Source organism: Melanotaenia boesemani, chromosome 7 (genome assembly GCF_017639745.1).
Source record: "Melanotaenia boesemani isolate fMelBoe1 chromosome 7, fMelBoe1.pri, whole genome shotgun sequence".
NCBI lineage: Eukaryota > Metazoa > Chordata > Actinopteri > Atheriniformes > Melanotaeniidae > Melanotaenia > Melanotaenia boesemani.
Window position 1 is genome coordinate 17,187,817 of NC_055688.1, and position 61,608 is coordinate 17,249,424.

The window sequence follows — 61,608 nt, forward strand, 5'->3', positions numbered from 1 at the left end:
TAACCAAAGTGGAACTGTGCTATCACAGTCTCTGGGGGCTTCAGGGAAATTTTAGACAAACAAACATATAAAACAAAGTTTGGTGTACTTTAAGTCAAGTCAGTAGTGCATGGTTTTAAATTTCATACGCCTGCTTTAAAGACTCGCAGTAGCTGGAGATGAGGTTGTAGGACCCAAATGCAGGTGTGGTGGGACGCTAGTAGTTAGACTGAACAGAATGTTTAATGCCAGGAAACCAAAGTGTTTCCATAAGTGAGAAACCAACTCAACAGAAAACTGAAATCAGTAAATAACAAAACTTACTGATAAACAAACAAGTTATCCGGTGACAAAACATAATTAGTAACTATAGATGGTTAATGACTATAAATGAAATTTGGAAGAACAAAAAACGCTCAGTCCTGGTCCAACTGGATCTGAGTGCTGCCTTTGATACGGTAGATCATCACATTTTATTAAACAGACTTAGAAGTCTGGTGGGCCTCCCAGGTACTGTTCTTAACTGTTTTTACCCCTATCTCACAGATTGATGGTTTTATGTAAGTATGGATACACGATCCTCAAGAATTGATAAAATAAAATGTGGGGTTCCTCAGTCATCAGGAGACACGGAGTTTATTTTCATAGCTACGCTGATGATAAGCAGTTTTACATCTCAGCGTCTCCTCATGACCTAGAGCCAGTTAATGTCCTTTTAAACTGTATTTTTGATATAAACTCATGGATGGCAGAGAATTTAATTGGAGTTTTAATTATCATTCCTGAAGACAAGTAAGAGATCATTTCAGCATTTCTGCAGTATTTCAAACTCTCTCAGTGTGTGAGAAATCTGGATGTCGTTTTTGACTCTAAGATGGATTTTATTCCACACTTTAAAAATATAACTAAAACAGGATTTTATCATCTTAAACAGAGCCTGCCTTTTTCTCTCTCTTTCCAGCACCGAGGTGCTGATGTATGCTTTCATTTCTAGGATAATAGATTATTGCAATGCCCTGCTCTCTGGTCTTCCCAAAAAGAGTATTTGTAGTTTACAGTTGCTCCAGAACTCTGCTGCACATGTTCTGACGAGAACCAGAGGGCAGGAAAATATTAAATTGCTGCACTGAAATTTAAATTATTTATTTTTTTAGAATATTTTGAATATAAGCATGAAAAACAAAAGAAAATAAAAAAACAAAATAGGAAGGAAAAAAATCAAGCATACAAATATAAGAGATACAAATACCTATTCAAAATGGAGTGTGAAGACGTATAACTTGTGAACTCCCACCCCTTCTCCTTAAATAATAAACAACAATGAAAATCCTCGTGATTTAGGCCTGTCTACTATCTAACATGATATTAGTAGTTAAATAAACGTAGACTTAATTTTATATACATATAATACTACCATGTTCAACATACACACATACACATTTACATATATGTAGTCATATGTACTCGTACCCATACCTTGTAAGTGACCAGTAAAGAAAGAAATAAACACAAGCACAATATCGTAACAGTTAGTGCTACCCAACACCTTCCTCATCCCTATTCCTCTGGAAGATAGTGTATCTGTGCTTCATTTTAAATTGTTTCATGTTTGGACACTGCTTCAAATCCATGGTGACCCTGTTCCATAGTATCACCCCAATGATGGAAACACAAAAACCTTTCCTCCTAAGAGATTAATTTATAGTATATAATTATATTAATTAAGTTAATTTTCCCCCTTAAATTATAATTTCTCTTATGAACAGTGAATAATAGCTGCATGTTTCTTTGGTAATAGATTAGATAGATTGTTTGATATGCCACAATATCAGTAAATTTTAGTAATTTTGATAAGATAATAAGTTTGTGGATTCCCAATAGGCAAGATTATAAATTATCCATATTGATCTTTTTTTGAATAGTAGTCAGCGGCTGTAGTGATGTTTTGTACTTGTTGCCCATATCTCAGCAAAGTATTGTAAGTATGGTGAGAATAGGGAACAGTAAAGAGTATGGATTGATTTCTGATCCAGGACCTTCTTAGTTTTGTTCATTATTGCAATACTTCTTTACACTTTAGTTTGTACATGTTTCTCATCTATGATTACCTCTAAAAGTTTTACTTCATGCAGAGAAAGTGCATGAAATAAAATTGGCTCCCTTTGCAATTCGGGGTTGATTTTTTTTTTTTTTTTTTTTTTATAAATGTCTTAATTGTGTTGGGCCTTCCTATTTATCTGACCAGCTTTTAAATTATAAAGCCTTACAGACCCTGAAGTCTTCTGGTACTGGCCTGTTAGTAGTTCCTAAAGAAAGAACTAAAACTTATGGAAAGGCCTTGTTCCATCACTACGGTCTTCGTCTATAGACTAGCCTGCCTGCGGGGACTATTAATGTTTTTAAAAAGAGGCTCAAGACCTACCTTATTAGCTTAGCGTATAACAAGTTTTTACTTAAGTTATTCACTTTTAAGTCTTTAACCTTTTACTTACTTACTTACTCATTTTAATTCTGCTTTTATATTCTGCTTTTATGCTCATAGGGGTTCACTGCACTGGGAGCTATGCCTGCTGACTGTGCGGTCGTTGCCATGGGGATTGTACTTGTCAGGGTAATCGGGGCCCTGTACTGCAGAAATATGGCTGTGGTGTGGGCCCGGTCTGCCCTGATCTGGGTCATTCCCATAGTGATGACCTTTGAGGTCACGGGTTTGGTTGGCTCTTGGTGTGGATGGATCCATAGGATTCATTTTGTCACCTGGGGCCAAGACAAATATTTGTTTATACTGGTATTTTTTAGTTAGAGACAGTTTATTTTATGGATGAATGGATCATGCATTTAGCTTCTGTGAGAGAGAATATGATTTAGTGTGTGTGCTTTGATTTGTTTTGTAATAAACTTTAATTGTGCTTGTGTTTTATTATTTAAACTGATGTTCTCATCATGTAAAGCACTTTGTGCTGCTCTTATGCCTGAAAGGTGCTATATAAATAAAGTTTGATTTGATTTGATTACAGGTACTGACAGGATGTAGTTACACAGCTGGCAACACAGCTGTCATACACACAATGAACTGGCAGAAGGCCAAGAAAAACTTGGAGCATTTATTTTGAGGAGTTGACTACAAAACAAGATGCAGGTGTGATAATGAGGAAACAGAATCACGGAGCAGGAAGTACCCTAACAAAATAATAACAGTAAACAAGACAGAACTCAAATGACAAGATCAGAAAAGAAAAAAAAACCAAACCATGAACCCAGAAATATTGACAGTTGCTGTAATTAATTTCCACATTCTCTGGCAGATGGTTCTGTGTATCAAGTAATCTGTCTCTTTAGGGTAATTAAATGTACAGGAGCGCTTCTGTTCCCTGCTGACACTTACTGCTTCGCTCTCCCCTCTGCTTGCATTTTTCTGCCAATATTCTTATTTTTCTACTAAAGAAACTTATGAGCAATGGCTCCTGGATACTCAATCACTGGGACTGTATTTTGTGGTAGATTTGGTTGGATACTACTATTTTTTAAGACTCTTACAATCTTGTCAGTGCCACATCAGCATGGCCTACAAATAGCAGATGAATTATCTACAGTTACTCAGGAGCTAAAGTTAACTAGCTGCAAGATGCCTCCACCTCTACAGATGACTGTCACAAACATCTACAGAGGATCAACATGCTAGAAACAAAGATTCAACAGCTCGAAGTGAATGTGGAAGGGAACGGATTGTGTGGAAATGAAACAACCTTGCCTTTAATAAAAAACAGCGGGCAAGATTGTGCTAACACATAGCTAATTAGCACAAACTTAGCTGGAAAGAAAAAGAAGGACAATGTACAAGGTCCCAGTTTGCTGAGATTAGCAACGTGATCGGCTGGCCTGCTCTTCCATCCAAACTAAGCACATCCTCAACCCCTGCCATTAGCAAGACACAGTCATGGCCAGTGATCAAAAGGAAAACTAACAAATCATCTCCACAACAACCAGACATTCAACTACAGAATAGGTTTCCTCCACTGCTGCAGGATTCTGGATCTACATCTGATCACCAAGATGAAATCTCCATACACACCAAGGTTGGACCAAAAAACAACTCAGAAAGTAAGAGGCGACAAGAAAAGGACAGCAAACCTCTGCTAAAAAGGGACAATCTAGACAAGACACAAATGAGCAACTACAGGTCGATTGCAAATCTTCCTTTTCAAGGTAAGATAATCAAAAAAGATGTTTTTTTATCAACTAAGTGACTTTTTATCACAAAACAACTGCTATGATGTCTTCCCGTCAAGTTTTAGACAGCACCACAGCAATGAGACTGCTCTGACCAAAGTCATTAATGATATGATATATGTTTGAACACAGATGATGGGAAAATGTCAGTCTTGGTCTTACTGGACCTCAGTGCTGCATTTGACAGTCGACCACAATATATTACAGGTCTACCTAAAAAATCAATTAGACACCTGTACCTTATTTAGAACTCTGCTGCTCAAGTCCTCAATAAGACCAAGAATGTGGACCACATCAGTCCAGCTCTGAGGTCTTTACACTGGCTGCCTGTCCGTCAGAGGATAGACTTTAAAGTTCTGCTGCTGGTCTAAAAAGCTCATTGACCTCTTTACCCAGTATGAACCGACCAGACCCCTCAGGTCATCTGGATCCAGTTTCTAATCAGTTACCAGAGTAAGAACCAGTCATGGAGAAGCTGCATTCAGCTTCTATGCTCCACATGTCTGCAACAAACACTGCTTATTTAAATCCAGGTTGAAGACCCACCTGTTCTCTGCTGCATTTGACTAGTTTTTATTTAGAAGTCAAAATCTACATCTGGTTCTTTTAGGCTGGAATAATGTTTTAATACTATCTTTCCCCACACTGGAACTTTATTTCTTGCATTTTATCTGTTTTATTTGAGCTTTTTCTTTCTGTTTTTATTTATTTAATTTTATTTTTTTATTTATTTATTTATTTTTTTATGCACTTGTATTGCTTTCTGCACCCTGCTGTAATGTTTTATGTAAAACACTTTAAATTGTCCTGTACATGAAATGTGCTATACAAATAAATCTGCCTTCCCTTGCCTTTTCTATTATTTTACAGGCAACTGTTAATGGAAGAGGTTTGTTTTGGAATGTGTACACTGGGCAACCTGGCAGCTTGTATGACGCCAGAGTTTTACATTTGCCTGCACTGTGGGAACTGGCAGAGAGAGGGAAGGTATTTTCACAGCAGTTCAAAAACATTGGAGGACAGGATGTTGGCTACTACATCATCGGAGACGCTGCCTATCTGCTGACAAGCTGACTCATGAAACTCTTCCCAGACAACAGTGAAGTCACACACCTACAAGACATTCAACCTAAAAACATGCAAAGCTAGGGTTGTGGTTGAAAATGCTTTTGGCAGACTAAAAGGAAGATGGCCTTTTAACAAAAGTGCAATGACTGCAGACTTGAGGGAGTGAAGTCCATAGTGCCCACATGCTGTGTGCTTCACATCCTCTGTGAGAGCCATGGTGAGGAGTATAGAGAGGAGTGAAGACAACCCTTATCCACAGCCTGATATTCCAATACAAGATACTGACGTGTGTGCAGCCTTGATGCGTTACCTCGTGCCTTCCAACTAATCACAACACATCTTTTCATAATACGCAGCATATTTTTGAAGATTGACAGACATAACATACATAAGGCGTCCTGGAGAAGTCACTACAATGATCGTCCTGCCTGGATCATTCTCTGCTTGCCTGTTCAAGAAATGGTCAGTCGTCTGTCAGAGTGGTCTTAGTGAAGAAATTTTGCTTCTTAGTTAAACTTCCAGCTTAAACAGATGAGACAAATTTTTCCCTTTTTAGGATTTATGAATCCTTTCCAGTTTTTCTTAAACATTAGTCTGATTAACACAGGTTAATTAACTTCCTGATAGGTTGCTTTCACATTTGTCAGGTCAATCTGCCCATCAAAGAGGATGCAGGAGATCAACCTTCCTCCCTGCACTTTTCATCAAACTCTTCTCCCAGCTCTACCATCAACTTCCCCTGTGCTCTCTTGACCAAGTTCTTATCAATCACTTGTACTGTCTTCTGTGATGATTCCTGCATCAATCAGAGCTGCAGTTGCTATTGCTGCAGTTGGCCTCAGCCCTTTGCCATACCTGACACTAGCAAGGGCAATGTTTGGAATCTCACCAGCCTCCTCAAAATCGAGATTTCCTCAAAAAGACGGCAACTCCAGCTGCCATCCCAAATAGAAGTTACCAAAGTAAAAACCTTAACTTTAAAATAAAAAGTTGTTTTTTCCCCCAGAAGAATAGCAAAATAATAAAAAAAAGTATAAAATCAACTACAAATTGATGTAGGCTAGGGTTATCAGAATTGAAGAAAGAAAAAAACTCAGATTTGTGTTCTACACACTAAAGAACACAATATGAACACCCCATGTGATTGATTTTCAAAAAAAAGTATGGTCCACCCTATTATTGCGTTCTCTGTCCATGTTGTTGTTGTGTTGTTGTTGTCATTCATAGCTAAAACTGTAGCCACAACAGTGGTTTTTAAAAATGGCTGGGCCACAAGAAGTGGAAATGAATAAGCAGAAATCCGGCAAGGGCCATAGCTACCAATCACCAAATTCCTACATCATGTGGGTTCCTATTGAACCATGAAAAGACCCTGCCGAAATAGTTCCTACAGTGGGAAAGCAGCTCATGACATACTGAGTTTAATGCATTTATGTCTTAAAGTTCCCAGTGCGCATGTGGGATACGGTCGACTTCTGTGCTTTGGTTGTGTTTCTTATGTGGTTTCCTTGGTCAGGGAAATAAATAATTCCAGGTGTTTATATGTGAATGGGTCATGGTATGTTAGACTAGGTTTTGTAAAGTGTGAGTGTGTTTAATGAGTATTTGCTCTATCTACCTTGGAGTGGACCAGGGATTCAGTGGTGGGATGAGGTATGTGTTAAATTTAATGCAAGGAATTTTTTTTAAAAAGGTCCAAGATCAAGGAATTTGTGAAAACAGAATTGGCCCTCCACAGCAACACCACTACTATGCATCTAAAAAGAAAACATCTTCCAACATCAGTATCTGACCTCAATAAAACATTTTGATGTTTTTTATCTAGCAAATAGATAAACACCTGACCAAAAGTTAATCTTCATGGCTTTAACAAAGAATAAGACTTTAAAAAATTAAATAATCTGAGAAGCAGCTGCAGCTATTTTCTTTAACATATAAACAAGTGTACAAAAACTTTTATTGGAGTCCAGAGAAAAAATTAACACAAAACCGTATTTTAGTTGTGATTAGTGCCTTATAATAAACAAATCTGCTTTTAAAGTTAACAACACTTATTCATTGACACTGTAAATAAAACAATCTCACAGAAACATATAATCATATTTACAATTTTATCTGAGAATACACACTGTCTTCAGTCGATACTTTTTTTTTCTTCTTTCCTCTTGAAGCTTTTCCTCCAGAGAAACGTAAAGCAGCGTAGTTCAGGTCCTGTCCACCTTCAGTCTGTGCAGCAAAGAGAAGTCTCATTACAAAACTATATCAATACAACAGTCTTTTGGAATTTATTCAATTATAATATCAATGAGTTGAATTTTAATTACGGTATCATCTCCAGTTTGACTTAAGCTGTCATGTCTTGCATGTGAAGAGGTTCTTTTTTGCCCTGAAAATGGATAAAAACCATTAAAAGACTTATGTACCAAATACGTTTAGAGAAGAGCCACAGAAGAAATTTTTGTTTTTGTACATTTTGAAGATTTAACTGTAGGAAGGTAATCGTGGAACGGATTAATTCAGACTGTCCTACAAATGATAATATGTCATCTGACTATTTTTCCTGTTTTTTCATATTCCTGAACTTAAGTTTAATATTGTCTTCTGTGGTGACGCTGACTTTCCTAAAGTTATAAAATGTTAGTAAAACGTAGTCGTTACCCTTCAGTTGTCTGCATGCTGCTCTTCTTCGGTAACAGATGAAAACAATGTTTATGATCACAGAAATGACCAAGCAGATTACAGAGACCACCAATGCAATAAATCCATATGCTGCTGGTGGTGCTACAAGAAGAACAAGACAAAACAAGCTTTTATTTTTTTTAAATAATTTTCAGTCTTGTTTACATCACTATATTACCAGTTACAATATTTGCTAAAAAATAACATCTTACCAGTTACCAGTTTAGTTCCATCTCCAAATAAAATCTCTCCACATGTGGCCACAGCGCAGTAATAAATCCCATCATCAGAGGAGCTGATGTTCTTATAGAAATTATAAACACATTTCTTCTGAGGGTGAGATCTCTTGTCACATTCATTAGATCTGTTTCCATCAGTGTAGATGATCTGTGGAAGAGATTTATCTGATCCAGTTCTGAACCAGAACGCACTGAGATTTCTTGGACACGTCTTATCCTCAGAGTCAGAGAAGACTGAACACTGCAGAGTCACTGAGTCTCCTGGACGGGCTGGATCTGATGCTGTCTGAACAACAGTATAGTTTGACGTCCTCTCACTGTTCCCTGTGGTATAAAACAGAAACTATGTGAGTCAGAGATGAAAATTTATTTGCAGCAAATGTTAAATGAAATAGACCCTGTCACATTCCCCGGCCTGTTGCCAGTTTCTGTGCAAATGCAACTCCACAATTGGCCGTAGATCTGAAGGAGACCTCCCTACTCTTCCGATTCCCTGATTGGTCGCCTCCAGTCACACTTACTACTTGGGTGAAAACTACCCGAACATCCAATTAGACGACTGCCCCCCGCACATCCTCATTGATAGCAAACCAGCAGAATGCCTGGCCTTTAAAAGAAAGGAAGAGCCAGCACTGGAGGCAGCTGTTGTCCATTAGGCCCACAGCTCGCCAATCGGGATTGCATTGTTGAAGTGGCTGGTCTGAGTAACTGAGTGGTTGTAAGAGAGTTTGAACTCCCTTTAGTTTAGATACACTATTGTGTTTAATTTGAGATAATTGAGATTGTTCGCTCTCATCGTGTGTGAGTAGCTTTGAGTTAAGTTTTATAGCTGAGTTTTGTTTGTAATTTGCATAGCATTTTGGTTTGTATATTAGGCTACCATTTGGTATTGAATTTTGATTAAATTATTATAAGACTTTTGGTTTGTACAGTATTTTGGAATTAAGATATATATTTTGGTTTGATTTTGTAAAAGTAGCATAACTAAAGAGAATTTTTATTTTCTATTTAGTTGTTAATTATTAATGTTAATTATTACCTCAGTTGAGAACACCTTTTGTTCTTTTAACTTTAACTGGATAAGATATACCGACTATAGGATACCTTTTCTTGTTTTTTTTTTTTTGTTTGTTTTTTGTTGTTGTTGTTATTGTATTTGAACCTGGTTTGTTTTAAAATAATTGTGTATATATATTTTTAAGTTTGGTCCGGCTCGTTTTTGTTATTGGCCCTAGGTCCCCTGGATTTGAGGCGGGGTCGTAACAGACCCAAATAAAATTCTTCAATTAAATATATGTTTTGTCAGTGAGATTATTTGTGGAAAATTGTTGCTTTTCTGAAATCAGTGAAGTACATTTTCTCACTGTACTAATGAATGATAATAGACAAATATTTACAGTTGTTCGAGTGAATAACTTTTTTAAAAAATGTACTTTTTTTGAGTTTTTTTTTTCTCTAACATGCAGATTTCTTACTGACAGTCTGCCACTATTAACTTGTTTCTGTTTAACACATTTTTTACATTTACAAGCTTTGTTATAAATAATGATGTAATAATAGAAATTAAAAATATCTCTTTAGAGAGAGCACCTGCTGTTTAAAGTGCACAAATCATTACAGTACTAAAGATTATGATAATAAATTCAGCCAAATATGTTCAATGAACACTCAAATAATACCATGCAATTACCTTTTAAAGACAAATAGACCCCATTCCATATATCTTTCCAGTCAGTTATAGTACAGTGATACATTCCTTCATCTTCTTGAACTGTCTTAAAAATGGTCAGGTGGCTGATTTTTCCATCATACGTTACACTCAGTCTAGAGGAAAAATTTCCTGGTACAGACTTAGAAATTTTGTTTTTAAATTGCATAAAAATCAGTTTCAGAGTATCTCCTGCACCCTGCTTGTACCAGCGGAGAGGAGTAGAACCCTGCTGTTCATTTGGCAAAATACAGGTCAAAGTTACAGTTTCACCAAGTTGACCGGTGGTCACTGGAACCAGCGTATCTGCAAAGGCAAAAGCAAAATTATTTGTACAGCACATTTCATGTACAAGACAATTCAAAGTGCTTTACATAAATCATTACCGCAGGGTGCAAAAAGCAATACAAGTGCATTAAAAAAATAAATAAATAAATAAAGATTAAAAGAAATGCAATTAATCAAATAAAAGCAGATGGAATATGCTAAAATGCAGTGAACTAAAGAATAAATATAAATAACAAGCAAACAGAATAAAACCAACAAATAGCTTATAATTTCAGGTACATAATCATGAAAATAAATAGTCAGAAATAAACACGGAGCTATTTAAATGAAAAATCACAGAACTTACATCCCTGATGAAGGAGGAGCAGTGTAACCCACAGCAGACGCATCTTGTCTGTGTTCACTATAAAAATGTGTTCATATTTAGGTGACACGAGGAGGTGTGGCAATCCAGAGCTTCAAACACATCTGATTGGTTAGAACAGAATATATGATCAAAGTGCATTTCCTGCCCCACTGGTAATTTCCTTCCTTATTTCTACTGTTTTACCTTTAAGTCTTACACTCTGCCAATAATGACTTTGGTACGATTTTTGGGAAATGTTCATCTTCTTCTGTTGCTAAAAGGGGTAGGGGAATTTAAGCTTTAGGTTTATTTGGTTTATTTAGCTTATATATTTATTATTTATTCATTTATTTATTTTTTTTTTTTGTTTGTTTGTTTTTTCCTTTTTGGAGCTTACAGTCCCTTGGGAAGACTGCATTGAAGAGGCTCACGAGCATAAGAAGCCCAAGTACCAGGAGCTGGTTGAGAACTGCAGAAGGAGCAGGTGGAGGGCACACTATGAGCCAATTGAAGTGTGCTGTAGGGGATTTCCAGGCCAGTCTCTGCACCGCACACACAAGCTCCTTGGTGTCAGAGGGTTGCAGGATAAGAAAGCCACCAAGACCATCAATAAAGTAGCGGAGAGCACTTCCAGGAAGTTTTGGATCAAAAAAAGGGATCCATGGTGTACCAAGCCGGGGTCTTATCACACCCGGCTGGGTCGCCTATGTGAGGGTGTGTGAAGATCAAAGACCCAAAACACCCAATGACCCTGGGTAATTTACTGATGATGTGTCCAAGATGCCCATCTATGTAAATGATGTTTCTTTAAAACTGGAGCATATATTCAGAGGGATTGATTACAAAACAAGAAGCAGGTGTGATAATGAGAAACCAGAATCAGGGAGCAGGAAGTAAACTGAACAGAAAACACAAGGGAATAAACACAACTAAATAAAAACAGCAAACAAGACAAAACTCAAATGACAAGACCAGAATAGAAAAACCAGCAGACAATGAACCCAAAAAAAACCCCAAAACCCCAACTAGTGTTCAATATATTTATTAAAGAAGTTTTCCAATACAAAAACACACAACAAAAGAAAAAAAAGAAAGCATTTACACATATATACACATATACATATATATGCATATGTATACATATTGTACATACAAAACAGTAACAAATAAAAGAATCCACCTCACTTAAAAAAAAAAAAATAAATAAATAAAATAAGTCTGATCAGGAGATATAATATTGGGTGGAACCTTTTCTAGACGACATGCCACAACCTTAGCTAGAATTTTCTAATCACAACTCAAGAGTGAAATGGGTATATATATGCTGTTCTCTCCAACTACAGGCCAATATCTAATCTACCTTCTCTCTCCAAAGTTTTGGTGAAAGCAGTTTTTAAATCAACTTCATAAATCTTTAGAAACACATCACATTTGTGTGGAGTTTCAGACAGGTTTTAAGTTATGCCACAGCACAGAGACAACCCTTTTAAGAGTTTTTAAAGTGTAACTACACCCATATATATGCATATGTATACACATTGTACATACAAAACAGTGGCAACTAAAATAATCCACCCCACAAACAAAAAGAAAATTAAATAAAATAAAATAAAAAAAGGAAAGTGACCTATTGTAACACTTAGCCAGAAAACAGATAACTAACAGTAGAAAATCATTCTTGCATATTTGTAGACGGCTGGTCAAAAAAGGTCAGGAGGGGCCTCCAAGCCTGATAAAACTTCTTTTCAGAACCCCTTGTGACATATCTCATTTTCTCAAGCTTTTAGTGAAATAACACATCTTTAATACAATGGGATACTGTGGGTGGAGCAACATCCTTCCATTTCAGGCATCGTGCGAGCAACGTTGAAAAAGCAATGAGCTTCCTCCCCCCAGCAGGTAATGTCAATCCCTCTGGGCTGACCCCGAAGAAAAACAATAGGCGTTTTAGAGTTACTGTAATACCAAACATGCAGGAAAATGCTTCATAAATACCTTCCACAACTGTTCTATTTTGGGACTCTGCCAGAAAGTGTGGATTAGAGTGGCCCCCGCTGATTTACACCTGTCACAGGTGGAGTCAACATTTGGATAGACCTTGGCCAATTTAGATTTATTAAGGTGTAGTCTATGGACCACTATAAACTGAATAAGACATTGTCTCGTACATATGGAAGATGAGTGAATTTTCCTCAGGATATCATCCCATTCTGGGTCACCGATGTCCATTTGGAGGTCCTGCTCCCAGGACCTTCCTATTGCCAGCATAGAGGTGGAATCTTAATAGTTAATCAGGCTGAGCAATCTAGATTGTCTTCTTTTTCATCGGGTCAAAAGACATCACATCATCCATTACATTAGCATGAAGTTCGTCTGGAAACCCTGGGATGGAACATAAAACAAAGTGTTGAATCTGTAAATATCTAAGAAAATGTGAGGCAGGCAGATTATATTTAGTTGACAGCTGCTCAACAGAGGCAAATTTGTTTTCAATAAATAAATCATTAAAACAATTCAATTTAACAAAACCAGTCTGATCAGGGGATATAATATTGGGTAGAACCTTTTTAGGCAACATGCCACAACCTTAGCTAGAATTTTGTAATCACAATTCAAGAGTGAAATGCTCATTCCTTTTCAGCATCCCCTTTTCATTTTGGGTTTCCACAGTGATCAATATTGGAACCATTGATGTTTTTTTTTTTTTTTTTTTGTACATGTTGCCAATAGGTTCTATCTTAACTAAGCATAACATATTTATTTTTTTTGCTGATGACATTCAGGCCAATATATAGCTAATGCTGCTTAGCTATGTTGACACCCTTATGAAACTGGCAGAAATTAAAACCTGGATGAGGTTAAATTTTTCTAAACCTTACAAAAAGAAGACTGAAGTCATCTGGTTTGGAAAATATAACCTCATCATCCACACATCTATGAGAGCACTCTGGTCAACCATCCATTTTCTTCTTGATGTCCCAAAATCACAGTTAAAAAGTAGAGGTGATCCAGCATTTGTTGTGTCAGCCCGATGACTGTGGAATACCTTAACGTCTATATGTCCACATCACTCAGAGCAAACAATCATTTAAATGTCTGTTAAAACCCATATTTTCTTTTCTGGGCTTAAACTGTTCTGTATTTTATTTGTTATTGTTTTGTTTTTTTGTTTGTTTGTTTGTTTGTTTTTGTTTTGTTTCTGCTATTTTATGATCATTTGTGTAATTGTGTACTCTCCCCACTGCATCTTGCCTCCTGCTCCTCTACTTCTGAGTTATCCAGAGCACTTTCCCCAGCACACAGAGTACAATACTCTAGAAATTATATAATCTGCAAAACTTAAGTTTTCTAACAGAATTTTCCCAAACAATATTTTCACTCATACTTTTTACACCAACACTGACCTAATATTTCTACATTTTTAACAAAGCTAAGTCCTAGCATCCACATATGTAGATATTAATTTTAGAGGCATACTAGATCTTTACTGTTATAAACCATTTTTAAATTTGCATTCCATATTGAACAAACAACACAAATATGCATAACTTAACTACAATTAACAATTCCTTAAACAGCTGCTTAAACAAAACTGAGAGGGACCACAACAGACAAAATTACTTAAAGTCAAGACAAAGGGGAAAAAAATCACTTTTTAGGTGGCCGTTCTATACTGCTCGTAAGGAGACAAACTGATGCTGAATGAAGAGCAATCCCAGGTTTTTATGCTGGAGCCAAATGTGGAACACCTGTGTCCAATGATTAGCCACTCAGGAGCGCTAGAAGGAAGGAGGAGCAAAAACACAAATCCCCACAGGAACTTGCACAATGAGGCAAAAATCACTGCAATACTCCAGGTAAGCAACAGGCGACATTTGTCCATGTAAAATATTGTTTCATTCACATATAAATGCACACAGGGGCTTGCGACAAGACACTAGGAAGTTGAAAAATGTTCAACTTTTGGTGTTGTCGCATGGCACTACAACCAGCCAGCTATTTTATTTAATTTTTATTTTCAAAAACTAACATATTTCAAATTAGGCCTACAGAACATGTGCAACAGATACAGTTTTTATTGCTGCTTTAATAGTCTTGAGCCTTGCCCTGTGTGTCCAGTTTGTTCACTTTTTATATTGCACTCCTTTCCAACTTCTATTTCTCTACACCTCTCTCCCATTGCCATCTTTTTTTCCCCTATTTTTCCTGTTGCGGTGGCAAAATAAGGATGTGACTCTGTGTCAGAGGTCATGACATCAAGGGTATCCTTTTCAATTGACATGATGGCCAGATCATTCAGCCTGTCTTGGCCCATGATGCTCCTCAACCATGTGTGCAAATGGCGTAAAGCGCTGAAGGAGCATTCACAGATGCAGCTGCTTACTGGAATTGTGAGGGCAACTTGGAGGACAGCTTTCAGGGTAGGAATCATATCTCTGTCAAGAAACCTGAATGGCTATGTCCAGTCCTCGCTCTTTTTTATTAACTGTCTCAGGGAATTTTTTTGTCTTGTCTTTCTCAAACCATCTCTTGAAGAAATTTTTTACCACTAAATGTTCTTCTGGCTTCAGTTTGATTCCATAATGGTTAGTAAGGCTTTCGAGAGCATCTTCAGAGAGAAAGGTTGGTATTGTTGGATTGCAGACTTGAATGCCTGACATAAGCTCTTCTCCCACATCCGAAAACCGATGGGTGAGCTCCTGTATCATGCTATCCAAGCATGGATAAAAAAGGTGGCTTCTGAACTCATTTGAGGTGATCAGATCAGAGCCTGCCCCAGAGGCTGATTCCACCACAAAATCATTCAATATGTTTAGTCTTTTCCCTTGCATGGACAGATGGGGAGCTGGATGAGATTTTCCTCACATATGGTCATGGCACTCTTGAAAAGATCTTCAAAAAGTGTAGAAAAGCACCAGTGATCTATTTAATCAACAGTTGTTTACTTTGGGTGATGCTTCTCTATGACTTTTATCACTGCTGCACAAACACTCACTTACATGTAGAATGTACAATAATCATGTAATGCTATACAAGGACAGTCTCTCCTTGGCAAAATCTGCTTACTACTCTGGTGTCATTTAGTCCAATCAACACAACTCCAAAACTCTCTTCTCTCTCTTTACCAATATTACAAAGCTGCCTGGCTCTCTTCCCCACCACATGCAATCCACTGACTTCTGTAACTCACTCATGTCTTTCTTTGTCTCCAAAATCTCTAACACTCAACAACACCTGGCCTCATGGGGAACTGCAGTCTTGGGAGTGGACTTCACCGCCCCCTACTCATCACTCATCACCCATAACCACATTCTCCAGTTTTTATTCTCCCCTCCGTCCAAGCCATCTCTGAATTTATCCTCAAATCCAAACCCTCTACTTGTCAGCTCGATCCAATCCCTACAGCTCTTGTTAAAACCTGCCTCTCCTCACTTGCTCCCCTCATCACCAACATCATTCACTCCTCCCTAAACTCTGGAACCATCCCTCCTGCACTCAAAACCACTACAGTCACACCTATCCTGAAAAAACCTGGCTTGGACCCCAGTAATTTCAATAACCCATGTCTGATTTCCAATTTACCTTTTATTTCCAAAATCCTCGAAAAACCTGTTGCTTCTCAACTTCATAACCATCTTATCATCAATAATATTTATGAGCAGTTTCAGTCTGGTTTCCGTCCCCTTCACAAAATCTCCAACGACCTTCTCATAGCTTCAGATTCAGGTTTACTATCCATTCTCATCCTTCTTGACCTCACAGCAGCATTTGACACCATCTCTCACAGCATTCTCCTCAACAGACTATCATCCATTGGCATCACTCACATCCCCCTCGCATGGTTCACTTCTTACCTTTCTGGCCACACACAATTCATTCGACTGAAATCCCATGTATCAAACTCTTTCCCTGTCTCTGCTGGCGTGCCCCAGGGCTCAATCCTGGGGCCCCTCCTTTTCATTATTTACATTCTTTCGCTTAGTTACATTTTTCGCAGACACAATATTCATTTTCATTGCAACGTGGATGACACCCAGCTCTATCTCTCTACCAAATCATCCTCTTCACTTCCACCAACCTCCCTCACCACCTGTCTACAAGACATCTGTTCTTGGTTTTCATCTATTTCTTTCTCAAACTCAACAGTTCTAAAACAGAAGTCCTCCTGGTAGGCATGCCACACACTCCTTCCAAATCTAACAGTTTTCCCATTTCTATAAACAACTCACTTGTCCTTCCCTCCTCTCAGGTAAAGAGTCTGGGTGTCATTCTCAACAGCACCCTTTCCTTTCACTCCCACATTAACAGTATCACCCAGTCTGCATATTTTCACTTGAGAAACATTTCTTGTCTCCGCCCCTCTCTCACCCCACACACCACTGCCATCCTCGTCCACAGCCTTATTACCTCCCAGATTGACTACTGCAACTCACTTCTCTTTGGTCTCCCCAACAAATCCCTCCGGAAACTGCAACTCTCTTACAACAACTTCACTGGTTTCCCGTAAAACAAAGAATTACCTTCAAAATTCTCCTCATTGCTTTCAAAGCACTCCACAATCTGGCCCCACCATCTCATTTCCTGCACATAGCCACTCTGGTCCATCCTCCTCCTCTCTCCAGCTTCTTGTCTTCCCTGAGCGCCTCGTCACTCCCCACCTCTGGAACTCTCTTTTCTCTGATATCTGTACCATAGACTCTCTTCCTCTCTTCAAATCACAATACAAAACACATTTGTTCAAACAGTCCTATGCCAGTTTGTCACTCACCATCTTTATGTTGTACATCGTTCTGTTCCATTTTGTTTTATTTTGTACTTATTTTTTAACTATTTTAATGTTCTTTTGTACAGTGTCCTTGGGTGTTTTGAAAGGCACTTTTAAATGAAATGTATCATTATTATTATAACTTCAATGATAAGAAATAAAAAAAAAAACTTGTTTTTATCCAGATCATCAGTATTATCAGAGTTTCTTCATCAGTGTTGGCTGTTTATCACCATGGAGACAGTTGGTGAGATGATGATATATGAATTCTGAATGCTGATCTAGAACATGGTAGAGATGATGTAGAAAAACAGAAGTACATTACATGCTGCATTTACTTACCATTGAATATCTGACATTTACCCAAGAGAAGGTTAGTTAAAAGCAAATATTTGTAGTATTGGCTCGTTCTGTTGATACAATCAAGTAAAATGGGCAAATTTCAGGCACATAAAAACTTACAAATGGTGATTAATCATTTTGAAATAATTTGAAATTTGTCAAAGCTGTGATTAATCATGATTAATTAATTTCAAATCTGTGAATAATTTGATTAAAAATTTTAATAATTTGAAACCCCAATATAGTATATATATATATATATATATATATATGTATATATGGATAGATAGATAGATAGATAGATAGATAGATAGATAGATAGATAGATAGATAGATAGATAGATAGATAGATAGATAGATAGATAGATGATATTGCAAAAGTAGTTTGAAAAAGGATAGTTTAACAAATTAATGTTACCAATTATTACGGAGATATTGTTTACATGAATACGACTGATATTGTTTGGCAGTGCATTAATGTGCTTTTTTACTCATTGTGTAGATTCGTTTTTAAGTCTACACAAACAAACATAAAAACACACAAAAACTACGTATACTGTAGTTTTTATTCACCATAAACGAAGTCGTTTCCCCCACCACAACTCCAGGCCAAATACACATAAACATTCACAAAGCATTTGATGAATTCATAATAATGTTTTTATTTAGCAAATACACCAACTCCTGACCAAAAGTTAATCTTCATGGCTTTAACAAAGAACAAGACAAGCAGCTGCAGCTATTTTCTGTATAAAAGAGGGTAGAATATAAACAAGTGTACAAAAATATATTGGCGTCCAGAGAAAAATGTAACACTAAACTGTATTTTAGTTGTGATTAGTGCCTTATAATAAACAAATCTTCCTTTAAAGTTAACAACACATATTCACTGACACTATAAATAAAAAAAATATAACAGAATCGTATAATCATATTTACAATTTTATCTGAGAATACACACTTTCTTCAGTCGATCCTTTTTTCTTCTTTCCTCTTGAAGCTTTTCCTCCAGAGAAACGTAAAGCAGCGTAGTTCAGATCCGGCCCACCTTCAGTCTGTGCAGCAAAGAAAATTACAAAATTATATGGTAAATCAATCTGTTGGGATTCATTCAATCATAATATCAATGAGTTGAATTTTAATTACGGTATCATCTCCAGTTTGACTTAAGTTGTCATGTCTTGCATGTGAAGTGGTTCTTTTTTGTCCTGAAAATGGATAGAAAGCATTAAAAGACTCATGTACCAAATACGTTTAGAGAGGATCCACAGCAGGATAAACTAGTTTAATCTAAAACAAAGAAGAAAAAAAAAGAACTTGATTTTGTACATTTTTGTCTTTGTGCATTGTGAAGTGTAAGAAGGTAAAGGGGAACAGATTAATTCAGACTGTCCTGCAAATGTTTATTAAAAAAATCATTTGATAAGATAATAATAAAATGTCATCCGACTATGTTTTTCTTGTTTTTCCATGTTCCAGAACTTGTCTTCTGTGGTGACACTGACTTTCCTAAAGTTATAAAATGTTAGTACTCAGTAAAACGTAGTCGTTACCCTTCAGTTGTCTGCATGCTGCTCTTCTTCGGTAACAGATTAAAACAATGTTTATGATCACAGAAATGACCAAGCAGGTTACAGAGACCACCAATGCAATAAATCCATATGCTGCTGGTGGTGCTACAAGAAGAACAAGACAAACCAAGCTTTTATTTTTTTTAAATAATTTTCAGTCTTGTTTACATCACTATATTACCAGTTACAATATTAGCTAAAAATAACATCTTACCAGTTACCAGTTTAGTTCCATCTCCAAATAAAATCTCTCCACATGTGGCCACAGCGCAGTAATAAATCCCATCATCAGAGGAGCTGATGTTCTTATAGAAATTATAAACACATTTCTTCTGAGGGTGAGATCTCTTGTCACATTCATTATGTATGTTTCCATCAGTGTAGATGATCTGTGGAAGAGATTTATCTGATCCAGTTTTGAACCAGAATGCACTGAGATTTCTTGGACAGGTCTTATTCTCAGAGTCAGAGAAGACTGAACACTGCAGAGTCACTGAGTCTCCTGGACGGGCTGGATCTGATGCTGTCTGAACAACAGTATAGTTTGACGTCCTCTCACTGTTCCCTGTGGTATAAAACATAATCTATGTGAGTCAGAGAAATGTTGTTGAATCAACCAGACCCACATAAAACCCTCCCATTCCAAATTTGTTTTCTCATTGAGATTATTTGTTGAAAATTGTTGGTTTTCTTAACAGTTAGATGGAGCTTGTGATGTTGGAGGTGTTAATTACTGATGCTAGAAGTCACATCTGTGGTGTGGAAATCAGTAAAGTACATGTTCTCACTGGATTAATAAAAGCATAATGGAGAAATATTTACAGTTGAGAGTGAATAACTTTGGAAAAATGTAAAATGTAAAAAAGTTTTTGTTTGCAGATTTCTGACTGACTGTCTGCTGCTATTGACTTGTTTCTGTTTAACACATTTTTTTACTTTTACAAGCTTTGGTATAAATAATGATGTAATAATAGAAATGATCCCCTTAGAGAGAGCACCTGCTGTTTAAAGTGCACAAATAATTATAATAATAAAGATGTTAATAATAAATTCAGCTACATATGTTTGATGAAAACACTAACCTCATACCATGCAATTACCTTTTAATGACAAATACATCCCGTTCCACGTATTCTTAGTCCAGTCGATCTTAGCACAGTGATACATTCCTTCATCGTCTTGAATCGTCTTGAAAATGGTCAGGTGGCTGATTTTTCCATCATACGTTACATTCAGTCGTGAGATAAAATCTGCTGGTACAGACTCAGGAATCTTGTTTTTCACTTGCTTTGCAATCAGTTTCAGAGTATCTTCTGCACCCTGCTTGTACCAGTGGAGAGCAGTACTACTCTGCTCTTCATCTGGCATAGTACAGGTCAAAGTCACAGTTTCACCAAGTTGACCCGTGGTCACTGGAACCAGCGTATCTGCAGTGAATTAAAGAATAAATATAAATAACAAGCAAATACAATCAAACCAACAAGTAGCTTATAATTTCAAGTACATAAACATGAATATGAACAGTCAGAAATAAACACGGAGCTATCTAAATTAAAAGAACTTGAACAGAACTTACATCCTTGATGAAGGAGGAGCAGTGTAACCCACAGCAGACGCATCTTGTCTGTGTTCACTATAAAAATGTGTTCATATTTAGGTGACACGAGGAGGTGTGGCAATCCAGAGCATCAAACACATCTGATTGGTTGTAAGAGAATACATCATCGAAGTGCATTTCCTGCCACACTGGTCATTTCCTTCCTTATTTCTACTGTTTGACCTTTAATCCTTACACCTTTAATCCTTACACTATGCCAATAATGACTTTGGCACGATTTTTTTAAAAATGTCTTCATCTTCTTCTGTTGCTGAAAGGGGTAGGCGAATTTAAACTTTTGCTTCAGCCTACAGCCTTTTGGCTTGTTTGGGTTTATTTATTCCTTTTTTTCTTTGTCTGTTGTGTTTTTTATTTGCCTCCATTGAAGGAACCAAACCAATAAAGAAAAAAGAATAAAGAAATTGTTATGAAAAAGTAAGTCATAAATATGGGAACTCAAATTGTGATTTTACGTACTGGACCTTGTTTTTTCTTTTAGATCAATCAATTTTCAATCAAATTATAGGCACATAATCACTTAGACTAGACACTTAGCAATTAGACCCTTAATGAACATCATAACCTGTACACGACTTTTATACAGAAATTAAATTTCTCAGTAATCATTCTTGTATTTTCCTCGATCAGCCTCTGATGTTCTGTCTAATAATAATATGTAGATGTTTAATATGAAAATTTGTTGTCATTTGTTTTAGTACTTTTTAAAATGTACTTTTGTGGCTCTAGACAGCAAAGGGCTCCAGGCTGGGATTTGAACCTGGGGTCACGTGTGTCGAGGACCTGCATAATGAATGTCCCCATTCTAGCTCCCTAGTTAATTTAATTGCAACACTGTTATTATTGTATTATTCGACATTATTATTATTATTATTATTATTATTATTATTATTATATTATGTAGTCACCCATTTGTTTGCATGTGATGTGGTACCAAACAATGAAATGGTGAGGTGGAACTGTGCTATCACAGCCCCTGGGGACTTCAGGGAAATTTTAGGCCAATAAACAAAACACAATTAGCAAGTACAGAAACGGACAGGATGTAGTTACTCAGCTAACAACACAGCGGTTTTATATATACACACAATGACCAAGGAAAACCTGGAGCATATATTTAGAGGGTTTAATTACAAAATGAAAAGCAGGTAATGAGGGAGTTACAGGGCAGGAAGTAAACTGAACAGAAAACACGAGGGAATAAACTTAATTAAATAAAAACAGCAAACAGAACTCAAATGACAAGACCAGAATAGAAAAACAAGCAAACCATGAACCCAAAATAAACCCCAACTGTTCTCTCCAGCTACAGGCCAATTTCTAATCTACCTTTTCTCTCCAAAGTTTTGGCAAAAGCAGTTTTTAAATCAACTTCATAAATTTTTAGAAACACATGACATTTGTGAGGAGTTTCAGACAGGTTTTAGGTTATGCCACAGCACAGAGACAACCCTTTTAAGAGTTTTTAAGGTGTAACTACGCCCTCTACTTCTTGTGTAACTCCACTCACTGCCGAATTTGAAAAGTGTCTGAAAAGGTTTGGGGTGGGAGGTGTAAGGTGATCATTTAGCAGCGAGTGGGCTGGTTGTGATACACAGGCAGAAATGATTGACAGGCAGCAGTTCAGCTCACTAGCAAGATGCAAAGCCAGATTCACAAAACACCTACGCCACAAAGGGGCCTTTGAGGTGGAAGACTTTCCCCGATTAAAAAGGCCCTTTGAGGTGGAAGACTTTTCTGCTCCTGAATTTCCTCAGCTACACAAAAATAAGGTGATAATGAAACGTATCAGTCTGACCCATTAGCACTGATACACTGGCCTGTCAGGAGCTCCAGCAGATTCTGGAAAGCTGTGGCTACTTGCGGCAGGTTGTGGCAGCTGGCGAAAGTGCTGCTATAAATTTCCGCTGTTACTATTTGAGCTGCTGTATCTCCTTAAGCCTGGTACACTCAACGATTTCTTTAATCTTATGAGATTTTCTATCTGGTCGAGACCTCACCTTTGAAAATAAAAAAATCAGTTTTAATCATACTGTGTGTGGTGTGCTCCGATAATGTAATCACAGAATAACACACAAATGACACACACATGACGGTTCCGCAACTCATCTACAATCTACATTGAAACGTAGAAGAAGAAACATAGCAACAACCGGCAAAAAACGAAGAAGAAGAAGCATAGCAACAACCGGAAAACACAACACACAGCATGGAAGAGGATATATAGAATGAGGGAATGATGGTGGTCCTCAGGCTATTGTTAGCAGAAAAAGCCAGAACTTAAAAAAAAAAAAGAAAAAAACAGAAACAGACTGGAGATGGTGTAAAGACGGACTTTATTTACTTCCTTGTTCCCCAGCCAGCTCGCTCTCTGATTGGCTACATTCCGTTCCATGTCACCATCCACACAGTCACAAACATAGACTGTATATAAAGATAGGCAGAGCCTCCGTGACGTTACCCGTAGGTTTCTGAAGAGCAAAAGTGAAGCTTGATAGGCATTCCCACCGTCGCCATCTTGGTTGTGTGACGCGTGTCGTTAGTCTCGAAAAATCCAAAAATGGGCAAAGAGGTAGAACTGAGAAGGGGACTGTGAAGGTGGAGGTGGATGATTGACAACCATCAAACGCCGAGCTGCCTTAGCTAAGAGCCAACTGAGCTAACCCCAAGAAACGGTAGCTAATCAACTAACGGAGGTAGGCGGGGCTAAAGCTAAGGCATGCTGTTGTGCTGCACTCTCCCTTCTTTCCGAGACTATTGGATACCTGTCAATCAAATATACGCCCCTAATTATGCAGAATTTCAAGATTAAATAACATCCAAACAGATGAGTTAGGAAAAAATTCATCCCCCTCACAGTTGTCATGAAGGTAAACTTGACCTATTAATTCTAAAATGGATTTTTGTACCAGGTTTATTTCTGCTCTGAAGTTGGTCTTTTTAAGATGGGAGTCTATGGGGATTTGCTCTGTTTTGGAGTCACCCCCTAGCGGATGAGGGATGAACTGCAATTTTTTTGCAACAACTACAGACCAGATGATAATTGAACAGGGAAATCTCACAATGAACGTGTCTTTGCTCTCCGAGGTCAGGAAGAGGCAAAATCGGGACAAAAACAGCCCAAAAATCCTTACGAGGCTTTAAATAAGAATCAGCAGGTAAAGAATAAAGTACGATGTTACTTTTACACCCCTCAAAGCACAAATCTGTCCGATTGCAGGAATATTTAATCAGAAACTCTGTAAAAGAATAGAAGTCTGAAACTAGCAAATCTAGACCATACAAGCTCACATTCCTTCATATGCATTGGTGGGCGTGTTTTTCTATGCCTGCAAGGCGAGGATCCATGGTTGCATCTGGATGGAGGGGGCTGTGGGGTTTTTAAAATTTTCTTGTGACATAGAAAACCTCTCTGTCACGAAAATCATAACCTGGTTTTACCCTGTAGAGGACGTTATAAGCCATTTTTTACCCACAAAATCTTGTTTTTAAAATAAAAGTCTAATTCTATCAATGTTTGTTTTCATCACAATTAAGTAATAATGTGTTGTTTACAGCTCAAAAAACACATTTTTAGGTGCACTACCCCTTATACTCTAGATTCAAGGAATTCTATTGTTTGTTTTTTTCTTTGTTTGTTTTTTTTTTTTTTTTTTCTTTTGAACTTATCTGCAGACTTTGGTACCATAGACCACAATATTCTGTTTTTTTAGTTAGAACAATTTTGTTGGTATAAAAGACCCAGCTTTGTCCTAGTTCAAATCATACCTGACAGGCTGGAACTTTTCTATGGAAAAAATATTGCGGCTCATTCCTCTTCAGCATCCCCTCTTCGTTTTGGGGTTGCTGTTTTGTTTTTTGTTGTTGTTGTTGTTGTTTGTTGTTGTTGTTGTTTTTTGTTTGTTTGTTGTTGTTTTTTTGTTTTGTTTTTTTTTGGTAATAGTTATTATCTTAAATAGGCATAACATACTATTTAATTTATTTAGATCAACCTTCATACTGTTTCCTTGTTTCTAAAATAGGTTGAACCCAGGTTGAACCCAGGCTTTCTCTTATGTACCGTTGAGTTAACAGTAAGATTTCTGTCAGTTTGAGCAAAATCTTCCACTTTTCATCCTTGATGCCTTGTCTGGACTGCTTTGTCGCTGCTGTTTGTTTCGTTCTTGTGTTGGGTTTCACTTGGGTGGCATTGAATTTCCCCATTCGCTGTTGTACCACACCATGATTGTAGCTCCCCCCAGCTGTCATGGTGTCATGGGTTTACACTTGTTGGTGCTTCTTCCGCCTCTTTCCTTATTCGGATGAGAGGCGGCTCCACTAATCAAGGCTGCGCAGCTGAGGTGAATCGGGCTCATCAGAGGACTACATAAAGACTCCAGGATCTTCTCTAGCTGGATCGTACAACTAATAGCGGTAAACGGCTCTGCACAAATCTAAGTCTAGAATTATCTATCTGTGTTCTTACCTGCATATTATTCTCTCCCAAGCTCCCTGCCCTGGATTGTACAATGGACTTGTGGAATCCTGTCTGCCCGCTCTTCGCCTTGTCTGCCTGCCTGCTCCTCGCCTCGAGTCACACTGGAACTCACCTGACTCCTCACAATCGCTTTGTAAATAAACACTCACTAATTCCAACTGTGTGCTTTCCTCCTTGGGTCCTAATCCAGATCCTGACACATGGAGTTTTGATAAATGAAATCAGGCGTAACATACTTAGCCTACTTTTGAGGCCACCTCGAGAAAACAAGCATTGTTATTTCCAGAATATTAACTTATCTCAAGAAAATTATTTAAAAATGTTATGATTAGTCTTAGCCTAAACAATCAGAAACCACTTCTTACACATGTAGGACAAGACATGACTATTACATGTAATATTATTTATAATAATATTATGACATTGCTTTTAAATAACACACCATTTCTTGATTGTTATTAAATTCATGTGACCCTTTTTATACATTCAGCTTTTTGTGTACACTAAACATTAACAATTCCTGGGTCAAAAGTGGCCCCATTCAATAGCAGCTTGACAGGAAAAGAGCCAAAGTAAGTGTCATGGTTGCAGAGCTGCTCTGCAGAGCTGCAATCAGGATGATCTCCGACACCTTCCCTGATTGTGATTCCCCTCACCTGCTCCCTGCCCTACTTATACACTCTTCACTCTCTGCTTCCCTGCCAGATGTTCAACAGTACTAATCTTGTTGAGATCCAGCTATTTTCTTGTTCCAGACTTTCTTGTCATTGACCCTGTTACGTCCGTGGAGATTCTCTTGCCTGACCCCTGCCGGATCCCTTCAAGTGCCCACCTGGATATTGACCCTTGCCCGTATGACCACGGAGATTGCCTGTCCCTCTGGATAAGTACTGCACTGAGCCTCACTGTGAATGAGCATTGCCTGCCCTGACTATGTCTTTTAGATTTGTAGACTTATATTCCTGTATGACGTTCATTTCAGGAGTCCTCACTCACAGACCTGGGATTGCCTGACTCCTCCAGCTAACCACAACTGGTTTCACTCCCTCCATCCCCTGGCCCTAAATAAACCTTATTCTGTTCAAACCATCTGTTCTACGTGTGGCTGAATTTCCGGGTCTTCAGGAGCAAACCTGACAGTGAGAGGGAGGACAACATATATCGAAAGGCCCTGGTCAGCCCTCGGACCCATACTGGCTGTGCTGAGGAGTCCCAGCCTCTGCAAATTAGGATATCCACTCCTCCAGGTGAGACATCCAGCACCCCAAGAATTTTGTTTTACAAGAATAAACACTCATACAGAAATATCAATTTTACTGTGACTGTTTTACATTGAATGATTCCAAATAGTAGAAATTAAGATAACACCACACGTCACAAGACAGGAAACATCTTGTTGAAAATAATAAATCTGTTAGTACGTTCAGGTACAGTAAGGATGGACTTTAACTTCATGAATATGACTTAATATAAGCGCTTGGAGAAAATGGATGGGTCGATCAATTCCCTCTTAAGCAGTGACAGGAGTAATGGTATTGAAATAAGCAGCTTTACTAACTGCGTTACTTTTTCTGTTAATGTCTAACTAATTACTCTTTCCATCTTTATAACATTGTTTCCATTAATGAGGATTAAACCTTACTGACAAGGCCTTACTACGATAAGACTAATTTTTGTTTTGGGCGAGTGATACAACTGAAACTGTTGAATAACCTCAATGTTTGAGTAGAATAGTAGTTGTGTTGTGTTATGACTGCTATGACTGGCAAGTGGGTCTGCACCTTTTACCCCAGAGTTTTCACTTAATTTAAACCAGGCAATCAGCCGGGACATCAGCCACTTCACCTGCTCAGATCCAACTGCTAGTTAGGCAAGAATGCTCCTTTAAAACATTTGGGGGCAACACAACAAATCAGTTGCTCTTTTAAGAAACTTAGAAAATGTTACAACCTGATAATGTTGAGGTGTGGCTCTTTATTTGTTCAGCAGATAACTTCGCATTAATATGATTCCTCAAACAACCTCTGCTGATTTTATGATTCTTTCCAGTGATCTAGGCAGCACAATTCTGTTCCAGTCCAACTAATTGTCCTTATGTGTTCAGAGACCTCCAACTGACACTGTTGCATTTTTTATTATTTTTATTAATAATATCACCCAGAAAGATTCATGTCTTGTTTGGGTAAAGCCCCTTTCCACCAGCAATCACTTTTCTCCTCCACCTCCTCCTCCAATGCTTCTCCCAGGTCACCACCCGGCTGATGGTAAAGGAGCGAACCGAGCGCAGCCTCACACACAAACAATCAGCAGACGCAGCAACAGCAACTCCAACGAAAACAGAGGAAGAATTTTAATCTGGAACCACAGACATCACTTTTCCGTCACAGAGATAAAATACAAGAACATTATGAGAAAAGTTCATCATAACCAGAAACAATGTTTTTTTTTATTTCATGGTGACTGTAAGCAGTTAGAATAACAAGAAGCACCTCTCCTGAGGAGGATACAAAAACATGACATCCAGCAGCCTGAGATTAATGTCGATGATTTAATTTATTCTTTTTGGTTTCCATTTCGTTCATTATTGGAATTCATAGTTCCGTCAAAGGGAACATATTTGAACATTTTTTAAAAAGTAATGGAGCTGTTACTTTTCCGAGTAATTAATTACTATTATAATGTTGACTAGCAACTATAAATATTACTTTTTTGAAGTAAGGTGCCTAACACTGCTCTCAAGAGACTAAATAAAAGAAAAATCAACTTCAGTCAAAATGGAAAGCATACAAAAATATGTAAAGTAGCTTTTATGATCAGCAATGAATCTGCACTAATAAAAGAGGTGAAAGACAAGCCTCAATGCTTCTCAAGCACAAATTATACAGTCTATTAAAAGAGAAAAGCTACCATTATCCAATTGAAAGCATTATTAATCTATCCCAGAACTCTGATATCAGAGTAAACTGTCTCCTTCTGTGATGTTTTCATGTTCTTTCTCTCAGCTCTGCAAGCTTTTTTCTGTGTGAAAGTAGGTGCAGCATACGTCAAAGAGACCTCACTCCTCTGAGGAAAAATATGTCATAGAAGAATTTTAGAAGAGGGCAGATTATTATACGAGCAGATAATATGTGTTTGTCTTTTCACTTTACCTGTTGAATTTGCTGATTGTCACAGTTCATAACAGCATCTGCAGTGCAACAAATATATATATTAATATTAACTTACAGTTAACTGTTGCTAAATATTTTTAATGAAACTCGTTTTACCTTTCCAACACCCACAAGTTGCCTTCTTGATTTTATAAACTAGGACAGATATAACAACGAGGCTCACAGTCAGAGCAGCACCTAACAGCAAAATAACTGTGTTGGACACCTTCAAATCCCACAGGTTGGATGCTAGAAAAGTGAAAACAACCATAAATCATAACAAAATGATCTGTAACGATCACACAAATTTTTTTGGATTCTAATGTTATTATCCTGTAGTTACCTTGGATGTCCACTTTTGTTCCATTTCCAATTAAAATCTCTCCACATGTGGCCACAGCACAGTAAAACGTCCCAGCATCAGAGGAGGTAACTTCACTGGAGAAGCTGTAGACACATTTCTGTGTGGTGTTAGCTTCAGGAGTCCTCTCACATTTATCACCACTGTTACCATGAAGATAAAGAAAACTGGGATGACGATCATCTGATCCGGCTTTGAACCAGAACACGCTGTGATCTGCTGGACAAGTTTTCTTCTCGGTCTTAAAGAAGACTGAACACTGCAGATTGACTGGGTCTCCTGGATTTAGTGGCTCAGATGGAGGCTCCTGAATGACAGCAGTGATATCTGGTTCTGGTCCTGGGAAATATAATTTAAAAAAATTACTCGATGTTCAAGGAGAGAAATATCTAAAAATGTTATTAAAAATATAATAAATTCACTTTTATTTACCCTTAATTTGTAGAAATGTTCTTTTAATAAAGGTCAGATTAAGCTGTTTTACTTTAATACAGTAATAAAGACCAGCATCATTGATCTTAGTTCCATTAATATGGAGAACAAATGCTTCATTTTCTTGCTTTGCTGTAATGTGAGTTATCTCTGTAACACCATCAAAATCAAAGTTAAATGTTCCTCCCAGATATTCCGGCCAGTTTCCAGAAACAAGTCTGATCCAGTGGTAGGTTTCTTGGTGCAGAAGAGATTTCTGAAGAGGACATGTCAGGGTCGCATTTTGTCCAACAGTAACTGTGTTCGTTATGAACTTTCGATCATCTGTGCGACCTGCAAAATAAACCCACACAATTAGAAAAAAAATCACAAATATTCAACAGACTGAATTTTAAACACAATGTTAAATAAAAGAAATAAATCAACACATTTCCTTTATGTTATCTATTTCTTTGTGTACTTACATCCCACACTGAGCATCAGCAGTGCATAAAATATGATCAACATTTTAGATTAAATCCACGAGTGGTTGCGATCAAATAACAGCAAATCTTAAGGTGGGTCACTTTAATATAATCCTGCAGAGTGGGAGTGAACAATTTCAAAACAATCTGATTGGTCTTGCTGTTTCACTTTAACACCACCACGGAAATAATGTCAGCCTTTTTTTTTCCAATTTGAACACAGAAAAACACCAGCAATATTTTTTCATGCTTGATGGTTTCCATCAATTACTCAGTGTAAACACAGTTCAAACAATAATAAATCCAGACACATTTACTTCACATTTTCAGTTTTTTTTTTTTTTTTTTTGTATCTCATATGGTGTTAGAATGGAGTCAGATCGTAGTTAGAACTGGGTTTATTAACACAAGGGATGTTCAGAAAGCTTCTTACTACTACAAGCACGAGGAAGGAACACTGGAGTCCAGTTATCTGCTCCAGACCAGGAAGGGGAATGTAGAAAGTCCATCTGAATCCAAAACAAGGTCTGACAAGGAATGAATGAGTAGCTGGAGTATATGAAGTCCGGAGGGAGATTGATCACAGGTGTGGATAGTCAGTACTCAGGAGAGGGACTCCGGTGTACATGGCAGTGGGTGTGGTCCTGACAGAGCCTGGTGCGTGTGTGATAGTACCCCCCTCCAGAAGCTACATCAGGGCAAAAACAGAGCCGGCGCCAGGGCCGACCCCGAGGATGGAATCGAGGTCGACTGGGATGCTGTATGTGGAAGTCTTTCAGCATGGAGGGTTCCAAAATATGAATCCGAAGAACCCATGACCACTCCTCAGGACCGTAACCTTCCCAGTCGACGCCCATGGCACCATCTCAAGTCCAGAATGCCTCAGATGATGGTTGATATCCCAGTACACGGATCCATCCTCCATATTTAGAGGAAGAGGAGGAGGAGAAGGTAGAACATCTGCCGCACCAGACTCTGTAGAAAGAGGAGTGAGAGGAGGATGGCAAGGCTTCAGCAATGAGACATGAAAGACTGGATGAATTCTATAGGAGCCGGTAATTCCAAATGGTACGTGACTGGATTGACTTGGGTGAGTATCTTAAAGGGTCCTTTGTAACGGTGACTTAGCTTTCGGCAGACAGCATGGGAACGAATATCCAGAGTGGACCGCCACACTAGGTCTCCCTCAGCATATGTGTGTTCCTGGGATCTCCATCGGTCTGCCTGCATGGTGTAGCATCTGATGGCACATTGCAGGTGTCGATGTGCCTGACTTGGGATTTTGTGATCTGTTAGAACCGTGAAGGGATGTTGTGCGCCTTCCAACCAATGTCTTCATTCTTCCAGAGCCAGTTTGATGGCTAGAAGCTCTTGATTGCCGACATCATAGTTTTTCTGCGCTGGGCTGAGTTTCTTTGAGAAAAAGGTGCAGGGTCGGAGGCGAGGGGAGTTATCTGACTATTGTGAAGGACAGCACCACACCTGTAGTGGAAGCATCCACTTCGACACAGAAGGGGAGGTTAGGATTGGGATGTTGCAAAACAGGTGCAGACACAGTCGACTGATGGAATGAACATTTTTCTGCCTTCAGGAAAAGATTATGTGCTTGGAGGCGTTCGAGTACCTGTTTGACGTGGTGGACATGGGATTGGAGATCAGGGGAGTAGATCAGTATATCATCGATGTAAACCAAGAGGAAGTGATTAAGCATGTCAGAAGAGATTTCATTCATGAAGCCTTGGAGGATGGCGGGGGCATTAGTTAGACCAAATGAGAGTATGCAAACTGCTGAGCTCTAATTTGGAAAAAAACTCAGGCTCCACAGAGTTTTTCCAGGGCTGATGGCACCAGTGGGAGAGGGTATTTAAACTTAACCATAATTTGGTTGAGGGCTCTTTAATCGATGCAGGGTCTCAGTCCCCCATCTTTCTTCCTCACAAAAAAGAAACTGGTGGCTGCTGAAGACGTGGAAGATTAAATGTGACCCTGAGGCAATGCCTCTGAGACATAATTTTCCATAGCCTTATGTTACTTTGTCTAGGGGTCTGAGGATGGAACATCAAACACCGGATAAAGTAAAAGTTCACAATTTATTTGTCACAATTTACCATAAACGAGTTCACAAACAAATAAATGTTGCCCGAATGTTGACTTGTCCACAAATAAACAATATGTAATACAAACCAAATCAAACTAAAAGTGTCCATTAGAGAGTTACCAATTACATCTAATATTTAGAAAACTAAACAAAACAAAAGGTGTCTTTTAGAGGGTTTAACAATTACAATTTATCTAATCAAAACAGAAAATGTCCCAAGTAACAGGTTACACGCACACAGGTAGTTATACAAAACACAACCAAACCAAAATGCCCTTTTTATCTCAAGTAAGGACGACAATTCAAACTCAGAACTATATAGACTTTAACCACTACAAGTTTAACACCATATACGAAATTCCTTCTCACAACAAGACACGAAGTCACTCCCAAACAAGCAAACTGTCCCACAGTCCAGTTGGTGGCAAACTGCGTCCCACTGTCCACAGTCTGCCCTGATTGCTGGTGCAGGTGCAGATTTAATAGAGGATGTCCCCAGGGATTGGTCGGCCTTCCCGGAAGCATTCCATCTGTGGCCCAATCCGGCATCGAGGAGGCGGGATCCGTACTGTCAGCCTTAATTTGAACAGCTGCAGCTTCTTAGGTTAATCAGCGCTTCAGTCCCTTTTGGCTGTAGAGCTGTCAGCCGTAACACCGTATTCTCTGGAATGGAGAGGGGGTAAATTCTGCCAGCAGGAAGTTTACCTCCTGGGATCAGATCAATGGGGCAATCCCAGGAACGATGAGCTGCTCTGTGAGGACCAAAGACGTCCTTGAAATGTTTGTAATCAGGTGGAATATTTTGGGCTGGACTTCTGTTGGGCTTTCCACTGTGGTGGCACCCAGAGAGAATCGAGTTACGGGATTTGGTTGGGGTAGTTGAGGAAAGCTCGAAGGATGAAGAATTGAATCAAAGTCAAGATTTTATGCAATCTGTTGGTGTTCCTTAACTAGGCTATTATTTATTACAAATTGGCTCAAATTGATTTGTCTGTAAAGTGCCTGAGATGACCTTACTGTGAACTGGCGCTATACAAATAAAACTAAATTGATCTGAATAAGTCTCTTTTCCTAAAACTTCTCCAAGATAGCGAAAGCTCTGGATGTGAAAAAGTACAGCGATGTTACAGAATGTTTGCACCTGCCCTGCACTTGTAAAGAATCCTTTAAAACAGACGTTCACCAGCGAAGGCATAACATCTGCCTTGGTGGAGATAAATATGGGTGGTTTTTATGTAGAGTTTGCAGATATTGGAAAACTGAGCACAAGATTTAAACTGTGATGCGGATTTATCCAGTGAATGGCCTGTAGAAAGAAACTTCTTTTCATCTTTTATGTCTTAAGGATAATTTACTGTATGTTCTCTTTATGTGGGTAAATGGGTAACTCTGTTTCAAACGTCAGTGTCCTCATACTCATGCATCCTTTACATTGGTATGGTTATTAGGCAATCATCAGAGGACAATTCAGAGTTCAGAGAGCATATCTGAGTTCCAACGCATAGTATATAGTGTTGGTCTATTGCAGCTCCCTCTTTGTTCTTTTCACTGGTCAGATGTGAGCAATACTGCACAACATTGCTCCCACTACTTGGTATGCTCCTTCCAGATACACACCTACAAGTTCTCTATAAACAGATCAAATTATGCATGTAAAGGATAGAGAAGATGGGTGAAAGCTTCAGTATCTGTCTTTAGTGTAGAGCATAAATGAAACTTTAGCTCTCAGGCAGAGTGTCAAGGCTGTTTAATGATCTTCTGAACTCAGAATCTGCAGTGTTTTGCATAAATGTCCTGTCAGATGGAAATGGTGGTTCTGATGGTTAGTTCAGCTGAACGGTTCTCTCTTTACCAGGCCTCCAAATAGAAGATTTTTTAATCTCTGTAAGTTATTGATAAACATGAAAATCTGATAACACAATGCAGATTAGTTCAACAGCAAAAACTTATTATTTTTTAAATCATACTAAAGTAGTGTGGATATTTCTGGAATAACTTAATCTGTTTGTAAAATATAAGAGGTTAAAATTACAGCAGCGTCTGTTACACAGCAAAAGCACAACATCCCCAGTTTGACTGGAAATGATGATGTGTGTTGTATTCTCAGTTTATTACAGGTGCGTCACCTTATGTTTCCTGTAAGTGTTTTCACTGCTCACTGGTTTAAAAAAGTCAGTAGTATAGGGCATATTTAAACATTCAGCCGGGAGGTCAAGGAAATTAACAATACATTGCTTTTTACTTTATCATCCATATTTGTGCGTACAGCATAGCAGTTAAACACAAAAAGACATGAAAATATAATTCACTCATGGAAACTTCAGTGTTGTGGTTTAGCTTCTAAACATAGGTGTGAAGACAGAGTGGTATTTCTTCCTGTTAAACCAACTGCTGTCATTTCAGGAGGATGGTCTTTGGCTGATGTTTAAACTTTATCATAATCAAAGTGTAGCATCAAATTATAGCAAATGTCATTCATATAAATTACTTTCAAAAGAAGTGAAGGGATAAAAGAAAGACTGGTGTGTATTGAGTTGCAGTTCAAGAAACCCATAGAAAGATTAAAATGTTTTTAAAATTGAATTAATTATGAAACCAGTCTTTCCATTTAACCAGTTAACCACATTGCTGCACCCTCTCAGTGCTGCTGCTGTTTTTTTCTCTTCATATCTGATAAAAGCTCAAAGTCAGGCCTGTTCATTTTCAGTTGTTGGTCAAAAGTGGAAAAAAAAGCCCACCACAGCGTCTGACTGTCAGTGTTGCTGCTGAATGTGGTTTCATGTTGTCGTTATGCAGATAGCCTTCACAAAGATACAACAATAAGGAAACAGGCGTTCACAAATGTTCACAAGTTTAGCAAAACTGAAAGAAGGGGAAACTGTTAAAAAAAGCTGGACATTTAAGTTAGATTAAGTTATTTAAGTTATTACAGTAACTAAATATATTAAATAATCACATCATATCCAACAAATGAAAATGTTTTTCATGCTGCTGAGTTCAGCAGTAGGAGGTAAAGGAGGGGGATTTTGTCATGCAGGTCATGACTGTTCTCTCACATGTCATAATAAATCATTAAAAAATCATAAAAAACAGATCAAGTATAACAAAAAATATTATATACAAGAAATTATGTTTGACAGTTTTGTTTGTCTCTCTGTTTTGAAAGCCCTTTCTTGCCATTTAAATGTTATTTGTGTTCCATTAGATGTATTTCCTAGTCTCTCTATCTAAGATGATTTCGTGCCCATTGGACTTGGGGAGTTTCTGTATTAAGTTCATGGCTTCCCTTTTTATTCCAGCTGCTGCAAGAGTAATTTCTCTTTTTTTTTTGTACTGTGCACACAGAATTCTACAGACACACTGACTCATTTGACAATATCAGGCCCTGTACATACTGAAATACCAAAGTTCTTTTCAATCTTTCATTGAAAAATACTTTTGGAGCCACAGCTCACCTTTGCTTAGAGATGCTAAATATTTGGTGGATGTTCCTTTTTATAGTCCACCCTGACACCTTCACCTGTCCCTGGTTAAAATGTTGTATCTTTCAGAATACTTCCATAAACTTTTCAATCTTTCTTTTCCTTTTTCCCGACTTCTTGTGTGTGTTTTTCTGGCATCCAGTTTTTGATTTCTTTAGATTGGTTTATTTTGTAAACACAATAAACTATAAAGACATTGAAATAATAACTTTATTATGTTTAATACATGTTCAAGCCAGATGAAAGTTTTCATACTTTTTTGTATTTTATAAAGTTTTCTGAAAATAATAATAATTACAATAAAAACAGCCATATTGGCAGGTAGGCTGAACAGATAATCACACACGTCACACACATATAATCATAAAACAAATAATCTTAATACAATTTAGTACACCAGTGTTACCAATGTTTATCCAAACATGATTCATGCATGATGATCCAACTTTCAAATTACTCATTTGTCCCACTATACATTTCAGGTACTGATTAAAAAAAAACACTTAAATGTTTTTTTTTTTACATATATATATCATTTCTTAAATTTGCCGAGCTTTGGGTCCCCTGAATTTATTCTTTCTGGTGGTTTTCTCAATTATAATATTATTTCAGGAATGCTCGCGGTAACTAAATAATTTTGTTTGAGTGGTCGAATGAAGCAACTACACCATTGATATATTTAAACTTGAAATCCATTATGACAACATTACATTGGTTTTTGGGCCTATTTTGTTTTTACATAGAAGAGGAGAGTGTGGATTCTCCTTTCATAGATGCAACAACACTTTTAGAGAGATTTACTCCAAACACCTTTAAACATAAAGACAGCTTGTTTATAAAATCATATTAATACACGATTTATAGACATACATTAATACACAAGTACAGAATTATTAAATTTGACTCTAAACAAACATGAAGTTGGAGTCTGAAAAAAGAGATGTCAAAAATCTATTAACTGACTAATCAAACCCAAGAGTCTTGATTTTAGCGTAGCTCCTGCGTCTCTCTACTGCTTCCTTTATTGCTCTGGTGTTAGTTTTTGCCATGGTGAAGACGACAGCAGAGTAAATCCATCTTTCCTCACCACTCTGCGAAAACCATAAGATAAACATTTATGTAATACTGAAGCCTCATAATATTATTAGTTGATTTTAATTTATTACTTTACCTGTTGGCTGTCTTGACCACAGCTGTGTTTCTGTGTGTCTGCAGCTGAATAATTCAAATAAATAGATTATTATTAAGTTTCTGTAGTGTTCTCACTGTCAGTAACTTCTCTCACCTTGACAATGATCACAGTTGTTTTTCTTCATGGCATAAATGAGGACAGCTATAGCAATCAGACTTAGAGCCAAGACAGAACCCAGCAGAAAAAAAACTGCACTGGTATCCCGCAACCTCAAAGTGGATCCTGAAATTATATCAAACAATGGAAATTATAAAAGTTACAGATATTACAGGAATGTCCTTATTATTTATTTATTTATTTATTATCTGTTTGTTATTTTTGCTAAGTCATTTTATTGATTTTTCCATGTAACTTGAAAAAAGGAGAGAATTAACCAGAAACTACACAGTTCATGCATGACATGGCTTTATGAGTCAGTTTTGTTTGGGTCACATCCTGCCTGACATTTGAAAAGGAGTTGCTCATATTTTATCTTTACTGTTTAATCTGAAAAACATTAATTTCATCAAACTCAGTGGTTCCCAACCTATTTACCGTGGGGACCCCCCTTCATGCAAACACTAAAACGGCATGGACCCCCTGCCCCATCCTGTGCTGAAACCCTGCTTGGTTTCACTTTCAAAATTGAGATTCTTACTTAAATAATGTAATCTGTTTGAGTCCTGTCCTTCAATTTAGTTAAAGTTAAATTAACAGCATATAACAGGGGTTTCCAAGTCCAGTCCTCGAGATCTATTATCCTGGAAGTTTTCAATGCAACCCTTGTCCTATACACCTGAATCAAATGGCTAAATTCCCTCATCCACGTCATTCAGCTCCGCAGACACCTGGTCGAGCCATTCATTTGATTCAGGTGTGTTGGGAAAGGGTTGCATATAAGAGTTGCAGGGTAGTAGATCTCAAGGACTGGACTTGGGCACCCCTAACATATAACCTTACATTTTTTTCTTAAAATAGGGAAATGTGTGGACTTTACTTACAATGGCTCTTAATGTTCAAAGACTTGGGTAACCCCTGTGTTCTTTGGGGGACCCCAGGTTGGGAACCACTGATCTAACTAATGCATTTAATGATAAAAAAAATTACCTTGAAAATCGAGTTTGGTTCCATTTCCAAATAAAATCTCTCCACATGTGGCCACAGCACAGTAAAACGTCCCAGCATCAGAGGAGGTAACTTCACTGGAGAAGCTGTAGACACATTTCTGTGTGGTGTTAGTCTCAGGAGTTCTCTCACATTTATCACCGCTGTTACCATGAAGATAAAGAAAACTGGGATGACGATCATCTGATCCGGCTTTGAACCAGAACACACTGTGATCTGCTGGACAAGTTTTCTTCTCGGTCTTAAAGAAGACTGAACACTGCAGATTGACTGGGTCTCCTGGATTTAGCGGCTCAGATGGAGGCTCCTGAATGACAGCAGTGATATCTGGTTCTGGTCCTGAGAAATATAATTTTAAAAAATTACTCGATGTTCAAGGAGAGAAATATCTAAAAATGTTATTAAAAATATAATAAATTCACTTTTATTTACCCTTAATTTCTAGAAATGTTCTTTTAATAAAGGTCAGATTAAGCTGTTTTACTTTAATACAGTAATAAAGACCAGCATCATTAATCTTAGCTCCATTAATATGGAGAACAAATGCTTCATTTTCTTGCTTTGCTGTAATGTGAGTTATCTCTGTAACACCATCAAAATCAAAGTTAAATGTTCCTCCCAGATATTCCGGCCAGTTTCCAGAAACAAGTCTGATCCAGTGGTAGGTTTCTTGGTGCAGGAGAGATTTCTGAAGAGGACACGTCAGGGTCGCATTTTGTCCAACAGTAACTGTGTTCGTTATGAACTTTCGATCTGTGCAACCTGCAAAATAAACCCACACAATTAGAAAAAAAAAATCACAAATATTCAACAGTCAGAATTTTAAACACAATGTTAAATAAAAGAAATAAATCAACACATTTCCTTTATGTTGTCTATTTCTTTGTGTACTTACGTCCCACACTGAGCATCAGCAGTACATAAAATATGATCATCATTTTTAAATAAATCCACGAGTGGCTGCGATCAAATAACAGCAAATCTTAAGGTGGGTCACTTTAATATAATCCTGCAGAGTGGGAGTGAACAATTTGATACAATCTGATTGGTCTTGCTGTTTCACTCTAACACCACAACGGAAATAATGTCAGCCTTTTTTTTTCCAATTTGAACACAGACAAACACCAACAGCAATATTTTTTTATGCTTGATGGTAAGTAAACTAAAATGATAAAACTGCTTATAAAACTCGTAAAACAGTTCAGACTACTTTTGATAGCACAGTTGCATTAATTGTGCACATCGTTGAAGTTGTCATTACCCAGCAGCGTCCCGGGACTGAGATACTGCCCTTCACAACCTTGAGTTCCCACCTGTAGCTCTGCATGACAGCTTCATTTTGCATTACAGAACACGCACCAGCAACTGAATATCAACACATTGGCCGTATCAGATGACATACCATGACAGGTTAAGCAAAGAAACAGAAAATAGGAAATTATTGGAGTAAGCAAGGAAAAGAAAGAGAGAATGTGACAGAGCAAGAGTTATGACAAAAATCATCATCAGACTAACTTTTACTGACTGAAGAAAGTTAATTGAAGAGATGCAGAATTAGGGTACACTCACTCTGATCTGCTTTTAGCCGATCATTGTTCACCTCCATGAATAGTACGGTTCATTCAAAGTAGTCGGAATGTTCATTTGCACGCTGGTGTTGATCTTTGGTTTGCTTGAAAACCAGGAGTGTCGGTTCACTTGCAAGTGAAGCCTGGCATAGTTGGCTTATAACATGAAAGCATACAAACCATCCAGTGAATCAAAGAGAGGAAGTGACGTGGAGTGTGTTGTAGAGCAATATGGGGGATAGATAGTTCCTCTCCTGCTGCTCATACTGAGTAGCTTCTTGTGAAAAACGCATTAGGATTGAACACCAAAGTAAACACAGAAACCCCAAGGCTGCATGACTTGCTTCATTATTTACTGAACGAGCTGGCTGAAGAGAAAGGAGTTCCATTTTCGATTCTGGCCAATCAATGAGCCACATTTTCTTCTTCCTGCTTTTTCTACTTCTTGGTAAATATTTGTTTCAGGCAATACTACTACCAAACAAGCAGTCGGAATTGTGTGACATTGTCCAGCCAGTTTAGTCTGAATGAATAAAGCTGGATTTACTTCAGTGTGGTTGTGGTTTGGCTTCTAAACATGGGTGTGAAGACAGTGGTCGTTTCTTCCTGGTTTAATCTCAAGACGATGGTCTTTGACTGCCATTTAAATGTTTTTCAGATCGAAATTGTTGCATCACATTATTACAAATATCAATTATATGAACTGCTTTCAAAAGCAGTGAAGGTATACAAGAAGGATTGATGTACATAATCCGATGCTTGTTAATCAAGCTTGTTGGTGATTTCTAGATAGCTGCTCAAATTTTAGGAGAGTTGACTGTAAAATATCTGCATAATCTCTGTCTTTAGGTCTCACTGGTTTGCTGAAGTCCGTTTTAGTGCATATTATTTGACACAGTGATGGAGGATGAATTGAATTAAAACTAAACATGAGCTAATATGAAGATTTTATGTTTCAGGACTCTAGTTTTGGTAGACTGCTATTGAGCTGCACACATAGAAAGATTAAAATGTTTTTAAATTTGAATTAATTATAATTCATTTCATTTAACCAATTAACCACATTGCTACAGTCTCCCAGTGCTGATGCTGTTTGTTTTTCTTCATATCTGATTAAAGCTGAAAATCAGGTCTGTTCATTTTCAGTGGTTGGTCAAAGGTGGAAAAAAGCCCACCACGTTTGACTGTTAGTGTTGCTGCTAAATGTGGTTTCACATTGTTGTTATACAGAGAGCCTTCACAAAGATACAACAATAAGGAAACAAGCATTCACAAATATTCACAAATTTGCCAAGACATAAGCAAGAAGAGTGTGTTAGAACACTGGACAGGAAATTTTCTTTCAACTAAGTTATTATAATAATATAAACATGTAAATTAGTTGCACAAAAACCCAAAGTGTTTCAGTGTTATGTGTTTGGATTCAACAGGAGGCAGAGCTAGCCCTTTGCACGGGCCATGTAGGTGATCGCCTAGGGAGCTGCACACTGTGGTGGGGGCACCACTGTGAGATGTCAACAAAAATTAAAAAATGGAATGGCAACCTTTCCTTGTACTCTGTCTTGAAAATAAAAAGTGAACATACAGAAAAACTATATCTCTCACCCCTTGTTGTTTCTCAACTGTTTGAGTGACCTGGACCTAACCTGGAATGTTAGGTGCTTTAACCTAACATTAAAAATGGTGTTTAACTTTTAGTCTGTTCTAGCTAGAATTTAGCCGAGCTAAAATAAAGCAGAGTTTCCACAAAATGAAGCTGTAGATCCTGGGTCACAAAGTCATGGCTCATGTGACAGATCCTTCTGAAGATACGGAGCCAGAAAGAAAGAGGACAAGTCCAAGCTTGAGCAAACAAGGCCCGACAGGGAATGAGTGTGGTGCTGGAGTATAAGTAGCCAGATGAGTAGATTGGATACAGGTGTGGATGATTAGTATGCTGGAGAGTGATTGCTGTGGTGCATGGCTGGAAAGGGTGTAGATGATCAGCAATCTGTAGAGGGTGTAACAGCGGCATAGCAGCACAAACAATCTCTTATCTTCACACAGGGAATAAAACATGAAAAGTATCAGATAGAGCCAAATTCAGATATTTAAAATAGCGCCATAAATAACATTGTTTCTGTCACAAGGGCAATATGGTGGATCCAAAGAGCAGACTGAGTTCTGGAGCTAAGAACAAAAAAGATTTATTTATATGATCAAGAGTCTTTGTGAGCTGATGAACGGGCAGATAGATGATTCGGGGTGTTCCAAGTAGGATCCGAGGCAGCAATATGCAGGTGGGGATGTGGTTATGTCCAACAGGTCTGAAACTGATTCTCTGGAAGAAAAATGCATAAGTTAACCTGGAAGCATGAAATGAATGAAGGGAAGAATGTGGTAAAAAAATACACTGCTGTTGTGATGACTAGATGACCAGCAGCTGTGGTGATTGGAAGAATGGCAGCTGCAACTCATGAACCTGTTAGGAAAAAACAACCACGCCCACAAACACACATACCCACACACCCAGGGGAAGAGTCCAGAGTCCCATTACAGTTTCTGGACAACCAATGATAAATATCTACATTTGAAGCTTGATAACAGACATAATTTTCATAAATAAGGGGTGTTTTTTGTATTTTGGGCTTCAATATTTGAACGAGGTGAGCGGAAAAGCTAACAAGCTTGGAGAATAACCATAATCTTGCCTATGGCACCAAAGTTGCCAGTGCCCTGATAGGAGTGACTTACGGTGATGGTATATTGGAGACAATTTTCTCTATAAAAATTGATAAGTTACCTTGGAATTGTTTTTAAGCATAAAAAACATAATGAAAAATGTAAGGGTTTCTTCATACTGTTCATGACATTTCTCTTAGTATTAACACAGGTAGATTAAAAGAAGATCTGATTAAAGTGAAATGAGTACTCAAATCAAATCAAATCAAATCAAACTTTATTTATTAAGCACTATTAAGCAGTGAAAAGTGCGTCTTTGGACACGCTGTGCGCGGTCCGTTGGCAGCTTTGAAAAGTAGTCTGGTGTCCACCGAGGCTCCTAAGAATTTGATTGACTTCGTGAATGGTTTTCGTCATCGCTTGTATATGGCGGGGTGTATGGCGAAAGAGAGGTTGCAGGTGGCCCAGGATAAAATGAAAAGGCAGTATGACCGCCGTTCAGAGCGTCATGAATTTGGTCCTGGGGATCAGGTCCTTGCTCTGACACCTCTCGTGTGTTCCCCTTTTCAGGCGAAATATTCTGGCCCTTTTACGGTGGAGGAGAAGGTCACAGACTTGAATTATTTGATAGCTACTCCTGGTCGTAGGAAGTCAACACGGCTCTGTCACGTCAACCTCCTGAAGCCGTACTATCAGCGTTCCGCGGGTAGCAGCGGCGTGGCTGGTGCCGTGTCTCCGGCTCTTGCTGTGGATGCTCACACTCTGGCGCAGGAGGAGGACGGGGTGCCGGTCCCTGATGACAGTGCGTTGTGTGGCAGGTTGAAAAATTCTGAGTCGCTTAGAAATCTGGAGGCATTGTTGTCTCATTTATCTCCGTCACAGCGTTCTGACTTGGGCGTGCTTATTCGGAAATTTCCAATGCTTTTTGGGGATGTGCCCTCCCGCACTGGTTGGATTGTGCATGATATCGACGTGGGAGAGGCGCAGCCGATTACGCAGCGGTTTTACCGCATGGCTCCTGCAAAACTTGAGAGTTTAAACGCGGAGGTGGAGTACATGTTACAACATAATATTGCTGTTCCGTCCTCATCTAGTTGGGCCTCCCCCTGTATTCTGGTGCCAAAGGCTGACAGGACCCCTCGTTTTTGTACGGATATGAGGAAGGTCAATTCGGTCACAAAATCTGACTCATTCCCTTTGCCTAGGATGGAGGATTGTATAGATCGGGTTGGTTCAGCTAAGTTTGTGTCTAAGTTCGACCTGCTTAAAGGTTATTGGCAGGTTCCACTGTCACAACGTGCCCAGGAGATCGCTTCCTTTATTACTACCTCTGGCCTGTATTCTTATACTGTCATGCCTTTTGGTTTGAAAAATGCTCCAGCGACGTTTCAGCGTCTTATGAATCGGGTCACAGCAGGTTTGGAGGGTTGTTCGGTCTGCTTGGATGATTTGGTTGTGTTCAGTGATACGTGGCATTCTCATCTGCGCAGGATCAAAGCGTTGTTTGAGCGGTTGTCAGAGGCGCAGTTGACAGTTAATTTGGCCAAGTGTGACTTTGCCAGAGCGACGGTGACTTACCTGGGCCGCGTGGTTGGCCAGGGTAGGGTGGCGCCTGTTGACGCCAAGGTCGTTGCTGTGGCCGACTTTCCGCAGCCCACGACTAAGAAGGAGCTCCAACGTTTTCTGGGCCTTGTGGGTTACTATAGGAGCTTCTGCAGTAACTTTTCTACGGTGGTGTTTCCTCTGACGGAGCTTTTGAGAGCTCGGGCGCACTTCGTGTGGTCCTCCGATTGCCAACAGGCCTTGGAGAATGTTAAGTTACTTTTGTGCTCCTGTCCTGTTTTGGCGTCTCCCCGGTTTGACCGACCTTTTGAACTCCAGGTGGACGCCAGCCAGGTTGGGGCTGGTGCCGTCCTGCTCCAGGGGGGTGACGATGCGGTGTTGCGGCCGGTTTGTTTCTTTTCCAGGAAGTTTAATCGCTATCAAAGCCATTATTCGGTTATCGAAAAGGAGGCACTGGCGCTAATTTGGGCGTTGCAACACTTTGAGGTCTATGTGGGCGGCATGGTTCCTCTGGTGGTGTATACCGATCATAATCCCCTGGCCTTCCTGAGGAGCTTAAAATCTCCAAATCAAAGGTTGGTCAGGTGGTCTCTATTCCTGCAGGGCTACGATTTGGACATCCGCCATATAAAGGGGCAGGATAACATCCTGGCGGATGCCCTGTCGCGCGCTCCATTGTCGTCTCCAGGTTAAGGTTGAGGAATGGTGACAATCATTAAGGGTACTGATTATATCTGCTGCTGTGGACTCTGGGTCTGTTGCTGCCCACTAGCTTGCTCTCTGTGTCTCAGCCTTTCTTAAATACGCTCCACAGCGCCTGGTTGCGGAGGGGCGAGTGGTACTGGGGGGTAGTTTGTTGGTGGTGGTGGCTGTGCCATGGGTCCTGTGTGGTATCGTTGTACCTTGGTGGTTTGTCTCATCCTAATTGGGTGTTTTGGTGATATCTGGGGTTGTTTTTGTATCCTTGTCTGTGAACCTTTGTTTCACAGCTTAAGGGGGAGGGTGTGACAACCCCAGAGTGGGCTGTATTTTGTCCGCCTCTGGGGACTTTACTTTTTGCTTCCAGCTCTGTCTCTTGTTCTGCCTCTTCCTCCTTCTCTCCGCCTCTGTCCTCCATTTCTCAGGTGGCCAGTATGCTGCTCCGGTCCTCCCGCGGTACCTGGCAGGGACGTGGCCCGTTTGGGCTTAAATACCAGGCCTTCTCCACCTGCGGGGCTCTTCGCGCCAGCCTGCTCACTGGCAGCACTCTGTGTCCTTTGTTTATGCACTCATTAGTTTATTCACTTTAGCTTTTCCACACAACACCTTCCCACAACCAACACTCCCATACACTACTGATGCTACAGATTATACACATAGGCTACACTGTTAAGCTTCGTTTATTTACTTTGAGCACCTTTTCTTAATAAATTATACTTTAATTGGCATCCCTCGTGTTGGAGAAAACCTTAAAAATGCACAAGTAATAAAGAACAGGTACTTCTTCCCATAGTATTAAAGTAGACAGGTACTAATTTCCCACTTTCCTAATTAATAAGGTACTGTTCCACACATTTTCTTTCTACCTTTCTCTTTAGGGTCTTCTCCTGCGTGTTCTTTGATGGATCAAAATATGACAGACTACTTCTCTCAGTTAACTAATTTATTAATTACAATTGATATGAGAAATGTGCAAATACAGAATTCTGGATTCGTATTGTCTGTCCCCTGGACTAATACAATACGGAGTCTGCTGCTGTTACAGTCAGAACTCCCTCTAACTGATCCTGGAATCCTTATATAGGGGTCTGAATATACACAGTTTTGCTGACTCATGCTGGAGTTGCAGAAGTCTGGTTGGGTGTAGTCACAGATTGATCTCATGCAGATGTCGACCCCCCTTCCTTGTGACACCCATCCATTTGGTGGCTTCGTGTGCTCTGGAAAACAGGGACAAAGCAACCACACACAAAACAAATAAGGTATCTCCTCTGAACTCCGGTCGACCCAGAAATCTCCCTTAAGGGTAACATTCCATGCTGTTTTATAGTCAATACACCGTTAGTCAGCCCCCCACATGTTCTTTTCATATGGGGGGATGTGAGGAGTCTCATTGTTGCTTGATGAGTATCTCTATAAATTTCTTTACACTCGTTGTCCCGCTTCCTTGTTTGTCAAGCTTTCACAAGCCGGGCTTGACAGGAAGAAAGAGGACAAGTCCAAGCTTGAGCAAACAAGGTCCGACAGGGAATGAGTGTGGTGCTGGAGTATAAGTAGCCAGATGAGTAGATTGGATACAGGTGTGGATGATTAGTATGCTGGCGAGTGATTGCTGTGGTGCATGCCTGGAAAGGGTGTAGATGATCAGCAATCTGTAGCGGGTGTAACAGCGGCATAGCAGCACAAACAATCTCTTATCTTCACACAGGGAATAAAACATGAAAAATATCAGATAGAGCCAAATTCAGATATTTAAAATAGCGCCATAAATAACATTGTTTCTGTCACAAGGGCAATATGGTGGATCCAAAGAGCAGACTGAGTTCTGGAGCTAAGAACAAAAAAGATTTATTTATATGATCAAGAGTCTTTGTGAGCTGATGAACGGGCAGATAGATGATTCGGGGTGTTCCAAGTAGGATCCGAGGCAGCAATATGCAGGTGGGGAAGTGGTTATGTCCAACAGGTCTGAAACTGATTCTCTGGAAGGAAAATGCATAAGTTAACCTGGAAGCATGAAATGAATGAAGGGAAGAATGTGGTAAAAAATACACTGCTGTTGTGATGACTAGATGACCAGCAGCTGTGGTGATTGGAAGAATGGCAGCTGCAACTCATGAACCTGTTAGGAGAAAACAACCACGCACACAAACACACATACCCACACACCCAGGGGAAGAGTCCAGAGTCCCATTACAGTTTCTGGACAACCAATGATAAATATCTACATTTGAAGCTTGATAACAGACATAATTTTCATAAATAAGGGGTGTTTTTTGTATTTTGGGCTTCAATATTTGAACGAGGTGAGCGGAAAAGCTAACAAGCTTGGAGAATAACCATAATCTTGCCTATGGCACCAAAGTTGCCAGTGCCCTGATAGGAGTGACTTACGGTGATGGTATATTGGAGACAATTTTCTCTATAAAAATTGATAAGTTACCTTGGAATTGTTTTTAAGCATAAAAAACATAATGAAAAATGTAAGGGTTTCTTCATACTGTTCATGACATTTCTCTTAGTATTAACACAGGTAGATTAAAAGAAGATCTGATTAAAGTGAAATGAGTACTCAAATCAAATCAAACTTTATTTATTAAGCACTATTAAGCAGTGAAAAGTGCTTTACAGAATAAAAACATATTTTGAATATATATTAAACCTCCACACACTTAAGTATAAAAGATCAAATAACACACACCTGATCATACTCTCTTTTACACACACACACACATCATCCCACCCACACAGCACATATAAACAGCCCTACCCCTCCATGCAAAAGCATAAACTCTGACTTTTTGTTTCTGTTTCTGTACCTGAAATGTACTCGGAGATAAATAACTGGCTTGGGGATTCGTTTGCACCAGGAGCTACCTCACTAAGGACCACAGAGGACTTCACAGTCAAACCGCCTAGATCAAAAGAGTTCGGGGTTGCCCACGCCGCAGCCAAGGCTGCAGTGCAGGATCCCCCAACTTCCCCAACCAGGGCGATCTCCACAGTGAGGACCCACAGACCGTGTAGGCATAGCCCCCTCTGTGGAGGATCCCCATGAGGAAAACACTGAAATTAAAAAGTTAATAAATAGGAACAAGATTATTTGTAAATAAGATCATTTATAAATAAGAATTTCTGGAGCCATTGCTGCAAATGAGGTAATTTGTTAATAAGAGAAGAGGCAAATAAAGGCCTTTTAAAGAGGCACTATGGAACTTCCCCTCTGTCCCTGAGCCATCACCTTACCCAGTTTGCATGTCCTGATGATCCTAGTGGCTATGTTGTCGGGGGCTTTATGAATAATAATAATAATAATGGATTAGATTTATACAGCGCTTTTCAAGGCACCCAAAGCGCTTTACATTGTGTATCCATTATTCATCCACTGCTCACTCATACCTGGTGATGGTGAGCTACGTGTGTAGCCACAGCTGCCCTGGGGCTCGGTTGGGCTTAGCCTGAAAGGGTGACATGGGCCCCCCCTCCCGTGTGCCCACCCCCTGAAGGATTGGCCATAGGGGTCAGGTGCAGTGTGAGCTGGGCGACTGCCAGAGGCGGGGCCCTTGGCAGTCTGATCCTCGGCTGCAGAAGCTAGCTCTAGGGACGTGGAATGTCATCTTTCTGGCGGGCAGGGGCCTGAGCTGATGAGCAAGGTTGATTGGTTCTGGCTAGATATAGTTGGACTCACCTCAACGAATGGCTTGGGCTCTGGAACCACTGTGCTTGTGAGGGGCTGGACCCTCTGCCATTCGGGAGTTGCTCCCAGTGAGAGGCGCAGAGAAGGTGTGGGCATGCTCATTGCCCCCCGACTTGCCGCCTGTATGTTGGGGTTTACCCCAGTGGACAAAAGGGTAGCCTCCCTTCACCTTCAGGTGGATGGGTCATGACTGTTGTTTGTGCTTATGCACCAAACAGCAATTCACCCACCCTTTTTGGAGTCCTTGGAGGGGGTGTTGGAGAGCACTCCTTCCAAGGACTCCCTCGTTCTGCTGGAGGACTCCAATGCCTAAGTGGGCAATGACAGCGAGACCTGGAGGGGTGTGATTGGGAGGAATGTCTATGGCGTTACATCGCTGCCAACGACCTTGATGAGCGTACCAAATACCCTGGTGTGAGCGTATTTATGAGTTCAGCAGTGCATTTCTTAATGGAGAGAGCGCATTGTTCTGATCGCAGGAGTTTTTAATTACTTGCAGGGCCGTGCTGCATCTGCAGTGATGCAGACTCTGCATCAGTCTGTTGTGGTGAAGAGGGAGCTGAGCCAAAAGGCAAAGCTCTTAATTTACTGGTCGATCTACTTTCCTACCCTCACCTATGGTCACGAGCTGTGGGTAGTGACCAAAAGAACAAGATTCCAAATATAAGCGGCCGAAATTAGTTTTCTCTGCAGGGTAGCCAGGCTCTCTCTTAGGGATAGGGTGAGAAGCTTGGTGAACCTGGAGGGGCTCAGAGTAGAGTCGCTGCCTCAGCATCGAGGGGAGCCAAATGAGGTGGCTTGGGCATCTGGTCAGGATGCCTCCTGGACTCCTTCCTGATGAGGTGTTCCGGGCACATCCCACTGGAAAGAGATGGATGGATGGACAATGGAACTTAGGCAGATTTTCTCTGTGAAGCACACACTAAAGATGTTAAATTCAGCAGCCATCCTGCATTATACCTGTATTATGAGCTCTCTCCAGAGAGTGAAAGTCAGTCCTATGTTGACTCATCTTATCTCTTGCTCTGTCTCTTTCACTGTTTAATTTCCAATCTTCCTACAATAACATTCCCTAGGTTTCTTTGCCTGTGTGATTTTAAAATGGTCCATGTGTTGATATTCACTTGCTAGTGTGTGACATTGTGTGTAAAGTGAAACTCCGGTGTGACTTTCTGGATGCAAAAGTTGTAAAGTGCAGTTTCTCTGCTTTAGGACGCTGCTGGGCAGCGATGGCTCCAGAAATGTACACAATAAAAGTCACTGTGCCATCAAAAGAGTGAACACATAGTATTAAGGTCAGGAAGTTATATAGTGTGACTAAATATTATGTTTGTTGTAGCAATGTTTGATCTGAGATTACTTTGTACCCATAGAGTTTAAAGAGTTTTTGTCAATATATCAGTACTTCATGTATTATGATATGTGGTTAAATGTCTGGATGCAACAGAATGCTGATAAGAATGTTAATAAGAATAATTTTGCCAAGTACTACTGAGCCCATGTGGCTGTACTGTTGGCATCATGATTTGTCATGTAATGTTGGCTGTGGCTTTAAAAGTGGTATGGCTCAAGAGGACTTTCTGTCCTTTCCTTATGCACTCAGATTTCTACAGACTTCCTAACTTCTTTGACAATATTGTGACCTGTACATACCAAAAAGCAAAGTTCTTCACAATCTTTCTTTTCTTTTTTTTTTTTTTTTACATTTTTATTTATTTATTTTTTTTTTTTTTACTTTTTGATGATTTCTGACCGAGTTGGCCAAAGGTAGTGATCCACAGGTCACCTTAGCTTAGACTAAATCTAATGATTGTCACTGGTTCATTGATTGATTGTAGATTCATCCAGCTATTTTTGAGTGTTTCTAGGAACAAATTATTGATTTTAACATTAAATAAATTTTAAACAAATGAAAATATCAAAAATTGAAGTTTTTATTTGCATAAAGTTTGCTTGAAAGGGTTAATAAAAAAGCTGATTATGTTGACAAGCAGGTTGAAAACATACACACAGGAATGTAACAAGAAAAAAGCAATTCAAGTAAAACAGTATTGCAGCATTAAAGTCTATCTAAACATGATTCATGTATGATGATCCAACTTTTAAAAAGTTTAGCTGCCCCACTATCGATTCTAGGGTCTGATTTAAAATCAATGTTCTTCTTTTATAATTAATGTTTTGTTAATTTACCAAGCTTCTCAATAACTGATTCATTTTGCCTGTCAAATAATTACCTTACTTAAGGTAGGATCAAGACAAGAAAACAGAAAATTTTGTTTAAGTGGTGAAATAAAGCAACAACACAGTTGACATATTTTGACTTGGAACCTATTATTACATTATCATAAGGTTTAGGCCTAATTTTTCTTTTCATGGAAAGACAGTTTGTAGACTCTCCTTTCATGTATTCAATAACTTTTTCATGAGAAATATCATTTCACTCCAAACACCTTTAAACATAAAGTCAAAACATATTTATAAAGACCAAGTAATACACGTGATTCTAAAAACTATACTATGTCTTTTGACTCTAAGCAAACACAAAGTTGAATACTGAAGACGAAGTGACATCAAGCATCAATTAACTGACTAGTTTAACCCAAAAGCCTTGATATTAGCGTAGCTCCTCTGTTTCTCTGCTGCTTCCTTTATTGCTCTGGTGTCCGTTTTCATCATGGCGAAGACGACAGCAGAATAGACCAATCTGTCCTCATCTGTCTGGGAAAATGATTCCATTAAACATTTAGGTGATTTTTGAAGCATTTTAATTTAATCTGATTTTTACCTGCTGGCTTTTCTGACCACTGCTACATTTCTGCAACACAGCTGCAGCTGGATTATGAAATAATTAAATGAATAGATAACAATAAATAAGTGTTGTACACTTTGAATTTTCTTACCAAGAGAACCATGAGTAACTTCTCTCACCTTCACAATGCTCACAGGTGTTTTTGTTTGTGGCATAAATGAGGACGGCTATAACAATCAGACTTAGAGCCAAGACAAAACTCAGTAGGAAAATAACTGCTCTGACATCCTGTGACCACAAACTGGGTCCTGAAACTATAAAGAAGAAGCAGTAACAGTTACAGAAGAGTAAAAAATCAACTTGGTTAAATGTAACATTTAATATGACAAACATAATCTAACTAATGCATCCAATAATAAAATCCCCTTGAACATCCAGTTTAGTTCCATTTCTAATAATAATAATAATAATAATAATAATAATGACAATTTTCAGTCTTGTTTACATCACTATATTACCAGTTACAATATTAGCTAAAAATAACATCTTACCAGTTACCACTTTAGTTCCATCTCCAAATAAAATCTCTCCACATGTGGCCACAGCGCAGTAATAAATCCCATCATCAGAGGAGCTGATGTTCTTATAGAAATTATAAACACATTTCTTCTGAGGGTGAGATCTCTTGTCACATTCATTATGTATGTTTCCATCAGTGTAGATGATCTGTGGAAGAGATTTATCTGATCCAGTTTTGAACCAGAACGCACTGAGATTTCTTGGACACGTCTTATCCTCAGAGTCAGAGAAGACTGAACACTGCAGAGTCACTGAGTCTCCTGGACGGGCTGGATCTGATGCTGTCTGAACAACAGTATAGTCTGACGTCCTCTCACTGTTCCCTGTGGTATAAAACATAATCTATGTGAGTCAGAGATGAAAATTAATTTGCAGCAAATGTTGTTGGCGCAACCAAACCCAAATAAAATCCTTCCATTCCACATTTGTTTTCTCATTGAGATTATTTGTTGAAAAACTTTTCTTAACATTTGGATGGAGCCTGTGATGTTGGATAATTACTGATGCTAGACGTCACATCTGTGGTGAAATCAGTAAAGTACATGTTCTCACTGGATTAATAAAATGATAATGGAGAAATATTTACAGTTGTCAGAGTGAATAACTGAAAAGTTTTTGTTTTCTAACATGCAGATTTCTTACTGAAAGTCTGCTGCTATTGACTCGTTTCTGTTTAATTCATTTTTACTTTTACAAAACTTTAAATAATAATGTAATAATAGAAATTATCCCTTTAGAGAGAGCACCCACTGTTTAAAGTGCACAAATAATTACAGTACTAAAGATTATAACAATAAATTCAGCTACATATGCTTAATGAAAACACTAAACTAATACCATGCAACTACCTTTTAATGATAAATACATCCCGTTCCACGTATTCTTAGTCCAGTCGATCTTAGCACAGTGATACATTCCTTCATCGTCTTGAATCGTCTTGAAAATGGTCAGGTGGCTGATTTTTCCATCATACGTTACATTCAGTCTTGAGATAAAATCTGCTGGTACAGAGTCAGGAATCTTGTTTTTCACTTGCTTTGCAATCAGTTTCAAAGTATCTCCTGCACCCTGCTTGTACCAGTGGAGAGCAGTACTACTGTGCTCTTCATCTGGCAAAATACAGGTCAAAGTCACAGTTTCACCAAGTTGACCCGTGGTCACTGGAACCAGCGTATCTGCAGTGAATTAAAGAATAAATATAAATAATATGTCAATCAAAACCAAAACAGCAAAGAGCTTATACACTGAAGTACGTATACACAGTAGGAATGAGAAATTAGAAATTTCGTACAAATACAGCTATTAGTTTAGACAGAACTTACATCCCTGACCAAAGAGGAGCAGTGTAACCCACAACAGAATCATCTTGACTCTGTCTTTATTTGAAAATGTGTTTGTATATATGTGACAGAAGGAGGTGTGGTGTTGCAGAGCGTCAAACATGTCTGATTGGTTATCAGAGAATGTACCAAGTTCATTTCCTGGTCTTGTTGGAAAAGAACAAGACCACACTGGTCTTGTTCTTTTCCACGTAAACATGTTTTAGCTTTAACATTTACAGCTATAGATGAACATTGTTTTTACTAAATAAAGCCTTAGTGAATGAGTCTCACGTCAAACAGTTTTCTTTATGGGTTTTATTAAAAAATTGGTCAATCAGGAGTAAATGAGAGATAGCAACAATTCTGGTATAAAGGGCTCAAAGAATCTTTTCTCTGTTACATCACTGATAGCACAAAGAAATGTGCAACAAATGATGTCACACAGTTATCAGTGATCATGTCCTCTACTGCTTATTGTTCTTCTACCCGGTACACAGTGGTCTGAAAGTACTGTTTACAACATTACTAAAACACATAATATATAGAATAAGATCAACCTCAACACAGTCTGATAATGAAATATTATATAATTTTGAAAAAACTTCCAAGTACATATAGACAATTCAATCCTATTATTATTTTCATCAAAAAATTACATTTCTGTATGTCTGTGTTCTTGTTAGCTATTTTTTTTTTTTTTTTTTTTTTTTGCTTGCTTGTAGGTGGATGTAGACGAAATTTATTGTTTTTGAAAACTAGTTATTTCTAAATACAACTTCATTTTCAAATTTAGAAAACTTTTGCAGTCACTGAATCCTGGAAAATGGAAAGAGCTGACTGGAAGTACCCAACCATACCATACCACATTTATTTACATAGCACTTTAGAAATATAACCCATGGTTGACCACAAATAACAGAGCCTTAAAACTGACTCTAAATGAATAGGAAGCCTATGCAATGAAGCCAATATCAAAGTGATATGCTCTCCTTTCCTTGTACCTGTTAAAAAATCGTCGTGATTTTGCAGCAGCTAAAGACGTGATAGAGTTCCCTGGTTAATTCTTATTAAAAGTTACTGTAATCCAGCCGGGAGGTTTTAAAAACATGGATTACTGATTCCATATCATGCCTTAAAAGAACGGGTTTAAAATTTGAAAGCTGTCTGAGCGCAGATTGGCTACCACGTTTCCGTTTGTCTGCTCCAGGGTAGCTGTGGCTACACATGTAGCTTACCATTACCAGGTGTGAGTGAGGAGTGAATGAATAATGGATACAATGTAAAAGTGCTTTGGGTGCCTTAAAAAGCGCTATATAAACCATTATAAATCAAATAAAACCATTTCAGTTTTACGTTCATAAAAATGTAAAAAGTTAAGATCCATCCATGACTTTATATCAAGACAGTCAAGAAGGGGTTGAATAGAGTGACCATCTGACTGCTACAGGTAAAATACAGGTAAAACTTTAGAACAAGTATTATTTGAATTTAACAGAACTGTGAAAAACACTAATCTACTAACTCCTCTCTGAAATGTTAGGATTTTCCAGAACAACCATATAAGAATGACTATGGCATTTTTATGCTCGTAGTAAGACACATTACCTGTCTGGTTAAATATTGCTGACTGTAAAGGCAGATTTGGGGCGGCATGGCTCAGTGGGTTGAGTGGTCTTCCTGTAGCCCAAGGGTCACCGGTTCAATCCCGGCCCGTCGAGCTCATGTCGAGGTGTCCCTGAGCGAAGAGACCGAACCCCAAATTGCTCCTGATGGGTCGTGGTTGAGCACCTTGTATGGCAGCTTCTGCCATCAGTGTGTGAATGGGTGAATGTGATGTATATGTAAAGCATATTGGATAAAAGCGCTATACAAGTACAGACCATTTTACCATTTATGGTTGTACGGCATCTGTGTATGCGTAACCGCCGTAGGCTCGGCGTAGCTCTGGAGAGGCTCAACGCACACCTCTTCCAGACCCCTCCAACAGAGGCGGTTATGCAGAGATACTCCCTTGTGATTGGTCAGTTTGGGATAACGTGTTGCCGGATATCTGAATTTTCTTGCTGAACTTGTGTAGTAACCACTGTTTTTAAAAACAATAACCAGTGGATCAAGTTGATGAGAGGCTGATCAAATTATTTCTTCGTTATCTTCCACAAGCTAATAAAGACACTGAACCATACTGGACGCCATTGTTGTTTTAAAACAGAAAATACCTACCAGACTGAAGTGAACCATTTAAAGAAATCCGACCTGCTGAGTTTACCAGCCGATAACACTCCTGCTGTCACTTTCAGATTAGAAAGAGAAACTCACCAGCGTTAATTACGCTGTAAACGACCACACTCAGACGGCGCGCGAGCATAAATCCAGCTTAAATCAATTCATATTAAATTGTTCATAGAATGCCACACTGTGCACCCTGTAATTTTTCATTGTAATTGTCCAATTCAACTTATTTATAGAGCACTTTAAACACAACAATCTTGACCCAAATGCTGAACAATAAAATATCAACAAATCATAATAAATCTACTGAACATTGTCACCTCTTCTCTTTATTTCATTTATTTATTTTTTTTAAGCTGTGGCATTTGCCCATTGGACAGTCCTGCAAAGCCCTCTTGTGAGGTGACGTTTTATCAGTGTTCAAACTGAAGGAAGGGATGCTGGATCACATCACCAAGGTCTGTAACGTGTGTGTATGCCCCAGATTAACTATACTGAATTATATCTGGTGCGATTAGGACCAGGAGCAGCTACAGACTCCACAGTCTGTCTCACTTCATATGGAGGAAACTTTGGAAATAGGAAAGTTTTGTTCTAGTTGTATGTATTTTTTGTTGCACCAATTTTGTTGTAGGAGACTTTTTCCCACTTTTCTTTAGGACCACAAGGTGATTCATGACTGCAGGAAAGCAGCACAGTGGCTTGAGGAAGACAAAAATCTTAGTTGTCTGATGTTTTGATGATGGGAGAGGAGAACTTAGGAGAGGCTGCAGAACTCTTCAATAAACTCTGGCAAGAAGACAGCCACAGTACTGATGAGCGTGAGGGGAAAATTATTTTGGGAAGTTTATTTTAGAGAACATTTGGATGTTCTTAACATGTGGAAGTTTGTGGAGGAGGTGGCAGATCGCCAGGGTTGGCTGCTATACTGTGAACACAGAGCTTGAACAATAAAGGATTTAAAGAAACAAGAATGTTTTATTATTTTTGTATTCTATGTAATTGAGTATTGAATGGGTTCCTGTTTATACAATGATGAAAACTAAAGGTAAAATGATGTGTTTCACAGATGCAGCACAGCTATAAATTAACAAATAAATGGCTCAATTTGGAGGTAAAACATGGAAAAGCTTAAACAGACAAAATTAGACATTACTGAACTATATAAAGCAGTTTTGAAATTCCATTTATTTTGAAAATGTTTTGTTTCTTCCTGCTCTATGGTGGAGGTGACCTGAGAGTGGAGCTCTGCACCGGAACTGTCTCCACAGTGGAGCTCTGCAGCCAGACTGTCTTGTAGATTTTCTACAGCCTCTGTGCCATATAGACGTAACCTGTGTCCCATTGACTCATTCTCATGTTACAGAAGGTCTGCTTGGTTAAGAGATGGAAACATTGGTTAGATGTAAAAATACAATCTTTGCAACTCTGCATGGCAAGTAAAAAGCTTTAAGACAAAAATGGAGTAACCCCTAACTTATTTAGAGACAGTAAGATGACATCTTTGGTTTCCAGAAATGCCAGTTCAGCTGCAACAAAAGTGAGCAATGAGGGTATGCACAAGAGTGGTTTCTCTCTGAACTGTAAGGAAACCTCACAGTTTCATTCTCATTGAGTTTCACCAACTTCTGCCAGAAAGTCACATCTGCTTTAAGGGAAAGAGCTTCTGTAATTGGCTGAAAGGAAAAGAAATGGCTCGCTGAACCTTTTGTCCCAGTGGCAGGTGCATGTGACTTTTGTTGTTGTTCTTACGACAGTCGTCCATTGTTAAACCAAAAAGAGGTTAAAACTCTACCCACCAAAATTTTCTTTTCATGCCAACTCTATGTTGAAATTCCAAATAATCTGATGTGTCAGGGTATTAAAAAAAAAAAGACCAAACAAGTTCATAAGCTCTACAAAGACTTGAAATTTAGATGCCAAAATCTATATAAAAAGAACCATAAAAAGATTTGTCAGGAAAATAAAAATTAGCAATACAATTAATATGATTACTTGGGTTTATCTAAGATATTATGAAGTCAATAAGATTTTGCTTTGACAGCTAATGTAGCATAAGACATGAAACGATTATTAACACCTTTAATTTTTATCAAACAGGTTTTAATGGCATTGCCTATTGATAGCACAGCTTTTCGGCACATTATTATAGTTATTTGTTTGTCCTTTAGGCTGTAAAGGTGACATTCTAAATGGTTAGGGTTAAAGAAAAACTATTGCTCATGTTACCATTGCTTCTCAGCATGATATGCAATGAAACAAACTGAACGTAATGACACACAATCTGACTTGGTATTCTATTAATTAAATACTTTGTGAGACCAGGTTTCATAAAGGGCCTTCTATCCATCAGTCTGGTAATCTAATGCAAGTTACTCTCAGCAGTAACTACTTATTTTTAGATAAATAAATCATGTCTAACTAGATAAATATGAAAAGATTATTTCATTATATATATATATATACTGTTTTGTTTATTATCTAGTTTACACTGAAATTAACACATGTATAACTGCATATACAAAGAAATGAGAAAAAAAAATCATGTTTAATTCATCCTGTAGATTGAGAAATGTAACCCAAAAAAGAACAACAAAAAACACTATTCTCCCAAATATGTAAGTGATTCTAGAAAATTGATGAATAATTATCTGTTTTGTCCTAAGAGACTAAATAAAACAAACTTTGTGATGACTTCAATCAGATTAAATAGCTGAACATGAAGTCTCTACAATGATACTCAATGCATAATAAACAGAAGGGTGAAAAAAGCCATACACAACACAACATTTTACAGTGTATGAAAAAAAAACTACACTCAAGTAGCAGATTCACAATATTGTTAATTTATCCCAGAATCTCTTACATCAGAGACTGTCTTGTTCAGTGCTGTGTTTATATTCCTTCTCTCAGCTCTGTCATCTTTTTTCTTGGTGAAGGTTCATGCAGAATGAGTCATAGTAAATGTTTATCTTTTCCGCTTTACCCGAATTTGCTGATCACCACCGGCCGTTACAGCATCTGCAGTGCAACATAGAAATGTAACATTATTAAGTCCATATTCTGCTTCTTTACTAAGTATTTGATAAACCAAAGTGTGAAACTTGTTGTACCGTTGCAACAGCCACAAGTTTTCCTCCTGATTCTATGAACTAAGACAGCGATCACAATGAGGCTCGCAGTCAAAGCAGCACCTGACAATAACAGAACTATATTGGCCGCCTTCAAATCCCACAGACTGGGTGCTGTAAAGTAAAGAAAAAAATACCCATAAATCATAGTTAATTATTTTTAAAACATTAGAAAATATGATTTTTGGGATGATTAGAAGGGATTTGTCCAGTTTCTATATCATGAAAATCGTTAAATAGAAAATTGTGTAATTACCTTGGAGTTTGGTTCCACTGCCAAATAAAATCTCTCCACATGAGGCTACAGCACAGTAATAAGTCTCACTATCAGAGGAGGCGATGTTTCTGGTGAAGCTGCATTTCTGTGTGGTGTTAGTCACTGGTGTCCTGTCACATTTATCAGTGTTGTTTCCATGGAGATAAATCAAACTGGGATGAGACTCATCTGATCTAGTTCTGAACCAGAACACACTGTGATCTGCTGCACAGGTTTTCTTCTCAGGGTTAAAGAAGAATGAACACTGCAGACTGACTGGGTCTCCTGGATAGACCTGATCATATAGGGGCTCCTGAGTGACAGCAGTGACATCTGGTTCTGGTCCTGGGAGATAAAAACAATGATTAATAAAAAAATACACATCAAGGCTAACACACACTAAAAAATGTTGGGTTAAAAACAACCCAAAATGGGTTATTTTTTAACCCAACACTGGTTAAATATTGGACAGAACACATGCTGGGTTATTTTGACCCAACAAGTTGGGTTGGTTTCCCTAAACCAACAGTTGGGTTGTTCTAATAACCCAACCATAGGGTCAATTTGACTTTACTGCTGGGTTCTTTCTACCCAATCATTTGGGTTGCCAATTTCTAATCAATATAATTAAATATTATGGTCATTATATATTGATTAAATATATTGACACAAAAAATTCAATTTTTTTTTTTATTAAACTTTAGAGTCCACAAAATATTTTAAGCAACAAAATTTTCTATTAAAATAGAGAACAGTGAATACTTAACACAATAAATACCACAAACTTATTAACATTAAATATTTTAAAACATTGGATATTTTCTTATAAATATCTTAAATTGTAATACACATATATCTTATCATAACACTAAGTAATTTCTATCTAAAAACAGGGGAACAGGTACTTAATCTTTTCAGAACAAAAAAACTATACTATCTAAACACAATATCTCCAGAAAAAAAGGGGTGTTTTGTCCTCCCCGAGATAACAGAGAACGCTTGGGAATACTGCGTCCCGCTGTCCAGCAGGAGGACATAGGGGCAGGATCTTGATGTTTTTGCCTGGTCCAAGTATTCAACCATGTTGATTCCGACCTATGATGAGAAATGAAAGTAGGTAAATATCTCTACAGGGACAAAGCAACAAACAACTCAAGCTCTTTCAACCCATTCCTTCACAAACTTTGATGAAACCCCTTCCACTGAAGTTACATCTCTGGCAAACTCAAGCTGGCTAATGCGGCGCGTGCTAACCGTTAAAAAACGTTTCTCACAAGCCATCGCTAACTACAAATGACCGAGAGCTAACAATCACTGCTACAGACGTTCATATTACAAATATACACAGTTACTAAAATAAACTTTATACATATGATTCATATACATGAAACAATAGTGAAAATGTAACAAACCTCGCTGTGTAAAGTAGTGTCGCTCCGGTAAGATATTCTCGGGCTTCTCCTTCCCTTCACCCAGGACTCTGGCCAAACGGCTGCAACCGGTGGGGTAACGGTACTGTTTGTCGCGCATGCGCGAACATCGACCCAACATGTTGGGTAGTCCCAAATGACCCAACACAGTATAATGGGAAATTCAACCCAACAGCTAATAACTCAACTACCAACAACAATAACCCGGCAAGTTGGGTTCTTAGATTACCCAACTTAATGAAAACAACCCAATTAAACTACCCAACAGTCTCAACCCAGCTGTTGGGTTAAAAAAATAACCCAACATTTTTTTGTGTGCATGATTAATCACAATAACTAACAATCATAAATGCACTTTTTTTACCTTCAACTTTTAGAAATGTTCCTTTAATAAACTTCATGTCAAGTTGTTTGACTTTAATACAGTAGTAAAGACCAGTATCATTGATCTTAGCTCCATTGATATGTAGAACAAATGTTTCATTCTCTTGTTTTGCTGTAATGTGAGGTATCTTTATAACATCTTCAAAATCAAAGTTAAATGTTCCTCCTAGAAATTCAGGCCAGTTCCCAGAAACAAGTCTGATCCAGTAGAGGGTTTCTTGGTACAGAAGAGATTTCTGAAGAGGACACGTCAGGGTTCCGTTTTGTCCAACAATAACCGTCTTTGTTAAAAACTCAAAATCATTTGTGCAACCTGGAAAACAAAACCACAAAAAAGACAAATCATCAACAAAGACAGAATCAAGAAAACAGTTTCCATAGACAAAAGAAATTAATTGGCATATTTCATATGAACATTCCATATTTTACATGTGCTTACATCCTACTCTGAGCATTAGCAGTGAATAAAATATGATCAGCATTTTCCCCAAACGACTGTGTTCGAATAACAGCACATCATACGGTGGGTTGCTTTGCTATAATCATGCAGAGTGGGAGTGAACAGTTTCAAAACATATCTGATTGGTTTTGATGTTTCTTTGTGGAACCACATTGCAAATCATGTTAACATTCCCCAGCGGGTTGCCTGGTAGAAAGTTTAAGTATTCAGTGATTTTATTTGTCTTGCGTAAACACTGTAGGAAAATGGTCGGAGCTTTAACTGCAAACAGATTTTCTGAATTTATAAGTGTTGTTTTTTTACTCCACTGACTGGCTAATATTATGGATATATGCAAATATGTTATGTAAATATCAGCTCAAAGACCTTACTAACTGTTCATGACATAATGTATAGAAACTAGCAAAAATAAATCTATCACATATGCCCTGTCATTTAAGAAGAAAAAAAAAACTAAATTCCCCTTTTTTGCCTCTGTATGAAACAGTTTGTGAGATTTATGATGATACATGACACATTAAGCTCAAAATGTGAAAGCAAAACTAACGTGGGGATAAGAAGTACAAACTGCAGAATGGCTGAATGCATATCCCCGTTCGATATGACTTTAGGCACACTGACAGAGTACATCTCCATGTTACAATTTCCAGCTTTTAAGTGTACATATGAACAGCATCTGCTGAGAAAGTCCAGACCAAAAGTGCACATTTTCGAAAAATGATCTTTTCTTTATGTATGATGAAAACTCCAGAAGCCTTAGATGTCTATGACTCATTTCTCAGAAATTGCTCTAGTGACATACAATACATTAGTTCCTTTATGAGCAACTGTATTTACAGTAGGATGTTGGAGGGGTAATGATGGAATAAGCCACAGGACATTCAGCTGAAAGATCCTGATTTGACCTTGTTTTATAGCCCCTTTCAAAGTTTGAGCTTAAAGCTGCAATTATGAGTCCTTTAAGCCGCAATAACCCATTTAAAAATTAACTAAAAATGCTGGCTATATCTCATTGTGAGTGGCTCTTGCTCAGCTGTAGGGGGGAGGGGTGAAGCTGTGGTTCAGGGAGCAGCAGTAGGTGAGATGTATCATGTGTAATTATCATCTGTCTTTATCTGCAGTAGTGTGCTGAAGCCCAGAAAGAAGGAACAGAGATGGGAGCAGACAGCCAAGGCTGGCTGTCTTGTTTGTGTTGCACAAATAATGAAATAGTTAAACCATAACTGTGTGGGAACTTTTGTTGGTACCCTGAAGGTGTTGATACATCTACACTCATAACAGTATTTTAGA

At 38.5% G+C, this 61,608-nt stretch overlaps 5 protein-coding genes across 7 annotated transcripts; all 5 read right to left on the bottom strand.

Moving 5' to 3' along the window:
- Positions 1–2,515: 2,515 nt before the first annotated feature.
- Positions 2,516–20,835, bottom strand: LOC121642779. Its single transcript, XM_041989727.1, has 7 exons — positions 20,793–20,835; positions 20,317–20,643; positions 19,431–19,781; positions 19,199–19,321; positions 18,792–18,853; positions 7,407–7,503; positions 2,516–2,736 (listed from the first exon to the last, which is right to left on the bottom strand). Exons 1-7 carry the CDS (start codon positions 20,833–20,835, stop codon positions 2,516–2,518), a joined length of 1,224 nt encoding a protein of 407 aa, XP_041845661.1.
- Positions 20,836–27,550: 6,715 nt separating this feature from the next.
- On the bottom strand, positions 27,551–29,782 carry LOC121643057. Of its 2 annotated transcripts, none has more exons than XM_041990256.1 (6): positions 29,715–29,782; positions 29,251–29,583; positions 28,801–29,157; positions 28,575–28,706; positions 28,458–28,495; positions 27,551–27,663 (listed from the first exon to the last, which is right to left on the bottom strand). In XM_041990256.1, the coding sequence occupies exons 1-6, from the start codon at positions 29,755–29,757 to the stop codon at positions 27,598–27,600; spliced, it is 969 nt and encodes a 322-aa protein (XP_041846190.1). In that variant the 5' UTR covers positions 29,758–29,782; the 3' UTR covers positions 27,551–27,597. The 2 variants fall into 2 exon arrangements, with proteins under 2 accessions (XP_041846190.1, XP_041846189.1); XM_041990255.1 differs by having other exon boundaries at positions 27,591–28,371.
- Positions 29,783–35,525: 5,743 nt separating this feature from the next.
- Positions 35,526–39,265, bottom strand: LOC121643058. 2 transcript variants are annotated; one of them, XM_041990259.1, is made up of 6 exons: positions 39,160–39,265; positions 38,023–38,352; positions 37,573–37,929; positions 36,580–36,708; positions 36,466–36,509; positions 35,526–36,385 (listed from the first exon to the last, which is right to left on the bottom strand). In XM_041990259.1, exons 1-6 carry the CDS (start codon positions 39,194–39,196, stop codon positions 36,257–36,259), a joined length of 1,026 nt encoding a protein of 341 aa, XP_041846193.1. In that variant the 5' UTR covers positions 39,197–39,265; the 3' UTR covers positions 35,526–36,256. The 2 variants fall into 2 exon arrangements, with proteins under 2 accessions (XP_041846193.1, XP_041846192.1); XM_041990258.1 differs by lacking the exon at positions 39,160–39,265 and adding an exon at positions 38,486–38,549.
- Positions 39,266–49,724: 10,459 nt separating this feature from the next.
- Positions 49,725–52,471, bottom strand: LOC121643059. The gene is made up of 6 exons (XM_041990260.1): positions 52,429–52,471; positions 51,955–52,281; positions 51,079–51,429; positions 50,707–50,841; positions 50,564–50,610; positions 49,725–50,496 (listed from the first exon to the last, which is right to left on the bottom strand). Exons 1-6 carry the CDS (start codon positions 52,469–52,471, stop codon positions 50,368–50,370), a joined length of 1,032 nt encoding a protein of 343 aa, XP_041846194.1. The 3' UTR covers positions 49,725–50,367.
- A 4,191-nt stretch (positions 52,472–56,662) lies between these two features.
- LOC121643062 lies at positions 56,663–60,350 on the bottom strand. The gene is made up of 5 exons (XM_041990263.1): positions 60,298–60,350; positions 59,839–60,171; positions 58,045–58,389; positions 57,771–57,902; positions 56,663–57,678 (listed from the first exon to the last, which is right to left on the bottom strand). The coding sequence occupies exons 1-5, from the start codon at positions 60,338–60,340 to the stop codon at positions 57,626–57,628; spliced, it is 906 nt and encodes a 301-aa protein (XP_041846197.1). The 5' UTR covers positions 60,341–60,350; the 3' UTR covers positions 56,663–57,625.
- Between the last annotated feature and the right edge of the window lie 1,258 nt (positions 60,351–61,608).

Bases quoted from the DNA above. Each gene is read 5' to 3' on its own strand.
- LOC121642779 (XM_041989727.1), bottom strand. From the start codon at position 20,835: ATGCGTCTGCTGTGGGTTACACTGCTCCTCCTTCATCAAGGAT. The intron at 19,782-20,316 runs GTAATTGCATGG...TTTATACCACAG, and splicing joins GATGTATTTGTCATTAAAAG to GGAACAGTGAGAGGACGTCA. The intron at 18,854-19,198 runs GTAACGACTACG...ATCCATTTTCAG, and splicing joins AGCATGCAGACAACTGAAGG to GACAAAAAAGAACCACTTCA.
- LOC121643057 (XM_041990255.1), bottom strand. From the start codon at position 29,757: ATGTTGATCATATTTTATGCACTGCTGATGCTCAGTGTGGGAT. The intron at 28,707-28,800 runs GTAACTACAGGA...TCACTTTTCTAG, and splicing joins AACAAAAGTGGACATCCAAG to CATCCAACCTGTGGGATTTG. The intron at 28,372-28,457 runs GTAAAGTGAAAA...ATTTTTCCTCAG, and splicing joins ACAATCAGCAAATTCAACAG to AGGAGTGAGGTCTCTTTGAC.
- LOC121643058 (XM_041990258.1), bottom strand. From the start codon at position 38,528: ATGATGATCATATTTTATGTACTGCTGATGCTCAGTGTGGGAC. The intron at 37,930-38,022 runs GTAAATAAAAGT...TATATTTCTCAG, and splicing joins AACATTTCTAGAAATTAAGG to GACCAGAACCAGATATCACT. The intron at 36,709-37,572 runs GTAATTTTTTTT...ATATAATTTCAG, and splicing joins AACCAAACTCGATTTTCAAG to GATCCACTTTGAGGTTGCGG.
- LOC121643059 (XM_041990260.1), bottom strand. From the start codon at position 52,471: ATGATTCTGTTGTGGGTTACACTGCTCCTCTTTGGTCAGGGAT. The intron at 52,282-52,428 runs GTAAGTTCTGTC...AATTCACTGCAG, and splicing joins GCTCCTCTTTGGTCAGGGAT to ATACGCTGGTTCCAGTGACC. The intron at 50,611-50,706 runs GTGAGAGAAGTT...TTCATAATCCAG, and splicing joins CACCTGTGAGCATTGTGAAG to CTGCAGCTGTGTTGCAGAAA.
- LOC121643062 (XM_041990263.1), bottom strand. From the start codon at position 60,340: ATGCTGATCATATTTTATTCACTGCTAATGCTCAGAGTAGGAT. The intron at 60,172-60,297 runs GTAAGCACATGT...TTTGTTTTCCAG, and splicing joins GCTAATGCTCAGAGTAGGAT to GTTGCACAAATGATTTTGAG. The intron at 57,903-58,044 runs GTAATTACACAA...TTTACTTTACAG, and splicing joins CAGTGGAACCAAACTCCAAG to CACCCAGTCTGTGGGATTTG.